Source organism: Sturnira hondurensis, unplaced genomic scaffold, assembly GCF_014824575.4.
Source record: "Sturnira hondurensis isolate 20B ecotype Veracruz unplaced genomic scaffold, ASM1482457v3 Scaffold0001911, whole genome shotgun sequence".
In the NCBI taxonomy this organism is placed as follows: Eukaryota; Metazoa; Chordata; class Mammalia; order Chiroptera; family Phyllostomidae; genus Sturnira; species Sturnira hondurensis.
In genome coordinates this window covers 138,950-209,946 of record NW_028074542.1, presented here as the reverse complement: position 1 = coordinate 209,946, position 70,997 = coordinate 138,950, and the positions used below count along the sequence as shown (strand labels likewise).

At 51.9% G+C, this 70,997-nt stretch overlaps 1 protein-coding gene across 3 annotated transcripts; it reads right to left on the bottom strand.

The window, feature by feature from the left end:
- Window positions 1-38,232: 38,232 nt before the first annotated feature.
- On the bottom strand, window positions 38,233-69,687 carry AKAP1 (A-kinase anchoring protein 1). 3 transcript variants are annotated; one of them, XM_037037463.1, is made up of 11 exons: window positions 69,550-69,687; window positions 51,045-52,659; window positions 47,978-48,111; window positions 46,251-46,377; window positions 45,920-46,047; window positions 43,787-43,964; window positions 42,192-42,342; window positions 41,682-41,749; window positions 40,162-40,235; window positions 39,861-39,923; window positions 38,233-39,338 (listed from the first exon to the last, which is right to left on the bottom strand). In XM_037037463.1, exons 2-11 carry the CDS (start codon window positions 52,633-52,635, stop codon window positions 39,264-39,266), a joined length of 2,589 nt encoding a protein of 862 aa, XP_036893358.1. In that variant the 5' UTR covers window positions 52,636-52,659; window positions 69,550-69,687; the 3' UTR covers window positions 38,233-39,263. The 3 variants fall into 3 exon arrangements, with proteins under 3 accessions (XP_036893358.1, XP_036893367.1, XP_036893372.1); XM_037037472.1 differs by lacking the exon at window positions 69,550-69,687 and adding an exon at window positions 68,195-68,394; XM_037037477.1 differs by lacking the exon at window positions 69,550-69,687 and adding an exon at window positions 63,438-63,653.
- Window positions 69,688-70,997: the final 1,310 nt, after the last annotated feature.

Below are 70,997 nucleotides of genomic sequence, written 5' to 3'. Positions count from 1 at the left end.
TCCTCAAGTGGGGAGGGCTGGGGAGGCCAGGGAGCAGGACAGACAGAGCAAGGCTTCTACAGGGATGACATCTACTAGAGTTTCACTCCCCCGTGTCCAACAAAGCCAATGGGCCTTGAGGTCAGATTCAAGTGCAGGTTGTCCCTAAATGATTCCCACCCCACCTATTTTTTTAAAAATCATATTCTTGCTATAAAAATAACATACTGATGACTTTAAAGAAATGTTTCAATCAGCTATAATCCTCCCCATGTCTGTGCACAATAATTACACTTTTTTGGTAATCCTTTCTAGTCTTTGTCCACATTATATAATTTTGCATAATTATGATGCTCATGTATATGTAATTTTGTAAACATCCTACTTCTCATAAACGGTGTTGTTTCCACATAGTCTGCACAACAACCCACTTTTATGGTTGGGTATCACGCAGGGTCATTCTTAATGAACAACAACAGTACCCTAAGTTAACAGTTCACCATTTTGCCGCACATTTCTGTATTTTTTTAATCTCTTTTATTTCTGTAAGAGGCTGTCTCATTTACAAAATGATTTTTTATCAGCCTCGCAACTTATGTAATAGGGGTAGGTGTTATTATCCCCACTTTACATACGGGGAAACTGAGGTCCGGAGGGACAAATGCCTCGCCCAAGGTCATACCAATAGCAAGGATGGGGCTGCGAGGGGACCTTCCTCTGAGTCTTTTCTCTCCAAGTCTAGCACTCCTTCCGCCCTGACATGGGGCACGGCTTGGGTCCCTCTCTCATCGGGCCAGGGCTGTTGGCAAGAAGGCATCATTACCAACTTATTTCAGAGGTGAGGTGTGCAGAGCGCAGACGAGGAAGGTGACATACCTGAGGTCACATAGCAGAGCTGGAAGCCAACCCCAGCGGGCTGGCTGTAAAGCTAGTCCTCTTTCCAATAATCCACACAGTAGTGCCTGCCCTCGGCTACTGTGGATCATGTTGCCATGAGCCCTAGTGTGCAGAGATCGGTTCGAGTTTCTGTTTTCACTTCTTTTGGGAATCTGTGCAAAATTGTGTACGTTTTAAAAAACAAATCAGAGCTCTACTTACACTCCCTGTTTCCAGCTTTTCAGGGGGGCAGGGACAGCTAAGTGAGCACTACGTAAGAGTGGGTCGGGGGGAGTGGGAGAAAATATTTGCAAGTTGTATATCTGATAAGGGTTTGTATCCTGAGTATATAAAGAACTCTCACAACTCAATAATAAAAAGACAGTGCAATTTTTAAAATGGGCAAAGGATCTGAATAGAAATTTCTCCAAGGAAAATATACAAATGGCCAATAAGCACGTGAAGGTGCTCTACATCATCAGTTACCAGGGAAAGGAAAAACAAAACCACAAGGAGACACCCACTAGGATGGCTGGAATCACAGTCACACAACTGTGCTCACCATTCCCTTGTTTTATTAAAATTCTCTTATCAGATATGTGTAATCATAAATAATATAGTGTTCAGGCTTTTGCCTAGTTTTTTAACTTTTTGCAAACAGAATTCTATTGGGTGAATTTATCAACCACAGCTTGCTTGTTTTGTTCAATAATGCCATATTTTGCCATGTATAAGGCACACTCACATTTTTGGCCCCAACTTTCAGGGGAAAAAATCTTTCATTTTAAAATTTTAATTCAAGACTTCCGCCAAGATGGAGGCATAGGTGGAAACACTGTGCCTTCTCCCACAACCAAGTTTGAATAAAACAAAGGTTTGGAGAACAAAGACACAGCCAAAGAACAGAAAATTGAATTATATGGAAATCCGACAACAACCAACCATTCAACCGGGAGGGTAAGAGGGGCAGAGCCAGCAGCGGAGCAGGGTCGGGCAGGAAAGATCCCCAGACCTAGGCACACAGGCAGCCCAGACCCAGTCAGGGTGCGGGGCAGACTGACCTCGGTCGCACATTCGCGCACAGTGAGACGGACCATGCAGGCCCCAGAGGGCGAACCCAGTGGTGGAGGGCTGACGGCGGTGGCACATTCGCGTGCAGTGGGACAAAACGCGCAGGCCCCAGTGATGGTGGCAGCTGTGGCACCTGTGGCGGCAGTGGCGAGAGGCGGCACTGCCATTGCTCCTCTCTGACCCTGCCCCCACATACAGCATCACAACCCAGCAACTTAGTTGCCCTGCCCTGGTGAACACCTAGGGCTCCGATCCTGCTACGTAACTGGCATGAACAGTTCAAAAGATGGCTCAAGAAGAACTCAAAGCCCCAGAGCCCATAACTCTAAGCGACCAAGAGATTGCCAGGCTCTCAGATGCACAGTTCAAGACACTGTTTATCAGGATGCTCACAGAACTGGTGGATTATAGTCACAAATTAGAGGAACATATGAAAGCTAAACTAATTGAAATGAAGGGAGATGCACAGGAAACCAATAGTGATGGAAAGGAAACTGGGACTCAAATCAATGGAATGGACCAGAAGGAAGAACAAAACATCCCACCAGAAAGGAATGAAGAAATGAGAATTCAAAAAAATGAGGAGAGGCTTAGGAACCTCCAGGACATCTTTAAACGTTCCAACATCCGGATTATAGGGGTACCAGAAGGGGGAAAGAAACAGCCACGAGTGGAAAACTTATTTGAACAAATAATAAAGGAGAACTTCCCCAGTCTGGCAAAGGAAATAGACTTCCAGGAAATCCAGGAAGCTCAGAGAGTGCCAAAGAAGTTGGACCCAAGAAGGAACACACCAAGGCACATCATAATTACATTAGCCAAGACCAAAATGAAGGAGAGAATCCTAGAAGCAGCAAGGGATAAGGGGACAGTCACCTACAAAGGAGTACCCATCAGACTGTCAGCGGATTTCTCAAAAGAGACCTTACAGGCAAGAAGGGGCTGGAAAGAAGTATTCCAAGTCATGAAATCCAAAGACCTACAGCCAAGATTGCTTTATCCAGCAAAACTTTCATTTAGAATGGAAGGACAGATAAAGTGCTTCTCAGATAAGGTCAAGTTCAAGGAGTTCATCATCACCAAGCCCTTATTATATGAAATGCTAAAGGGACTTATATAAGAAAAAGAAGATGAAAAATATGAACAGTGAAAGGGCAGCAAACTCACAGTTATTAACAACCACACCTAAAACAAAAGCAAACCAAGAGGACAGCTAGATCAGGAGTGGAACCATAGAAATGAGGAACGCATGGAGGGTTAGCAACAGGGGAGTGGGAGGAGGAGAAGGGGGGAGAAGGTACAGAAAATAGCATAGACAGTAGGTAGAAAATAGATAGGGGGGAGGGCGAGAATAGTGGGGGAAATACAGAATCTAAAGAAGTTGAGACACATGGTTATAAACTAAGGGGGGGAGAATGGTGGGGGAGGGAGTGTGCGGGTGGAGGGGAATGAAGGGGGGAATAGAACAACTGTAATGGTATAATCAATAAAATATATATTAAAAAATAAATAAAACTTTAATTCAATTATTTATTTATTTAAATTAGAAACAAAAATGATGATCCTGTTCCAGGGTATGATTTTGCATATAGATGTTGTTATTCCTTTGTAGAGTTACACTTATAATGCATAGGCAGAAATAAAAGAATAAGAACATTTATATAGATGCGGAAGTAGTGCTACCCATGTATAATGCATATCCTTATTTTTCCCTTAAAAATGTGGTCAGAAAAGTGTGTACTATGCACTGCAAAATGTGGTAGGTTTTTTAGAAACGGGCGTGTTAATGCCTGTTGGGTTCATTCTTTCATTTTCAGTGTGGCATAGTATTCCAAAGCATGAACACATCACAATTTTCTTTAAAAAGATTTTATTTACTTATTTTTAGAGAAAGGGAAAGGGAGGGAGAAAAAGAAAAAAACATCGATGTGAGAAACATCAATCAGTTGTTCTTGTACGTGCCCCGACTGGGAACCAAACCTGCAACCCAGGCATGTGCCCCAACCAGGAATCAAACCAGTGGGATGATGCCCAACCCACTGAGCCACACTGCGCAGGACATATCACAGCTTATTATTTTTTGTTTTTTGAAAGTCCGGCTGTACCAAGTGTTGTTGATGATGGAGAGAAACTGAAACCCTCACACACTACCGGTGGGAATGTGAAATGGTCTGGCTGGTTCGGGGAACTGTTGGCATTTCCTCAAGACAACTAAACACAGAGCTACCCTATGACCCAGCAATGCCTCTGTGAGGTACACAGCCCAAAGAACCGAAGCGAGTGTTCCATCCCAAACGTGTACAGGAGCGTTCACAGCAGCATTATTTGCACTAGTGAAAAGGTGGAAACAATCCAGCTGTCCATCGACGGAAGAAAGGATGCACAGAGTGTGGTCTGCCCACTTGACGGAGTATTAGTCAACCATAAACCCGGGAAGGAGGCATCGCAGCCTTATTCATAATAAATGTCCAGTTTTGGAAACAACCACGATGTCCTTCAGCAAGTGAACGGGTAAATAAACTATGGTACTTCCACACAATGGAGTATTATCCAACCACAACGAGGAAGGAACTCTCAGGCCATGAGAAGACGTGTTCCTAAATGAAGGAAGCTAACCTGAGAAGGCTCTACCCTGTATGATTCCGCCTACGTGACATTCTGGAAAAGGCAAAAGCATGGAGACAGTACGAAGATCAGTGGTTGCCTGGGGCTGAGGGTGGGGGAGGGATGAATCGGTGGAGCACAGAGGGTTTAGGGCCGTGAAGCTAGTCACATGGCTCTAGAAAGGTAGATGGACATGGTTACACATTTGTCAAAATCCATAGAGTGTCAACACCGGCCGCGAACCCCCAGGTAAACCATGGACTTCGGGTGAGAACGACGTCCGAGTGTAGGTCCATCTGTTGTAACAAATGCACCCTCTGGGGCTGGCCATTTATAGTGGGGAGGGTTGTGAGTGCAAGGCGTGTGGGCCAGGAGGTATCCAGAAACTCTCTGTACTTTCTGCTCAGTCTTGCCGTGAACCTAAAATTACTCTTGATAATAAAAATTAAAAAAAGGAATGAAGTATTGACACATGACAACATGGATAAACCTTGAAACCATTATGCTAACTGAAAGAAGTCCATCATTTAGAGAAAGAAGAAAGGGAGAGAAACATCGATGTGAGAGAGAAACATCAATCAGTTACTGTCGTATAAATGATTGCATTCATATAAAATGTCCAGACTAGAAAAATTCATGCAGACAGGGAGTAGATCAGTGGTTATTTAGGGCTGGGAGATACAGAGTAGGTGTGGGGTGCGGGGAGTAATAGCTAAAGGGTGGGTTTTTTTTTGAGGTCATGAAAATGTTCCAAAATTGACCGCAGTGATAGCTGCACATATCTGTGAAGGTATTAAAATCATACCCTCTATATGGGTGCACTGTATGGTGTGTAAATTATATCTTGGTAAACTGTTGTTGTTGTTGTTCTCTTTTTAAAAAGCATATAAGATTANTCTCAGGTTAGCTTCCTTCATTTAGGAACACGTCTTCTCATGGCCTGAGAGTTCCTTCCTCGTTGTGGTTGGATAATATTCCATTGTGTGGAAGTACCATAGTTTATTTACCCGTTCACTTGCTGAAGGACATCGTGGTTGTTTCCAAGACTGGTGTATAAATTATATCTTGGTAAACTGTTGTTGTTGTTGTTCTCTTTTTAAAAAGCATATAAGATTACCGCCTTCCAGAAGTCCCTGCTAATCCTATCCATCTGTGGNAGGGATGAATCGGTGGAGCACAGAGGGTTTAGGGCCGTGAAGCTAGTCACATGGCTCTAGAAAGGTAGATGGACATGGTTACACATTTGTCAAAATCCATAGAGTGTCAACACCGGCCGCGAACCCCCAGGTAAACCATGGACTTCGGGTGAGAACGACGTCCGAGTGTAGGTCCATCTGTTGTAACAAATGCACCCTCTGGGGCTGGCCATTTATAGTGGGGAGGGTTGTGAGTGCAAGGCGTGTGGGCCAGGAGGTATCCAGAAACTCTCTGTACTTTCTGCTCAGTCTTGCCGTGAACCTAAAATTACTCTTGATAATAAAAATTAAAAAAAGGAATGAAGTATTGACACATGACAACATGGATAAACCTTGAAACCATTATGCTAATTGAAAGAAGTCCATCATTTAGAGAAAGAAGAAAGGGAGAGAAACATCGATGTGAGAGAGAAACATCAATCAGTTACTGTCGTATAAAATGATTGCATTCATATAAAATGTCCAGACTAGAAAAATTCATGCAGACAGGGAGTAGATCAGTGGTTATTTAGGGCTGGGAGATACAGAGTAGGTGTGGGGTGCGGGGAGTAATAGCTAAAGGGTGGGTTTTTTTTTGAGGTCATGAAAATGTTCCAAAATTGACCGCAGTGATAGCTGCACATATCTGTGAAGGTATTAAAATCATACCCTCTATATGGGTGCACTGTATGGTGTGTAAATTATATCTTGGTAAACTGTTGTTGTTGTTGTTCTCTTTTTAAAAAGCATATAAGATTACCGCCTTCCAGAAGTCCCTGCTAATCCTATCCATCTGTGGCTGAGTTTGCAGCCCCCCCACCCTGGCCCCCAGACTAAGACTTCCCTTGAAGGAAAACTTTGGACTCTCTGTGTGTCTTGAGCGATGAGGGGTGGGGACGGGTAACTGCCAGCAGGTGTCAGCAGCTTCAACACAGCTCAGTTCATCTGCCCAACACCTTGGGTGGGCACCCCGACGAGCCACACCTCCACCACTCTGGCTGACCCATTGCCACGGAATCAGCCAAACAGGCCAGGACGAGAGAAAGGCGGGCTGCTGTAATGAGGGGTGTGATTTGCGAGACTTCAGTCTCCTTTTCCAGTTAGAGCAGGCAGCCCACCTTGCTTCCCTCCTTCAGCTTGAGGCGATTGCAGACCAGGGCAGATTCCTGAGGCCTTTGGGGCCTATTATTCCACCTGTAGATGTAAAGGTCTGTAACGTAAAAAAAAAAAGTTATAAAAGTTCAAGGCTGGAAAAAACATTGGAAGTCACCCAAATAGCAGCTTCCAGACGTTTAAGATTTCACAGCCCATATCATTCCCAACCATCTGGGCAGCCCGACAGGGTTGATGACTTTCACTTTTGCTAGATGATGACGATTTTTGAAACAACGTTGTTTGACTTAAAAAGGAAAGAACAACTGAAAAGACTGAAACAACAAAGAGAAGCCGTTTGAATGGAATACGTTTAGCTTCATAAACAATTCACTACCTTTCTCCTCTCCCCTCCCACCCCAGAACCAAAAACTTGTCCAATATGAGTGGGAACTTCATCCTGGAACAGGGATAGCTTTGTGGCCCAGGCTCAGGGCACCACTCTCCACCCCCGACACCCACCCTGCCACTCACCACTTGAATCCTCTTGAAACTGTCTCTGGAAGTCAGCCTCTCCAGGGACAGCATGCTAGTGCCCGATGGACCTGAGTTTGAATCCTGCCTCTGTGACTTACTGGCTCTGCATACATGTCTGCATGTTTCTTATCTTCCCTGAACCTGGATTCCCTTATCTTTAAAACAGTCCTTATCTCACAGACTTTTTTGTGTGTGTGAAAATGATCATAAAATAAAAGGAAAAAATATGAATGCTCTTGACACACAGTAGGCCCTACATTGTTATTGCCATGCCCTCTGGGGGTGAAAAATACTCTCCAAGATAATGAATTCCATCCTCCTAGCACTTCAGCTGACAAAAACTTCTTCCTTAGGTCTGGCTAAATCTTCTGCCCCTTGACTCCCCCCACTGATCTCATAGATGTACTTTATTTATTTTTTAATATAGTCTATGGAGTATGCCATTAAAGTTGTCCCATTTCCCCCCTGCACTCCCCTCCACCCTGCACGCCCTCTCCCACCCACATCCCCCCCCACTTTTCATAGATGTACTCTAGAGTCACATGGAAAAAACCGAATTCTTCTGTCATGTAGTAGGTCTTAGTTTCTTTTCAATCTTCTCTTCTCCAGATAAGTATCCTGTCTCCGTCAATCATGTCTCAAAGAAGTTCTCACTATCTTGCTTATCCTGGCCAGCGAGGGCCAGAATAATGCCATGGAACACGCCTCTCCAAAGACTCAAAGGCAAAAGCAAAAAGCTTATTGACATGCTACTCTAAGCTGGATCAGACAAAGTTTGCTCCAGGCCTTGGGGCCGCTCCAGGTCCACTTCCCATATCCCTCCTCTTCCTTGGACTCCCTGAGACTGGTCCTTTTAACGACAAAAGGCAGAAGTGCAAGGGGTTATTCTCACTTGTGCAAGCATATTTCTAACCTTCGTGGCTTTCACAGACCCCTGGCCAAAGTAAGTCACAAGGTCAAGCCCAGAGTCAAGAGGCAATATTCTGTGTAAATATAGAATACAGAAAAGTGAGGAATTGAGACCAATAATCCAATACATCCACTGTTCACTTTCCCTTTGTCTTATTTCCACTGGCCTTGACCTATTTCCATTGGACACACTCTTCTAAGGTCTCACTGGGACTGGAGGAGCAGGAGAATGGGGAGGAGAAACAAGACCTCGCACGACCTAGCCCCTACCTACCTCTCTGTCCTCATCTCCTACCACTGGCCTCCTTGCTCTCCACAGAGGAGCCACACTGGGTTTCTTTCATTTTCTTGAAGATGCTGATCTCTTTGCCACCTTAGGTCCTTTGCACGTGCTGCTCCTTATTCTCGGCATGCAAAACTCTTCCCCCAGCTGCCTGCCTTGCTCTGAGATGGGTTTCTTCTTACATTGAAACCTGTTTATTTAATCTTGGTTTCCTCCTAGAGTCTGCTAGCTTCCAAGCTCCATGAAGTCCAAACCATATCTGGCTGGCTCACTGTTGTGTCCCCACTGGCCGGCACAGGGCCCAACGCAGTAGATGCTTAGTACATATTCATGGAGTGACAGAATGTAGGATTCAATACAAAGGCATAAATGAATGAATAGATTCCATCAGGTCTCATTCTCTTCCTCTCTGTTCAGCCACAGAAGGTGAAGGAGGAAAGGAAGCATAAAGCTCCTCTCCTCACAAAGCCACTGGCCCCCCTTCCTCAGACAAGAGGACAGGTAACAGCTGGTAGTGATGACAATAGCTCAGATTGGAGAGGTTCCTCATCTTCTCTTAGGTCCATGGCCTTGGCCACCACCACTTGACTATGTTTTGATGGGGATTTGCTTCCATGACTCATGTTGCTTAGATTCCTACTCAGAGGAATTCACACTTTCTGAACACATGCTCGCTGTGCAGGTAGCTGGCCAGATATGCACCAGCTGGCTCAGAGTCAAAAGCATGCCACCAATAACTCACCGGGGGATAATCGACAAGGGTCAGTGTAGGGGAACTGCAGATAAATGGAGGTCCGTGACATGCACCACTGCTTGAGAGGCGGAGATGTTTGGTTTCCGATGGCAGGTCTGTTCTACCTGCTGCAAGTGCCCGGTCTAGTCCCCCTTCAAAATCCTCCTCTGCTCCACACAGCCTTTCAATCAGACTTTGCCCTTCATCACCCCTACAAACCACTGAACCAAGGAGAAGCCTTGGTCTTTTCTGTCTGTGGCCTTTTGAAAGCATCCGCACCTGTCTGATGAAGGCATCTATCGCCTAGAGAAACGAGTACAACAGGAGTCAGAAAGCCAAGTTTCTGAGCCCCATCTCTCTACCCTTCACCAGCTGGATGATACAAGCAGGTGACTTAAATTACTCTCTGAACCTCAGTTTCCCCACCTGACAAATGGGTGTGGCCAACACAGACTTGCTGATCAGGGATGAGGATTGGTGGAGATACATAACATCCAGGCACGTTCTAAACTGTGAAAGACAATTCCAATGTCAGTGGTATTACTTAACATCTTCAGTCAAGTAGGGCTGTGTTGTGGAGCACAAAGGGTTAAAGATTCAGGAGCCCCAAACTCCTTCTACAACAGAAGAGAAAAATAACGCCCACTCTGGATGAACTTGAAGGACAGCTTTCTCTGGATGGGGGTTTGCGATTGGCTCTCCAACTGGGAGAAAATGATTGCCAGCTTCATCAATATTACTGCCGGCAAAGTCCACATGTGACTCAAGCAGGTAATTGAGGTCCCAGAGTTAGTTCTTATCTAGTCACTAAGATGAACAGGAATAGCATCTGGGAATTAACTCCGTAGCTTTCTAATGCACAATGAATGTGCTGAGGATGCAACATTAACGTTTTAGACCTGAACATTTGGAAGGTAAAGATCTCTTGTCTGCTTTGGTTAGCCCAAATGTTAAAAAGGTCAAGGTCATAGAATCCCTGTGTGGTTGTCCGCTCTGCTTTGACTGGAGGAGATTCAACTACCCGAACCCGTACACAACCCCTTCCAAGAGGTCTGTGTAGGTCAAAAGTCCACTGGGAGAAAGAGCAGTGATGACGGGCGACAACCCACCGTAGATACCATGGAAACGACAACAGCTAACCAGCACCACATCCACACACAACTGAAACACACCACAGGGCCATTTGGCTGTTGATAGGGTTGCGGCATTTACAGCATTGAGTCAATGCACATTTACTGAGTCTGTATCAGGTGCCCAGTACAATATTACCAGAAAACGGGGGGAAAACCTACACGTACCTTGATAGATAGAAATAATTTGAAAAAATATCCAACACCCTTTTATAATAAAAACACTCAACAAACTAAGAGTAGAAGGAAATCTTCTTCTACCTTTATAACAGCATCAATGGAAAACTCTCTGCTAACATCACACTTAACGGTGAAAGACTAAGTGCTTTCCCCTTAAGATTAGGAGTGGACAAGGAGGTAACTCTTGCCACCTCTACTCAACATTGTACTAAAAGTTCTAATTGGGGCAATTAAGCAAGGGGGTGGGGTGGGGAGGAAAGGAATCCAGAATGAAAAGAAAGAAGTAAAACTATCTCTGTGTACAGATGGCATGGTCATACAAATAAAAGACACCAAAAAATTCACATACACCAAAACAATGTAAAAGAGCTAATAAAAGGGCTATGGGATCAATAGACAAAAATCAGTTATGTTTCTATACATTAGCAATAACCATTTCAAAAAGGAAATTAAGAAAACAATTCCATTCACAACAGCATTAAAAAGAACGAAATATTGGGAATACATTTAACCAAAGAAGGGCAAGACTTGTATGCGGAAAACTGCAAAATGTTGTTGAAAGAAATTAAAGAAAATTAAATAAATGGAAAAACATCTTGGGTTCACGAATTGGCAGACTTAACATAGTGAAGATGGCAATACTTTCCAAATTGATCTACAGCTTCAATGCAAACTCTGTCAAACTCCCACTGCTTTCTTTGCAGGAATGAACAAGCTTATCCTATAATTCATATGGAATGCAAGAGACTCAGATAGCCTAAACGACAGGAAAAAAAGAATAGAGTTGGAGGTCTCACGGTTCTCGAGTTCAAATTTATTACAAAGCTACAACAATTCACAGTGTGGTACTGTTGTAAGATACATATATAGATCAATGAAATAGAATAAACAATCCAGGAATGACCCTGGCTGGTGTGGTTCAGTGGACTGAGTGCCGGCCTGCACACCAAAGGGTCACTGGTTCGATTCCCAGTCAGGGCATATGCCTGGATCAATACAATCTTTATGGTCATATGTAAATGGATTCATTCCTGGATTCTTTTTCTTTCTTTCTTTTTTAAGATTTTAGTTACTTGTTTTTAGAGAGAGGGGAAGGGACACAAAGAGGGAGGGAAACATCAATGTGTGGTTGCCTATCGCGCGCCCCCTACTGGGGACCTGGCTTGCAACCCAGGCATGTGCCCTGATCGAGAATCAAATCAGCGACCCTTTGATTCTCAGGCTAGCAGTCAACCCACTGAGCCACAGCAGCCAGGACATGACCAATTAATTTTTGACAAGGGTGCCTAGACCATTGGATGGTAAAAGAAGGAGGGGTGTTTTCAATATGTGTTGCTGGAACAATTGGGTCTGCATATGCAGAAGAATGAAGTTGGCCTCCCATGTCATGTCATAAACAAAATTGAACTCAAAGTGAATCAAAGACCTAAATGTAAAATCTAACACTCTTGAACTCTTAAAAGAAAACCTAGGTGTAAATCTTAGTGAGATTGGATTAGACAATATCTTTACCCAATTTGGTGTTAAATATAACACCAAAAGCACAAGCAATAAAAGAAAACCTAAATTAAACTTCATCAGGATTTAAAAACTTTGTATAACAAAGGGCACTATCCAGAAAGTGAGACGACAACCACAGAATAGGAGAAGATACTGTAAATCATATATCTGATAAAAGTCTAGTATCCAGAATATATAAGTCACCCTCGCAACTCAACAACAAAAAGATAAATAACCCAATTTAATGATAAACAAAACTTGAATAGACATTTCTCCAAAAAAAAAATACACAAATGGCCAACCAGCACATTAAAAGATGCTCGACATCATCAGTCATTAGGGAAATGAAAATCAAAACTACAATGAGATACCACTTCATACCCACGAGGACGGATATAATCAAGAAAACAAATAATAAAGTGTTGATGAGGGTGTGGAGAAATTGGAACTCTCATAATTTGCTAATCGGAATGTGAAATGGTTCAGCCACCGTGGAAAATAGTCTGGCAGTGCCTCAAAAAAGTTAAACATCGAATTACCATATGTCCCAGCAATTCCGCCCTCTGGTATCGACCCAAAAGAATTGAAAACAAATGGTCAAGCAAAAATGTGTACGCAAATGTTCACAGCAACACTATTTACAGTAGCCAAAAGGTAGAAACAACCCATATGTCCATTGACTGATGAATGGGTAATCAAAATGTGACATACCTATACGGTGGAATATTATTCCACTGTAAAAAGCAATGAAGTTCTGATATATACTGCATATATACGGATGAAACTTGAAATCTGCTAAGTGGAAGAAGCCAGACAGAAAAGGCTACCTATTCTGGGATTCCATTCATATGAAGTGTCCGGGATGGGCAAAGCCATGGAGACAGAAAGCAGATTGGTGTTTGCCAGGGACTAGGAAAGGGGAAGTGGGAGGTGACTAGTTAATGAGTGGGGATTTCTTTGGAGAATGATGATTTTTTTTTCTGGAATTAGATAGTGGCGATGGCTACATCACATGGATACTAAAAATCACTGAATTCTACACTCCAAAATGGTTTGAATAGTGAATTTTATGATATGTGAATTTTTATCCCAATTTCTTCTCTTTTTAATTGAAAAGAGTCCATGGCACATCATGATGTCGGCCGGCGGAATCAGCTTTGCCAACAATAAAAGAAATTAAACCTCCTCGAACACCCCGAGGGCCTGTCGTGCACCCTGCCATGACTTTGATCTCACAGGGCTCTCTTCCCAAGACTGTGTGCTTCACAAGGGCAGGGACAGCAGAGTCTAGACCCCAAAGTCTATTCCAATGCCAAGAAACACTAACAACTACGGGGCTTCAAAACTGAGAAAAGCCCCAGAGATAGCCGATGAACAACTGACCCAGGGAGGAAACTGGACCATCTTTATTCCTGTTCACATCTACTGGTCCCCCTTAGAGAAGAATGCAGACAGAGAAGAAGGAGGAGGAGGAGGAGAACAAGAAGAAGAGGAACTCCTCCGAAACACATGGTCGCGCAGAAAAGCAATCGGAATTGCTTCTTCCTCCTCCCTTCCTCCAAACTAAGGCATCAAGGCTGAGAAAAAGAACTCCTCCCTAGTCAGGTGCCATGAATGCCAAGGTTACCGAAGGGAAATCACGTTGATTATTGAAATGCGAAGACCCATCCCCTGAAAGCATCGGGAGCTGGTAAAAGCAGAATCAGCCATTTCTGTGGAGGAATCGGGCAGCTTTTCAGAGAGTACGATGCCAGAGCTTGGAATGTTCATTTCAGAGCAAGTATGAAAAAAAATAACTAAAAGCCAAAATTCTACTTCATCACCTGATATTGTCACCCTTTTCTTCTCCAGGCTTGGCTGAGCTGCTTCCAGATTCTCAGACACTGAACCCACCTCCACCCCCCCCACCCCACCCGTACCATGCCAAAGTGGACTAGAGTTTCGGCTGTAACAAAATCTCCTAGTTTCTTGCTCAGCCCGTGAGCTAACTTTCAGGTTCTTTACCTGCTTCAGGCTCACAGCCTTTTGCAGTTCTCCAACCAGACTGGTCCCTGGGTCTTTGCCGAAGCTGTTCCTTCTTCCAGTATCAGCGTTCCCAGAAGCTGACCCCCATTCCTGGATGACTCAGCTGAGAATTCCTCTCCACAGGGAAGTCCTGTCGGATCTCTGGCTGAACGAGACCACCCCTCGTCTATGCTCACAGCCTTCTGTGGCCAAGGTCACAAGCCACCCATTTCCTGCCTTTTCCCTCACCAGGTGTCTTGCAGGGGAAATAGCTCGGAGTTCACCACCTTTATTTAAATCAGTAAGCAAGCAAACCCTGGACCATGTTTCCTCCTCTGCAAAATCCTGGGGTTGGACGAGGTTGCTGATGTGGTCGGCAGACAGCCCACATCACATGATTTATTGTATTTAAGCAAAAAAAAAATTTAAATTGGAAACATTTATACTAAAATCTGGATTTCTGTCTTCTGAAAACTCAAGACAATTTGGCAGCCTTGGGTCCACAGCTGTGGAGGGGCCACTGAGCCTCTCTCTACAGGCGGGGCCGGTGCTGGGCCCTCTTCCGCAGGCAGCAGACTTGAGCCCCTGGTCTGGACACCTTCTCGGACTCCCAGTCAGAGGCCGTGCCAACCCATAAGTCCAACTGCTTCTCCTACTGCTCCATCCAGTTAACGTCATCCTCATTTTTGTTTTGTTTTCATTTCGATGAGACCCGGGGACTTTTTTTTTAAAACGTTCTTTGTATTTTAAGGCAGTAACCACAAGCCTACCCGGTTATTTCTGAAACAATTAATCACCAGATACAATTTAATCATCCTCGGAAATGATTTACGCCAACCCTATAAAAAGCACTATCCCGTTTAGGTTATACAGAGCACCCACCCTCCTTCTCAGCACTGAACTGGAAACAGCAAAGTCCACTTTTAAAAGCACGTTTCAGAAGTAATCCAACTGAATACAGGCTTCTTAAAAGCACATCAAATGCTCAAGCAAATCCTACCTATACATAACCATTTAAGCAATTTCGAATACATTTCTGTTGCGCAATCACGCAAGGACTTTGGTCATAAAACATGCTGCTGCAAACGTAAGTGAAATCACCACAGATTACTATTTGTAAGAAAAATGCCCAGTATAAAGTAGAGCCGTCATCAACTTCTCAATGGATTTCCATCTGGTCATTTCCCACCAGCTGGTTGACACCAATCAGTCAGCACTTGGGTCCTTGGAAAAGCACCCAGCCCCAAAGAGGAAACTCAATTAGGATCTTAGCTGGGCCTCAGCAGATTGGTTTGTAACGCTGGAGATTTTGAACTTGAAAGCAGAAGCCATTGTGTTTCTGTGTATCAGTGAAAAGGGACGGCTATTTTCCTCTAGAAACTTGCTATTTTGCCTCTCTTCCCTACTGACAGAGTTTAGAACGGTGGTTCTCATCCTTGGCTGCATATGAGAAACACCCAGAGAGCTTGGTTTTGTTTTTTTAATGCCGAAGTCCGGACGCCATTGTAGACCAACTCGGTCAGACTTTCAGAGGACAGCCAGCTGCCATCAGCGTTTCGAAGTGCCCCAGAGATTCCAGTGCTCAGCGAGGGGTTGAGAAACTCGGTGTTGAGAGGCAATGCTTCCCAAAGTGTGGTCCCTGGATCAACAGCATCAGCATCACCTGGGGACTTAGACACGCAGATTCTCAGCCCCACCCCAGACCTACTAAACCACAGATTCTGGGGGTAGGGCCAGTAATCTCCATTTTAACAAGCATTCCAGGTGATTCCAATAGGTGTTACGGTTTGAGAACCACTTTAAAGCTCTGTGACCCGAGGCAAGTGTTTTCCTAGTTGAGGCTCAGTTTCCCCACCTGTAAAATGGGTATAACGAGTAATTAAAGGCAACAACACACTGGGTACCTTTAATATATTATCTAACACAAAAGCGGCACTCGAGGGAAGGTTGACTACTGTTATCTAGGAGTACAGACAGAAAGTCAACCCCGATTTGCCTCCCTATCACGGTACGCCCCCACATCCTGGACCAAGTCTATCCATCCTGCCCCTTAATATTCCTTCCCCTCTTCTCTCTTCCTCCCACCACTGCCTTGGAATCCAAGTTCTCAGCGATCCCACCGGAGTACAGTGTGGATTCTGCACACAGGCTGCGGGAAGGAATAAGACGGCAAAGGAAGAGAGACAACAGGGCGCTGGGCAGGGGGAGAGGCGGCTCCCTAGGACCTGAGCCCACAGGATCACTGGATTCAGAGCCCCTTCTGAGGAAGGAAGTGAGTCATTGCTGTCAACTCCGCCGATATTTTTTCTCCCAGGACTTCATGCTGGATGACAAGGTTGGCCCTGCAGTTCTGAGACATGCCTTGAGACTGCAGAGCTACTGTCCCTGAGGCAGAGTGAGCCCCGGAGGTTGCAGTGTTATTTGTTGGAGCTGAAAGGACCCTTGCGACCTAATGAAGGTGGCTCATGACCTGTCCTCGGGGCTGCTGCCCAGGGAATGACCAGGGGCCTCAGCCCTGTAACAAGGCTCCTTCTGTTTATCCATGAAGCCGTGTTTTCGGGTGCATCCTCACGTCTTCTCCTGGAAGGCAACAATCACCTCTCAAGAGAAGCCGCCCCTCCTTGTCCTGCTTGGGTGACTGTTCCCAAATTGTCTCCCCAGGCAACAGTCACATGACTGGAATAAAAAAGAAAAGGAAAGGGGGTTGGGATCCAGAGGCTTGGTGACACAGCGAATGTGGCTTTTTTGTCCCCACACTTGTCCCAGCTCCAGTGGCTCACCAGGCACACTCCTGTCCTCGGGCCTCAGCACTGACCAATGCACAATAAATATACTTGTTTGGGTAAGAAGCCTGTTCAGTTGCAAAGCACGACCTTGGGACTCAGACAGCTCTGAGTCCAAGTGCTAAATCCACGCTTTCCAGGCTGTGGCCTTGGGCAGGTTCTGTAACCTTTCAGAGCCTCAGTTTCCTCGTTTGTAAAGTGGGCATAAGCAGGACCGGCTACTGAATTTGCAGGGCCCAGTATAAAACAGAAATACGAGTAGCCGGCTGGTGTGGCTCAGTGGATTGAGCACCTACCTGCGAACCAAAGGGTCACCAGTGTGATTCCCAGTCAGGGCACATGCCTGGGTTGAGGGCCAGGTCCCCAGTGGGGAGTTCATGAGAGGCAACCACACATTGATGTTTCTCTCCTTCTTTCTCCCTCCCTTCTCCTCTGTCTAAAAATAAATAAATAAAATCTTTACAACAGAAATATGAGACTCCCTGTCAAAAATTCACTGAAAGGTGGCATTGACTGTGTGCAGGACTCCTCCTGAGCACAGGTCCTATGTAACTAGGCAGGTGTATGCCCATGAGTGATGCTGGGCCTGGGTATACTAACAAATAGAACCTATTTCACTGGGCTGTTAGAAAGACCAAATAGGATAAGGTATGTGGAAGTACCTTAGGTAGTTCCTGGTACATAGTAGATACTTTTTTAAAAAGCCCACAAATTTTCCTCCTTACATCTTACCTTCTTCACCCACCTGTTACTCCTCAGAAGAACCTTTCTTGGCAGCCGTGGCTGCCCTGCTCCCCCTGAGGCTGGCCCTGCTGGGAACTAAGAGCAAAGCCCGCCCTCACCCACTGCTTGGCCTGGCCCCCGCCATGGCTGCTGGCTGCTACCTCTGCTGTTCCTGGGAAGTGGGGCTGAGGGTCCCCTGCCAAGGACCCTTTGCTACCTGGGTAGTTCAAGGGGAAGTTCTGGGAGGAGCAGGCTGGGCAGAAGGAGTGAATGGAGTCCCAGCTGCGACTGCGCAGCTGGCACTGAAGCTGTTCCCCCAGATGAATGAGACCGTGGCGGGAGGGTCCCGCTGGGCTCGAGAGGGGCCGTCCCCCTCCCACAGAGTAAGTGGACCCCGTGCAAAGCCCAGGGCTTGCTCCTCCCACCTCTCCAAGGAGACAAACAGAAAGGACAAGTATTTTTGGATCACTTTCTATTGCTTTACTGTGTTGGCTCACCTCGCTGACTCTGAAATCAACAGACCTGGCAGAAGGAACTGGCCCTCTGGGAGCGGTGAGGTGAAAAGGGGCGGGGTGGGCAGCAGGGAGAAAACCGGAAACCGCCTGTTGGGCATCAGCCTGAATCCTGCTGGCTGCAGACGCCTCCTACCCAGCCTGGCCCAACCAAAGAGCCTATCGTCCACTTTAGGTCACTGCCGAGCAGGACAAGACGCTGAGCTTCTTGCACTCTGCACATGAAAATGCCAGATGGGCGTGCGGGGTTGGTGAGCGCCCAGCGGTGGGGGCGGGGGGGGGGAGTGGGAGGGGCATGGGGTGAAAGTGGGGCTCCACAGCTCCTGCTTTAAGCAAGTTCTAACTACAACACCCTATAGATGTACACGTAAGAAAAATGAGGGTGACATTTTCCAATGGCCTCACCCTGTGTCTCCTTTCAGGTCTTTTTTTTTTTTAAGTCAGTTATCCCGGTGACTAGTGTAAGTCAATTTATGAAAACGCTCACTTGTGCTCCATCTTTCCGAAAGAACGACGCCTGTCAGAGGAAGCGGTGTTAACACACGTGCGTCTGTGTATGTGTGCCCACGCGCATGTGTAAAATTTACGATAATGGAGGCTTGTCGAGACAGCACGTGGCCTCCCCACCATGCCGGGCAGCCCGCTGCAAGCCCTGTGGTGGAATGTACTGGCCGTGGGACCCTGCACGTGTTACTTGTCTCTCTGCTCTGCCTTTTCTCTTTCATACATGGAGGTACTGCGAAGATGAGCGATAATGAATATTAGCAAGGTGCCTGACACAGGGGTACAGTTAATAGCAAATTTGCAAGGTTGTGGAAATTTGTAAGGTCCCCGGCATATGAGCGCTGCCCCCAAACACGTCCACTAAAGGACTTAAGAATTTTGAGTTAGGTATCCCGCAGTGAGAAATGGTTAACAGAGGACCGATTCTTTTCCCTCCTTTCTCCCATCTCTCTCTTTCTTGGTGTAGTTGCCCCTCTCTTTACCTCTGGGACAGAATGGTCAAATTGTGTCACTTGGGAGGCTAGAGGGTGACAAGGAAAGGCTGAGGCATGGCGGGCAGTGTGAAGGTTAATTTTGTGGGACAGCTTGACTGGGCTAAGGGACGCCCAGAGAAGCAGGGAAACGTCATTTCGGGTGTGTCCACGAAGGTGTTTCTAGACGACATTAGCATTTGAATCGGTAGGCTGAGTAAAGATCTCCCTCCCCAAATGCCGGTGGGCATGACCCAGGCCACTGGCTAGGGAGAGTGAGCACGCTCTCTGCCTCCAAGGGGGCGTCCTCCTGCTCCCGCCCGAGGACATCAGAGCTCCAGGTTCCCAGACCTGCGCCCCCAAGACTGAATCACACCGCCAACCTTCCTGGTCCCCGGCTCGCAGACAGCAGACCCTACCTCCCATGTGCCAGTTCCTGTAACAAATGCCCTCCTCCATGTATCTCTCTAGGTCCTGTTGCCTCCGTTTCTCTGGGGAACCCTGACTGACACAGGCAGTTCCTGAGACAGAGCCGTGCCTCTGCGGAGTGTTCTTCTCAGCTAGGGATGCAGTGGGGCCCCTGAGGGGGCGGGGGGCTTCTCCCAGGCCTCAAGGGCACCCTGTTTGAACTTGGCCATCTCTCCAGAATAAGGCCTTCACAGAGTGATGCTGGAAGGATGACCACAGGTGACGTTTGCCTCCGTTGCTAACACGGGACTCCTGTCCCCCTGTGCCACTGAGAGTGGTGACCAGTACCACTGCAGACAGCTGTTGGCCAGCATGTTCTGGAGCTGGACACACCCGGCCCCATCCAAGGGAAACGGGGCAATGTGGTCACCAAAAGCACGTACAAGAACCTCGTCGCAGTCGCTGGGGCTGCTCTCACAGAAAAGCCATGGACTAAAGGGCTTGTAACTGACAGAAATTTGTTTCTCACAATTCTGGAGGCTGGGAAGTCTAAGATCAAGGTGCAGACTGGGGCCTGGTGAGACCTGCTTCCTGTTTCATAGACAGCTGTCTTCTTGCTGTGGCCGTATGTGGTGGTGGGGACAGGGGGTTCCTCTGGGGTCTCTTTTATAAGGGCACTAATTTCACTAATGAGGAATCCACCTCATCATTCCCCAAGGCCCCACCTCCAAACACCATCACACTGGGGATTAGGTTTCAACACAGAATTTGGAGGGGTGGGGGCAGACGCAAACATTCAGTCAATAGCAAATAGTCCTAACAGTTTATTCCTAATAGCTCCAAACTGAAAATAACCCAGATGCCCACCAGCAAGAGAATGGGTAAATAAATTGTGAGCATCCACATAACGGAATGCTGCATCACAATAAAAATACACCAGTGCTGCAGGCAAAGACAGCGATGAGTTCAGACATCATGTCCGATGAAAGAAGCCAGACACAAGAGAATACACACTGCACCGTTCCCTTTACATGAAATTCACAAACAGGAAAACCAGCCAATGGTGGCTGAAGTCATATGGTGGTTACCTCCTGGTGGGTATTGACTTCCAGGGTAAGTGAGAGAACTTTCCAGGTGCTGTCCAAAATCCGATCTGGGTGGTGGTTCCAGAGGTGTGTACATGTGTGAAAACCACCAGTTGTATAAGTAGGATTAGTGCACTTCATGTAGATTTGACTCTACGTGTATTATATCTCAATAAAAATGAAACACGAATGATAATGCTTGACCAGATTCTACCGTCTGTGTGAGCTCCACGTGAGTACATCCGGGAACTGTCTTGGGAAAAGCACACGTACGGCATTATTTTTGTGCTAAGGGCCTTCATTTTCAACATGTACACATTTGAAAGGCACCACAGCTGACACTTCTTTATGCTTTACTAAAGCAACGCTTAAAGAAAGGGCCAGGGTCTGCCGGAATCTCTGGGAGGCCCTGTCACGGACGCAGCCACGGGCCGAGCGAGGCTGAGCAGGGCGCTCGGACTCCCAGCGTGCGGCCTGCAGATGGGTGGAGTCTGCCCGGGCGGGCGCAGGGGGTGGCCTCAGGGTGCCAGCTCAGGCCCTGGGCCCTGTCTGCCTCCTGCCTGGAAGGAAGCTGCAGCTGCCCAAGGCCTTCCAGAGCCCAAGGACGCTGCTTCTTTTCACAGCTTCCAGGGCGTCCATCCCAAGGCACACTGCCCCCGGCCGAGGGGGGTTTGCAACTGTGAAGACACAGCCTGAGAAGAGAGGCCCAGGGATCTGGAAGACACCAGGAAAACGCCCTAAGCGGGAAGGCAGGGCCGACTTGCTGGGTGTGTATCCTGTGTGGTCACACTCCGAAGGGCCCACAGTCAGCGAATACTCTGCTGTCATCATCTTGAAATTCTTATCTTATTTCATTTTTTATTTTTGGAGAGCAGGGAAGGGAGTGATAGAGGGAGAGAAGCCTTGATGTGGGAGAGAAGCATCTATTGGTTGCCTCTCACACATGTCCCCGAGTGGGGAACAAACCCAGGCACGTTCCCTGACCGGGAATTGAACCGGTGGCCCTTCGTTCAGCGCGATGATGCCCAACCCACTGAGTCATACCAGTCAGGGCTCGACATGCTTGGTAACTGTTGAACGGGTGGCCCCACATTTTCATTTTTCTCCACAAACTTGATGGTTGGTCCTGGGAGTAGCAGAGTCTGGTGTTAACAGCCCCGTGTGGGAGTCAGGGCTCTAGTCCCAGGCCGGCGCCTTGCTGGCTGGACCCCTGGGGCAGGCTGGTTGTCTGTCCACAGTACCTCAGCTCCCTGTCTCTGCCAGGGACTGGCACTGCCCCTGCGAAGGTGTTAGGAGGATTCAATCAGTCTTCGGCACTGGGCCTGGCACATTACAAGTGCTGGATAAACTTTGTGATGAGCGCTAAGACGCCTGAAGGAGGATTCATAAGGCAGCAGTTTTGCCTAGCCCTGCCTCAGCAATGCCCATCCCAAAGGCAGGAGCCAGAGAAAGAAGCTTCAGGGCCAACTCTTCCCAAATAGCAAATGTCCTCTCTTCAGCACTGGGTCTAACACCAGCTGCATCATTACACCCCAGGAGACGTGAATCCTCATCAAGTCATGACAGCCTGGTTCTGGCCCACAGAGGGAACAAGAAACAGCCTGCGGTCCCAAAAGTGCCCACAGCATGAGGACCATTGCATCCAGTCCGTCACTGATTCGGGGGTTCACTGATGCATGGCCAACAGGTGGTCATCTTGGGTCCTATATGTCGCTTTTGTAAATAGACTTTTGCTTTAAAAAAAAAATCGGCTGACTTGGAAAAGCTGAAAGAAAGCTGCAAGAATACTTTTTCTCTATCTCCCTTCCCACGAAATCGACAGGCCTGAGAATTCCAAGGACCTGGGCTGTTCACACACCCATTAACTTCTTGCGTCCTGAGTTTCTCCCCATATGTGGGGAGTCCACAGCAGAGACGAGCACTGTGGATGCCGCAGGCAGGCTCCACGGGGTGTCACCGCTTTCTGGTCTCGTGTGGCCTGGGGCCAGCCACTTGGCCTTTCTGTGCTTCCTCATCCGCAAGTGGGGAAAATAACGGTTCCTACCTCCCTCGGTTCTCATGAGGATGAAGCAAGATGATATGTGTGAAGTATGTAGAATGGTGCCTAGTGCACCCTAGTGCTCAGTACGTGTCAGCTGTGGGTCCTGAGCCCAGAGCACCCGGGCACACACATCACAGGGGGGGGTCACCGTAGTAGCTGTGACACAAGTCACCTTTGGTCTTGTGACTGCAGGTCCCTTCTGAGGAAGCCTCCGGAGGGTAGGAGATGCCCCACGGCCAACAGTGATCGCTCAAGGTCGAGGGCTAACCTCAACCTACCTGAGATCTTTTCAACCTCCTGAGGGCAGCAACCACAGAGCTCAGAGTCATGTTTGTGCTGGAGCGGAAGAGCCAAACACCAAGGTCTGAGAGTCCGCATTCCTCACTTATACACGAGGAGCCGAGGCTCAGAGGCCGCCAATGACCCGCCAAGGTCACAGAAAAATAGGGGCTGGGCGGGGAAGACAGCTCAGGGCTCGTGCTTGTCCACAGTCCCGCCCTGCTCACTCCCTCCTCCAGCTCACTCGGCCCTCCCCACCACAGCATCTCCCCAGTGAGCTTTCTATCAGGTTATGGGCTTGTCTAATTCTCGGCCACATCCTGCTGAAGACCCATTTTTCTTCCTGAATCAGGCCGCCGTTAGGTCCTGAAAGCCCCATAAGTCTTCTATGGATGAGCAGATCCCTTAATCTATTATTCCACAGTCCTATTTATATATATTTATCCATATGGCTATATAAATAGGGCTCTGAGACATATACGTGGCAGGTTATTGCTGTAGCCTAGCTGTTCTCCCCAAGAGGAAAACAAAAATGATGTACGGCCGAGGCTCTTCGCCATGCAGGAAGCTCCCGCCTGATTTATGAAGGGTGAGGTTGCAGCCACATGCTCTGAACGCAGAGGATCTATCGCGAAGCTGCCTACGAGCAGGATCCCCTCGGCCCCAGACACCGCAAGGCCGTAGAGACGCGGCCGGAGCTCAAGGGGTCCCGGAGCGCTTGGTCAGAGGCACCTGCCCCGTCCCATGCTGTGAAGTGGGATCCCTTTGGTCGCAAGTTTAAGCAAAAGACGGGAGTTTGTTATGAGGAGGCTGGGTGTCTCCAGGAACATGCAGAGAGGAAAGCGGCTGGACCACCAGCATCTCTCGTTCTCCCTCCCCCTCCCCCACACCTCTCCCCATCCCCCATGTCTCTGTCTCCACACGCCCCCCCCTCCCCCACACACACCCCTCGGCTTCTCCGTGTCTTGGCTCTATTTCTCGCTCTCCCTCCAGAGTGACGTTCTCCGTGTGGAAGGAAACATGGCAGCCGACAGCTCCCAGGTTTTCCTCTCACGGCTTCCACGGACTGACGTGGTCCCACGTACAAAAAGCCCTGGCATGGGAGTCATGTCCCCTGCTCGGTCCAGGGTCACGAGCAAGGGTCACGAGGGCCAGAACAGCTGCTGCAGGCCTCTGGGGAAGGGACTGGGTGCAGGAACCCGCTCCGTGCGTCTGTTCCAGTCACGGTGCGGACCCCGACCAGGCACCTACCTCCCCGGGCTCCTTCCGTGTAAAACTGGACGAACGGTGCAGTTTTACACGGAACGAACGGTGCGCTCCATAAAGGCAGAGATTTGCGACTGCTTCGTTCCCAGATGCATCCCCGGGGCCTCGGCCATGCCATACAACATGGCTATGTTCAATAAATATCTACTGAATAAATAAATGAGTGACATCCCCTGTACGATTGCTGGCAGGATTAATTGTGATAATAATAAGAGCTAACATTTCGAGATCACCTAGGTACCTGGAACTGTTGTAAGCATAGGAGTTAGTACATAAAGCGCATTTAGGACGCTGCCTGATGTATACGCCTAGAACCCAGGGGCCCAGAAGTTCAACGGGCCCGGGGTCACACAGTAAATGGCAAGGCCGGGAGGCAAATCCAGGGCTTCCTGAGACCACTGCGCTACCTTCAAGGGACTGGACTGACGTTCCCTGGTCCAGCAGTTTCCAACCGTGGGTGGAGAGAGTGGACCCACGTGAATAAACCCAGGGCATGGAGCGTGCGGCCAGACGCGTGTGTAAGTCATTGGAAATGCTTTATAGACTGAAAACATACGCTGGTCCCCCATACATGCACGGCCACTTTGCAACGTATTCCATGTCACCGCATTTAATGCAATAGAAACTCACTGTAACCACTTACTGAACTCAGAGCAGCCTACACTCACGGTATTTTCTCAATTATCCAATACTGCAAAAACATGTTTCTAGGGGGGAGCTTGGGAAGTTTAATTTTGAGTCAAATCACTCTGATTAGGAGCCTGAGCTGGGTCTGCTTCCTCATGTCACAGATGAAAAAGGGGAGCCAGGTTGGGGGTGGGGGAGTGGCTGACCCAAGGCCACATACCAGAGAGATGGGGGACACCACCGGCTTCCATCCTGACCATCCCAAGTACTGGTGAAGCGTTCAGAGCCCTGGTAACGCCCACCGCCCGCACGGGGCTAGGTCCCGTCAGGGCTAGGTCCCGTCAGGGCTTGCCGAAGGGAGCCAGATGCCCTCGGCTCTCAGCATGGCCGTCTCACAGCTGTCCCAGGGGCACTGCGATGCGCTTGTCCAACACGAGGAGCCAGGCGTTCATTCGCTCACCCATTCTTTTGACAAATATTTAAGCACCTGCCATGGGCCAGGCACCCGAGGAGCTGAGAGCACGGATGAACAAAGCAGACAGATTACGGCCCCCGTGGAGCTTCAATTCTGGCCGGGAGACAAGGATGTGCAAGGGAGAGAAGTAAACTATATGGTGCATTAGGTGGTGATGTGTAAAACAACGAAGTGAGAAAGGAGAAAATGAGAGGGTGGGGGTGTGAGACGTCAGATAAGGGAGAAGATATCTGGGGGAAGGGTATTCCAGGCAGAGGGAACAGCAAGTGCAAAGGGCCCATGGTGGGCGCTCCTGTGAGCTCCAGGAGCAGCAAGGGGGCCAGTGTGGCAGTGGGGGACTGACCAGGTAGGAGGCTGAGTGGAAGGAGCACGAGGGGCCGATCATAAGAAATCCCAGAACCTCTGCGAAATAACAGCTGGAGACTCTGGGTCAGTGGTAGGGGCTGCACACTCGAGGTGGGTGCTTTCAGGGGAACATGAGTGGGTGTGCACCCCTGGCGGGGCCCCAATACTGCCCCGACAGAGCAGGGCTGGCCTGGACAGTGCTTGCTGGCCTCCGGGGCCTCTCCTGACCCAGCTCCCTGAGGAGCCACAGACACAAGGGAGGCATGTTGGCCTGCCTGGCATGTCCAGGCTGCCCGTGCACAGGGGGCGCTGAGGACAGAGCGAGGCAGGAGCCTGGGCAGGTCCGCCTGAGCTGGCGCAGGTGCCCGACTCACTGATCCGCAAAGAGATGAACCCTGCGGCCCTCGGGGCCCTTGAGAAAGAGGAGAAACCTGGGAGGAAAGAAGCACTTCTTGCCCTTCATAGCACAGGGGGCTTGGAGATGGTTTCATTCGAATGGGGAACCCACATGTCTAGGGCAGGTGGCTGCATGAACAGAGCGTAGTCCATCCATCCGATGCAACTCCAAGATGAAAAGGAAGCGACTACTGACACAGGCAACGTGCCCCCACATGTCGCTGCGTGAAAGGAGCCGGACAGAAAGCACGTACTGTGTGATCCCATTGCTACGGTCCCAGAAAACAAACGTTTCCTCCATCTCAGGGCCCTCATTGAACAAGACGAATCTCCAGGGACGGAAAGCAGACCCTCGCTTGCCTGGGGAGGGTAGCGAGGAGGGGGAGGGGCAGGACGTGTCACAAAGGGGTCGACTAAACTTTGGGGGGCCATGAGCATGTTCCTGACCCTGACCACGGTCCTGAGTTCACAGGTGCGTTATACGTCAAAACGTGTCCAGTATGGCCATTATGCCTCAGTAAAGTCCAGAATGTAAATAAACACTCCACACAAAGGATAGAATGAGAAAAAAAAAAGATGGGACTTCATTTAGTTTTCTATTTTTGTTTTTTGTGCTTTTTAATCCTCACCTGAGGATATGACTGACTACTGATTTGAGAGAGAGAAACATCGATCAGTTGCCCCCAGCAGGGACCAAACCCTCAACCCTGTGGTGTGTGGGATGCTGCTGCAGCCCACGGAGCGACTTGGCCAGGGCGCGACTTTATTTTGTATCCCAGGATTTTATTGGTACTGTATTTTATGAACACAGTATATAGAGCTATGTATTTAAAATACAGTTACTCTATATTCTATGTATATTATCATCACCTACATGATTAGACACGACGATATAATGGTATACATGTTTTTATATTTTTGTATCTTCTCTAATACAATTTTATATTGTTATAAATAGACCACACATACCATGCATGTTTGTCGTATATAGTTCTGTGTTTATCTACTTTTTACACTGTAAGTGCACCTGTGTGTGTGCACACATGTGTGCGTTTACCCAGACGTCAGCTGGGGGCTCTTGGCTCCCCGTCGTGGGGTGGCCCTGATTCGAGACCCCGTTCCACAGACCCCTCTAAATCCCCAACAGTCCGAGGGTCCGGATTTCCAGCCTCCGGCTAACCCTGCTGTCCGCTCTGCCTCCTGGACGTGGCTTCACCTGCACCCTGGCCGCATCAGTTCACAAGTGAAACGCACGCCTCTCCCCTCCCCACCCCTCCAGCAACCTCATACACGAGGCTGACGCCTAAAACCCAAATCTTCCGTGAACACTGGGGAGCCAGAGCAGCACCCCACAGCAAACAGCTGAGTTACTCCTGGGGCTGCCCACCTGCCTGCCCCTCCTCGGCTCCTCCCTGGCTCCTCCCCTTCCCACCCTCTCCTCTCAGTCCCCTCCCTGTGGGACCACCTACCCTGCCCCAGATTCTTCTCTTCAGGGGAGGGCGATCTGCCTGCCCAGCCCCTCCTCTCAGACTCTCAACATGCTCTGCAGAACAAAAGGCTGGCAGAGACAGGGGTGAGGGTGGGGGCCGGGGCAGGGAGGCGGGCAGAGTGTGGGGGGGGGGGCTGCCAGCTCTCTTCTCCTGCCTCCTGCATGTGCACTCGGGTTTGTGACTCCACGGCACACGTACCCGTGTGCACACGCACACGTACTTACACCGTAAAGGACTGAACCAGAATGCCAACCCAAATGCAGCACCCGGGAACTGGCCAGCCCCCCTCCTCTCTCCCCTCGCCCACGTGGGCAGGGCTCTCCGAACCCCTGCCTCTCCCCCTCACTCTCTGAAGTGTCTTTCCTTCCTGCTCTAAACTGTTGCTCTGTGTCCCTGCTCTCTCCCTCTGGGGGCTGCATTTCCTGAGTAACTAGCAAGCCAGACAGTTGAAAGGCTGAATAAACAGTCGGTAGAAATTAACTTGAACGTTCAGAGAGAAGAACAAAGACTGGGGACGTGAGCAGGGGAGGGAATGGGATTGCCAGAGAGGAGCCGCCCGGCGCCAGGCTGCAGGAGACAAGAAGCAGGGATGTTGACGGTGGCGGAGAGGGGCAGGTGCGATGCTTGAGAAGTAGAAGGGCGAGAATGCTAATGGAAGGAAGATGCTGAGGGAGAGGGGAATTGGGACCGGGGGAAGACAGGTGGGTGAGGCGTCCTGAAGGCAGCCAGCTGAGGTCATGTCTGGATGGGCGGGGGGGAGGTCCCAGCTCAGGAGGGGAGGGCCTCGGGGAGCAGGAGCCTGGGCAGCAGGGGTTCGGGTGAAGGGGGCACCCTGGAGCCTCCGTGGTGGTTCCATGGGGTGAGTGGAAGGAGACCAGCAGTTTGGTCTTCAATGTGGAGTCAATGATGGGGCCCCTGGATGCAAAAGAAGGAGGGGGTGCCCCCTGGAAGAGTCCACAGAAGCAGAGAGAGAGGGACGTTTGGGAGACTTCCTCAGAGAGACAGGCAGTGCATCTCGTCCTCATACCTACGCTGTGTAGCAGCTGAAAGGGCGTAAGTAAACAGAACACTGACCAAGTCCATGCGTCCTGGGTGCCAGGAACTTCACCTTCGGTGCCCACAATTTGTGGCACTATTGCTACTGACCCGGTTTACAGATGAGCGGACCGAGGCTCCGAGATAGCACAGCTCCTGGGTGCTGCGCCAAGCCAGGGGTGTCCCACCCGTGTCCGGCCTTTGCGAGTGGGGAACTTCCAGTCCTAGTGGCAGACACTTGCGGTCAGGTACGTCCTGTTCCAAGGTCTAAAACCAGGCCAGATATGGCCTTTTCTCCCTGTGACCTCACATCTGCCCTGCCAGACCCTGCCTGGGTCCACCAGAGACTGACACAGGGTGTCTACCCTGAGTCCCGGACTCCTCCGGCCATGGTGGGTGGGGGGGGGGGACCTGTCCTTGGCTCTGCACGCACGTTCTCATGAAACCTCCTCCAACTCTCCCAGAACGCAGCTCTATCTGGCTTAAGGGGCATATACGTAAGGAATGCGTAAGAGGCCAGAACACCTACGACGAGAAACTAGTCACGGAATGACCTTTTGGGCGTTTCCTCCGCTCTGAACTGAGTCCCCACTGCCCAGATATTTTTGAGGGCCTACGGTGCTTCCTTAATGCTAGAGTCACAGAAATAAAAGACTTATGCCCCTTTCCCAAAGGGCTCACAACACTGGGAGGTGATGTCACAGCAAGAGGACATGAGGTGTGCTCTTGGGACAGGTGGGCTGCCACCGCACAGCTGGGAGGCTGGAGGAGTGGGTTCAGAAATACCTCCCGGAGGAGGGGACCTAGCCCTGTGAGAGGGAGAAGGGAGAACTGGCCGTGCAGACAGCCCTCGGGGAGGCACAGAGGTTAGAGACCTGAGCCTGGTCTGCAGTTTGGTCAGAGTGGCAGGGAAGGTGGAGGCTGGGGGTGAGCTGGAGGCTCTGGAGGCCCTGGGGGCTCTGGAGCCCTTCAGGATGGCACCAGGGGTCTCCCCTGAGGGCAGTGAGAAGGGCTGCTGCCTGCATCCAACCTGGAAATGACATAAAAGAAACCCCAGGAGGGTTTCCTTCCCTGAAAGAATGTAAGAGCCTGCCCAGGACCTTGGGCCAATCTCCTCAGGCCATTCTTTGGTGATCAGACCACGGGACACCACCGCCTTCTGTAGGGAGACTGGGCCAGGCCACTTTCGGAAGCCCCAGGAAACCCCAGGAGGGAGGTGCAGCGGTCCTGATGCTAGGTCACTCTGAGTTCCCTGTGCTCTCGGGTGGGTGGACGTGCCATACATATTCATGGCTGGAAAAACAAGGTGAGGTCCCGCCATGCTCCTGGAAGAAACCGTTGAAGGCACCTGACTTTTGTCCTCCTGCCTTTAAATGCTAAGTCGAAGCCAAGAAGGACTACACCTCCTAAAACCCAAGCTTCTTTAATTTGTTTAACAAAAGACATGTCCATGCTCTGTGGCCTCTTAATTTCTGTAGATGTTAAAGTGCAGAGAATTAAGGAATCAATGGGCAATTAAGGAGGCACCGGCAGGTTCTGGCCAAGAGCGTATTATTTATTTATTCAGCCAGCCATGCTCATTTTTAAAGCGTTAACTTTCCATTTTGTTTCTGACATCAAAAATAAATCAAACTAAACTGTACACGTCATAGCACAAAAAATTATTTGCATGATGCATTGCCCCTCTGAAGGCTCAGTAGGCACCTGCAAAAGGAATTTTTGTCAGGAAAACAAATTTTAAAGATGCGAGTTCATTTTGGCACTGGCCTCCCCTTAGCATACACAGGATTCGAAAGATAGAAATAAGGTTTTAATTCACTGGTGGCTTTTCCACCTCGTCTCAAGCTTCTTTTTGATTTCTGAGCATCCATTTTCCTGGACTGTGCAGAGAAGGTTGCCTGGAAGGTCAGTGGGCCCACGGTAGCTGCTTATTTCTGTGCACTCTGAAATTTCACCAAAGCAGTGCTGTGTTAATGGACTAAAATCTTGCAGTCTTGAAATTGGGCTACCTTGGGCCCACCATCCAGCCAACGGGCCTTGCAGAGCTCAGCCAGGCTCTGGTCCCTGCTCCTGGTCTGGGGCCATTCCCCTTAAAGCAGGGGGGTCCCCAGTGACCCCCTTTCCATGCAGTCCAGCGGACACCATTTGGCATCCCTTACCTAAAAGGAAAAAATACAGCCCTGGCCAGTGTGGCTCAGTTGGTTGGAACATCATCCCGGCAAAGCTAAACCTGGCTGGTTTGGTTCCGGGTCAGGGCACAGGCCTGGATTGCAAGGCTGGTCCCCAGTCCCAGCACATTCAAGAGGCAGCTGACTGATGTTTCTCTCTCACATCGATGTTTCGCTCTCTTTCTTTCTCCCTCCCTTCCCCTCTCTCTAAAACGAAATGAAATCTTTAGATAAATAAATAAATAATAAAAAACCGAAAAGTACGAAATCAATACCCAGTCTCTTGTCCCTCAACTGCTCCCAGATGTGTAACTGGCCCAGGATTTGAGCGAGCTCTGCCCAGACGGGGGCAGTTTGGAACGGCTCCTTCGCTCTCCCACCCCGACTCCTGCCCCTCCCTGTCCCCTCACCACCCCCTTCAGCAAGGCGTCCATCCCACACGTCCTACACACACTTCCCCAAGCTTCTCCAAGGCAGATCCTGGGCCAGTGATTCCCAGGGTTCAGTGTGTATCAGTACCACCTGGTGGCGTGTAAAAACAGTTTCTGATTCAGTGTGTTTGGGGTACAACCCGAGACCTTGCATTTCTGGTAAGTTCTGAGAATGAGACCTAAGGCAACCCCTGTAAGCCGGGAAATACTTCCAGGAAGTTGTGCTGTGGCGCCATCTAGTGGTATAAGGACTTCATGGCTTGTGTGGAGTGCGTTTGCTTTTCATCTGAAATTTTTTTAGGTAAGCTTTTTATTGAAATTAAATGATCTTTTTACTTTTGAACAACCACAGGAGAGGACCGAGACTGGAGGACAGGTCTTTTGTCGCCAGAAGTCTACACAATACAAACGGACGGTGTTGTTGGTCCTCCAGGCACTTCTCGCGGAGGCACGACCACCCTCACACACAGGCAGACTGCGGGGCAGCCACGCCTGTTCACGCAGCGGTTGAACACCCGTTTAACCCCGAACTTGGTCCCGAACACTCCTGGCAGCTGAGGCAAGGCGGGAAATGAGAGTTCCATCAGCCTATCTGTTTCTGTGGAAAATCAAATCCCCCCAAGTTGCCAACGCAGTGAATCTCAAATTTCAGAAGGCACAAGTTTAGCTGGGGGCTATTGGGAAATGCAGGCTCCCCAGTCCCATCCTTAGGGTTTAGGGGCGGGCTTATCCCTGTGCATTTTTTAAAATTGTATTTTATTGTTATTACAGTTATCCCAATTTTCCCCCTTTGTCCCCCTCTGCCCAGTACCCACCTTCCCTCTAGCAATAAATAGCCCCCCTTAGTTCACGTCCATGGGTGGTGCATAAAACGTTCTTTGGCGTCTCTATTTCCTGCACTATTCTTAACTGCCCCCTGTCTGTTTTGCACCTACCATTTATGCTTCTCACTCCCTTTCCCCCCATTCTCCCCCCACCCCTCCCAGCTGATAGCCCTCCAGGTGATCTCCATCGCATTTTTGACAAGCACTACAGGTAAACTCTGAAGCAAACAGCCTGAGCCCCTGAATTTTGGCAACACCGATGCATTCCCCTAGCCCAGCGCTGTCCCACAGAAGCAACACCAGCCGCATGAGTGATCTTCCTTTAAGAGAAGTAGGTGTGAATGCACTTCACTTAACCCGCTGCTCCGACCAGCTCCCACCACACCATGCAGCGCAGCTCACCAGGAGGGGGCGCAGTCCATTGAAACCGGGTGAGGATGGGCAGGTCCTAGGATCCCCATTTCGGCCTCAATTATTTGCTGAGCTCTTCCCACCAGGCCTACATGCTTTACGTGTTTTATGCCAGTTCAGCTTCATGCCAACCGTGTTATGCTCTCAGGACAGAGAGGATGCTGTGAACCGACCACGACCCCATCCACATGGCCTGGAGGGCACAGCAGGAAGGAATGGGGCAAGATTCTGAGCCGGGCTTCTGCAGGAGGAGAGGGCTTCAGCAGGGGAGACAGTGGCTCCAGGCTAGCACCCCGTCAACAGAGACAACAGGAACAAGAACAGCACTGAAGCAGATTCGGGGTGACAGGAGGAGCTACCCTGGAGCTACACATCTGGTTGGAGGGGCCCACTGGTGGCAAGCGGCACAGACATCGCTTAGGGACTGAAACGGAAGGCGACTAGGGAGCCTGGGCAGTGGGGGGGCGAGAGTCAGAGCCGTCTCTGCGCCCGGATTCTCCTTCCCAGCTGCACATCCGAGTCACCTGGTGAGGCTTTTAACATCTCAATATGCAAATAACTACTGGAGCCGAACACACTCCTACCCCGTGGCCCAGCAGTCCCAGGTGCAGGCCCAAGAGAAGTGAAACAAAAAACAAATCCATCAAACACACGAGAGTGAATCCCAGCAGCTTTATTCATCATGGCACCAACAACAAACCTAAATGAACATTAGGGAGTGGGTAAATAAGCTGCAGTGTGTTCATACAGCAGGACACACAAACCCAGACACCGTGGTGACTGCAAGCAGCATGCATGCTTAGTGGGCGACTCTATCCCTGTGACGTTCCCTTGCAGAACAAATGGATCTTAGGTGATCAGAGAGCAGTGGTTACCTGGGGAGTGGGTGTCGGGGCAGGAGAGGAGTCCTGGGTCCAGGGAACCTTCCTCTGCCTCCACCTGCTAATGGTCCCCCAGGCCCGTGTGCGTAAAAACACCTCCCGTCCCACACTCGAGATTCGTGCACAAGGGTAACACTTTTAAAAAATACAGCCCAACCTGGGTTCTCAAATGTCTCCCATCGCCAACAATTCGGTTCTCGACCAAGTCGTTCACGGAAGAACATGTCTCGGGTGTGGAACTTTGGTTCTCCTCCTGACAACCCCTTCAGGCGTCTGAAAGTTGTACAATCAGGCACACATCTCTCAGGCGGCAAAGGAGAGTCACTTTTAGAACAGATCACTTTTCCCACAGCCTTCTGGAAGAAATTAAGTTCGAGAGTGGAGGTCCCACTGATCTCGATGCCAGGGCTGCAGCCGGAACCAATGAAACCTGCGTGTCTGAATGCATCCCTGGAACTGGTAGTTTCAGAAGCAATTCCAACATGCAGCCAGGGTGGGTCGCTCCTGCCCTGCACACACATACCTGGGTGTCCAATTAAAATTAGGATGCGGGTTCAGTAGGGTGGGGTTGGAGAGAGAAAGGTCAGCGGAGGCAGGAGAGCTCCAGCCTCTGGCCAAACCAGGGGCCGGGGAAACCCACCCCAGCTCTGGAAGGAGGCATCAGCCCTCTGGTGTCTTCCGAGGCTTCTCAAATGCCGTGTGTCCCCATGAGATGCTGATGGGGCCTATTTCTAGTGACAGACAGCAAAGACCTCTTCTAGATAATTTGCAAAATTTGTAAAAATACAAAAGAAGTCAGCCTCACTAAAGAAATCTTCCTGGAAGGCCCTATTTGCATAACAGATTGGTCTGAAGTCAGATCTGGCAAGAGTCAGCATTCATCTCAGTAACACGGGTGTTTCACACGTGCGGGGTATGGGAGCAGAAAGGGCAGGGAACCTGTCCCACGCCCCATAGCCAGAACTCTGAGTCCTCTGAGGATGACGAGTCTGGGACCCAGCACCACACTGTCAAGCAGGCCAGGCCAGCGCAGGCCAGGCCTCGGTGACTAGGCTTGCTTCTCCCTGTGCCACACGCCACTGGTGGGCTGCATCTCTGCTCCAGAGCTTTCTGCTGGGACCCAGGGGCATGAGCCAGGCTCCTCTGGGAAGCGGCTGATCCTGGGCCACATGGAGGGTGAGCGAGCCGGTCAAGGTTATTGTCACTGTTAAAAGACCCCTGAGGTAGAGGTGGATGAGAAGTCTGGAACTCTGAATTGTATTCTAGATATTCCAACAACACCTGGGAGACAGAGGATGTGTGCGTGCCCTTGTAGGGAAAAGGGCAGAAATCTGACATTCTGCTGAGTTCCTTAAGGTTTAGGGAGGAAGGATGCCTTAAATACGTGATTTTGAGAGAAATATAAATCCCAGTTATCAGTGGATAACTAATAGCCATCGATAACAAATAAGATGTTCAAAGCTAAATTTACTAGAGGGGATAATTTTTTTTTAGCAATTCTTTTAAAGATTTTATTTATTTATTTACCTTTAGAGGGGAAGGAGAGAGGGAGAGAAACATCAATATATGGTTGCCTTTTGTGCGTCCCCTGCTGGTAGTTAGCCTGCAAGGAACCGGCATGCAACCCAGCCATGTGCCCTGATTGGGAATCGAACCGCGATCGTCTGGTTCGCAGGCCCGCGCTCAATCCACTGAGCTACGCCAGCCAGGGCTTAGAGGGGATAATTTTAATCAAGCAAATAATGAGGAAAACAAAAAAATTAGAAAACAAAAGGAAAGTGAACTAAATGGCAAATAATATTGTAATAGTGATCATAATTGACAAGTTGAATTCACCTATTGACTTCATAGATTTCACTCAAAAAATAATTTTATTTTATTTTTTTAAAGAGTGTTTTTTAAATATTTTATTTATTTATCTTTTTAGAGGGGAAGGGAAGGAGAGAGGAAAGAAACATCAATGTATGGTTGCTTCTCGTGCATCCCCTGCAGGGAACTGGCCCCTGCTGGAAACTGGCCTGCAACCCAGGCATGTGCCCTGACTGGGAATCGAACCGCGATCATCTGGTTTGCAGGCCCGCGCTCAATCCACTGAGCTACACCAGCCAGGGCCTCAAAAAATAATTTTAGCAATGTGTTTCTAAGCCACTCACCTAGAGTGGCAGAGAAAAAGGATATAAAATTCAAAACAAAAAGTGCCAAACAGGATACCAAAACTATTTTAACGCTGATGAAGAAATACCTTCCATGAGCTTTTTCAAGCTAGGCAACATACCTGAAATTTATGACAGCAGTTCAGAGAAACCAGAAACCATGACGATAGCAGAATCGTTTAACGTGGTTTTCTTAGAAATAAACAAACACAGGCCAAAAAAAAGAGGGTGGAGGGAGAGGGCCCCAAACAATAAATTTGAATAATTTACAAGCCCAATTTCCCAGATTACATAGAACTTTACACCAGACCGACAGCACGCATTATTTCTAGGTGTCAAAACATTTGCCACGATCACCTCCCCCGAACCAGTCTGAAATGCGTCTGGAAAACCTTCGAGGAACCTAGCATCCCCCCAGCAAGGTGAGGAAGGACACGGGGAAGGCGGCCCGTCTTCGTGTGGTGGCGATCGGAGGAACAGCTGGATCCTGCACTGTCTTGTGGGGTTGCCCCAGCCACCTGTGGCTGCTGAGCTCCGGAGTTGTGCTTAGTCTGGACAGACAGACAGACAGACAGGCTGGAGACAGAAAATAGACACCCCGATCTCAAAGACTGAGTGGAACAGCTTGTTAATACCTTCAGTGGCCATTATGCTCAGAAGTGAGATAGTGGATTAAACTATTACTAGTTTTGGCCGATTCTTCTTCCTTTACAGTGGCTTCTAGAGCAATTGAAACTACCGTGGCGGCTCACAGACTTCCACCGGAAGGCCCGGTGCCGGTCTAGAGACAGACCCAGACTCCGTTTTCCTGCCCGCATCCTTTCAGACATTTTCCAGCAGAAACCATGCTGGTTCAAAACGTTCAGCCTTCTGGCCTACATGCCACAAGTGTCTCCTGATTTTGTTTCCATTGCTTACATTTTAACTTTTCATATAAGCAAAAGGAGTGATTGCCCGTGTCGTTTTTTCCCTCTAAGTTCCCATCATTCCTAGGGCCGAGCGCTGGGCTGGGTGGTGTTCGCCTGGGGAGGTGGAACAAGGCGCACTCAATCCCTTGCTGCTTTGGGGGAGACACGGTTAAGAGACCCCACCATGGTCAAAGCCTGGCTTTGAGTCTTGGCTCTGCTGCTTCCAAAACCCACATCCTAACGTCAGCACCTTTCCCCCCCAGGGCCAGTCCCTGCACCCACTGGGTTGTCGTGGGGACCAAGCACTTCCTGTGAAACACCATCACTCCCCAACTCTGGCTGCTGACGGCTTTATCCTATGTCCATGATGGTAAGATGCACCTCTAAGCAGCATAACGGAGGCTGTCCAGGCTCAGCAGAACCCCAGAACCCGCCTCTATGTGGACAACTTGCTAGAATCAGCCGCCCCTTCCATTCCTAGTGGGCCCCAAGGACCTGCAGTGAGAACAGGCTGGAAACTCAGGCCACCTCCATCCAGCACCCCAGCAGATGACCAGATCTCTCTCTTGCACTGGCTTTCCCCATGAGTTTTCAGACTCACACTTCCGCAGTTTTCCAGGAGGCCCACAATTAATTCAAAGAGGTGTAAAACGTACTTGCTGGAACAGTGGAGCTGGACCCCTATCAATTTGCTCCTCTGTATATGCAACAAAATCACTTGGCAAAATGGTCAAAATCAACTTTTCTAGAACCCTAGAAATGAAAGGCCCACGCCATCTGAGATGTGCTATTCAGAGTGCACACCTTCTCCAACCTGCAGCATGTTTAATGGCCATCCCTGAAGGCTCAGCTGAGGGAACCTGAGACACACAAGCAGCCCACCACCTCCTTTCCCCCACTGTGCCCCCCAGCTCTCCATCTGGGGGGCTTTGTCCAAGGATGCCAACCCTCGCTGGTCTGTCTGGACAATCCTGGCTTTGGTCTCGGCTTGTCCTCTCCCCATTCTCCTCCCTGCACCAAAATTGTGGAGTTCCCTCCATCAGGACCCCTCAGTGCCCCCCCGAAGATAGTCCAAGTCTGCACACCAGGCTTTGCAAGCTCTCCCCAAACGAGCTCGAAGGCTCCCGTACACGTCTTCTGCTCCGGTGATGAAAGGTGCACAGGAAAGGCTGAGATCCGGCTGCAGCACAACTTGGCCAAAGTCACATCCAGTTACTGGGGGGACTTGGGCTACCAGCAGCAATGCCTGCGGGAGAGCTCGAGTGGGCAATTCCGTGCAAACAGGGCACGGGCCCGCCTTTCCACCCTCGGCCTCCCGAGGTGGGCACCGTTCATCATCCATGCCTGCAGACGCAGGAAGCTGAGACTCTGGACCACTGGCTGGCTGCAGCTCTGTGGGAGGGCTCCTCCTGTGAAGGGCCCTAGGGCTGTCTCAGCTCCCTAGAGCCCCCCTGAAGCCGGGACTAAAGGGCCTGAGCCTGCCTGTGAGAGGAGGGCCTGGCAAGTCCAGACTTACTATCTGCGCTCACCGTGTTGTGTGCAGTTTGTATCATTCTTACCAAAGCACTTCATAGGTCTATTAAGAATGCACAGCCACAGAATTCTGGAAACCAGAGCTTCACACGCAAGCCTGGCTATTTGAGACCTTCACGGAGGAAGCCGAGGACGCTCGCTGCCACCTTATGGGGCCTGGAAAGGAAAGGCCCAGATGGAAATCTCTGGCTCCCCCATCTTCCAAGAGCCGTGGGCCTCCAGCCCCACACATTCACCACCGCCTCTTAGCTGCCCAACCCTTCTCACCACAGAGCAGACACACTCCGAGCTACTGGGTATACACCTCAAGGTGTACGTACACAGGCTTAAGTGGCTTATTTTAAACCGCACAGCGCTGGGGCCGGTCTAAAAAGAATGAAACACACCACTGCAAGGTAATCGATGAGTTGCTTTTTTTTTTTAACAAATTTGTACAGAAAAAAAAAAACGAATCACAATCTCTGGTAATTCGATGAATGATTTTTTTAAATCCCAATCACACTTGTAGAGAAAGAAAAAAAAAATCCCCCGATCACAATCTCCGGTAATTCAATGAATTGCTTTTTTTCTAAAACAAACTTGCACAGAAAGAAAAGAAAATCCCGGACCACAGCCTCTGTGCTGCGGTCACCCTGGGCGGCACGCAGGACGCCTCGGAGCCCCAGCAGGCGCAGCTCACGGCGGGCGGCCGCAGCTTCTGCTCATGGACGGCACGGCGTGTGGAAGAGTCGTGAGTTCCCTTTGTTCTCCAGTGTATCTTGTATAAAATATTACATTTTTTAAACACATATTTACAGAGTTTGCACAAATAGAAAATGGTTACAAATTACAACAAGGCTTGGCCAGATAACAAACAGTTTGCTTCTCCCACGGACCAGGGCCAGAGAGAGGTATGATTGCTTTGTATTTACATATGCATTAAAAAGTCTGCCTTTTTCATGACCTAGGTCAAGTTTATAAAAACCGGTTAAACATCATAAATCCATTTATGCAAGCTGTACAAGTAATTAATGTCAATTCATCAGTTCATGTCTTGCTTCCTGAAGAAAGATTCTGAAGCAAAAGAAACCCTCTCAAACTAGCAACACACCCCTCGGCCTGTCTGCTGCAGCTGGTTGGGTTTGGGGGGGAAGGAAATGGGAAGGAAGACGAGAGGAATGGAGGCGGCGACAGGACAACTTGGTCAGCACAGTTTTTCTTCTTCGGCAGCTTAGAACCAGGGTGAGTGGACTGGCTCGGCCAACACCACCCTACGCCTTTAAAACCACCCACAGCTCCTTCCTCGCTTCAGAGACCCAATGCCCTCTCGGCATGCCTATAATATGAAGGAAAAAAGGACTTTCTGAGGAAGACAACGTTTGTTATTCTCATGTAAAGTCTCTGCCTTGTGCCAAACCCGACGTCCACAGTGCGACAGAGTCCGGTGGCCGTGGGGACAGGGGTCAGAGGCTTGTGTAGTAGCTGTCTACCCACTGAGCAAGTCCTCGCTCCACCAGCGACCGGTTTATCAACACCACCTGGAAAAGAAAGTTCCCTTGAGTGCTCTGCCCACGGCACCCAGGGGCCACTCAGGTGGCTGGTGTGGCACCACCCTTTTACAGCGCCAGGCGGCAGCAGGCACAACAGAAATGGGGGGGGGGTGCGGGACTCGTGCTCTGGGTCAACAGAGGCGTGCACGTCTTGTTCTGCCAGCAGGAGGACAGGCTCTCCAGTGCACGGAAGAAACCTCAGCTTCGACACTATGATGGAGGAGGGGAAGACTCGACAGACAGCAGGCCCGTGACTTTGTGGCCCAGGTGATTCTTCGCTGTGGGAACTCACCTGTGCACTGTGAAAGTGTTTAGCTGCATCCCTGCCCTCTGCCCATGCCCAGCTGTGTCAACCACAAAGGTCTCTAGGCATTGCTCAGTGTCCCCTGGGGACTCTGGTCTAGAGTTACATCCTCTGATTATCTCAAGAGGAAACAATGCCGGTCCAGCTCCACATTGATCGTTACTGCTGGCCAGTGACTCAGAAGGAAAAAGGAGGCCAGGACTTACTTCATCTCCAACCACACTCCACAGCTGAATCAGAGGAATGCCAGTCGGACTGTAATTTGTCACCTGAAAACAAACAAACAAAAACACCAGCATGTTTGAAAGCAGCCCCACGCACCTCCCCGTGAAGACCGCTGTTAGCCCAGGGCAGGAGCTTCGGGAAGGCAGGCACTTGAAGGTCAGCCCCCAACAAGCCCCGATGCTTGAAAGTGAGGCCGGGGGGGGGGGGGCACTGCAGAAGCCGGAGGAGGCTCTTCAGACAGCCTGTCCGGCCGGCCCCGCCTCCCTCCCACCAGCCGCACACCTGAGCCAGCAGCGCCGTGTTTCCGGTCATCTCGCTCATAGCTGCATCGGCTTCAGGTGAGAAGTGGTCACCGTCTTCAGGAGGAGAAGGAAAAGCAGCATTTAAACTCTCACTGAGGCAAGGTACTCCTGCCACACACACGGCTTCCAGGTGTGTTCTGAGCAGAAGGCCTCAGAGGCGGCCGTGGGGCCTGAGAACTTCATCCGGGAGAGCCCCTCCTGTCTGGGACAGAGCCCAGGCCTCTCTCTACACTCAGAGTCCTTGCTAAGTGCCACCCACAAGGGGACAGCGGACCAGAGACAGAAACTCTGCCTTCAGTGGAAATACCACCACCACCACCACCTACTTGGGGACTGACTGGGCTGAGCACCTTGGATGCATTCTTCCACTGAATCAGTATCACCCTGTGGGAGGGTGGGTGTTATCCCCTCTTTATAGGTGAGAACACGGAAGACAAAGGTTGGCAGCTGAAGGTCAGCCAGCTCCTGGAGCGGCGCAGGTGGAGTGCAAACCCGGGCAGCGGGCACACGACCCAGTAGGGGCAGTCGCTACAGGAGAGCGGCAGGGCACCGAGACAGACTCACTCCTCGCCCGAGCATGAAAGTCACACACAAGAACACACCCAAGGCAAGAGATGGTGAGGATGTGAGAGGCAGGTGCACGAAGGTCTGGGGACATCTTATGGAGGAGGGAGGGTGTCAGCTGGGCCTGGACAGACTGCTGGGGTGGACAGAAATGGAGAAGAAGGTTGGGGAAGAGCAATAAAGGAAAACAAAATGAAGACCCTGCCCTGCATTCCAGCCGACAAGACTGCAGCCAGGTGGTGGCGCTTCAAAGCCCTTCATTGCTTTAGGTGAGAACTAGATCAGACGGGCAAGTCTGGGGAGGGAAGTGCACGGATTCGACCCGCTGGTAGCTGTAAATACACACTCCTGTTCGCAAGAAGCCGCCACTCGACGAGCATCCACATGCCTGTTCCCAGGCTCATGGACTCCCCTTGGCCACCCTGAAAACCAGGTGCTACCCCATTTCCCAGAGGGAAAAAACCCCAAGGCTAAGTAACTTCCCCAGAATCACACAGCCAGTCCCTTCCTTCAGGCAATGTGATCCGTCTAAGACACCAAGGTGGACAGGTGAGGTGGTCCCCATGGTGCCCTAGAGGCCGAGGCCCAGCTGGGCAGTGCCAGTGGCCTCCATGCCTGGACCTCAGGGACTAGGACTCTGGACCTCGACTGTGTTGTGGGAGGCGCCAGTGGCAGCAGCCCCTCTGAGCGGGAGACCTGGGCAGTCTAGAGCGGGGGGCCTGGAAGGGGGCGGGGACCAGCAGCACCAGTCTCACCTGAGACCTCGGAGATACGTGTCTCCAGGCCTCAGCCCAAAGCTGTCCACCAATCAGAAACCGACACTGGCACCAGTGATGTTAGCATCAGCCCTCCGGGTGAAAACGAGGCTCTCAAGAGAAAAGAGCTCCCTCAAAAAACGCCCGCAACCCTCCCCAGCCAGAAGCCCCCACCTGTTACCTGACAGAGGCATCACGCTGTCCAGAAGGACTTCTGCTCCCTGGAACGGCAGGGTCACAAAGTCAGACCTAAAAAAACAAGAAAGGAACACACTGAACTGGACCTGAAAGCCGACTCCATTCCGGAATGACATTTACCTTGTTGGTGCCGGGACCCCAGCAGCTTCGGAAGAAGCAGGGTGGAGACGGGCAGCAGGCCTCAGCTCCCCACACACCCGAATGCAGGCCGCCAGCGCTGCTGCAAGCCTGACCCCAGAGGGTCTTCTTGCTGTGGGATACTCGGGGGATTCTTCCGTTAGGCAGGCGAGTTTGGCTGAGGCGAGCCATGGGGTTGAGTTTGGCTGAGTTTGGCTGAGTTTGGCTGAGGCGAGTTTGGCTGAGGCGAGCCATGGGGTCTGCTTCCATCAGACCCAGCGCGAGGGGGCAGGGAGCACTGACCCTGAGCCGGGCGGGGCAGAGCTGAGCCCACCGGTCGCCGAAGAAGCAGGCCGTGTGCGCATGCGCGACTCACCGGATCTGCCGGAGCTCCTCAACCCTCACTCTCTTATATCCACCGTAGTCCACGTAGCGAATCTCGACTTCGTTGCTCTCCTCATAGGACGCCACCACTTGGGCTCGCCACCAGGCACCATCCACGCCGGGGGCCGCACAGATGACCGTTACTGTGGGGCAGGAAGAGAGCCTGTGGATGGGCCTGGCCCAGGGCAGGGCACAAAGGGCTGTCCAGTCAAATGGCCCACCTCCCCACACTGCTGCTCGGAGGCCTACACCTCCAAGCTGCAGGGGACCTGAACAGCAAGGGGTCCCCAAAGCCTCCCCAGAGCCTGAGACTGGCCAACAGACCTGCACACGGAACACTCAGCCTAGCACATGTGCCGTCCAAAGGCTATCTGGACCAAAACACATTCACCTAGACCCACTGGCTCTGAAACACTGAAGCCTGAGATGGACACAGACGAACCAGAATAAAAAGTAAAATACAAACCGCAGGGAATGGAGACCTCTATTCTCAAGGGAAAGTCCCAGAAAGACTCAAAAATTTCCAAGTGAGGCAGATCTCAGGGGCCTGGTGTGCAGGGTCTACTCCGGGCCATGACAGCTCCGAGGGAGGGCTGATCAGAAGGGACTCACAGGCCTGAACCCTCTCCCCTTTGCGTCAGGTAGGCGCTGAGGGCAGGGATACCCTGGACAGCCAGCAAGGGTCATTGGCATCACCACACCCACCCTGGGGCAGCAGGCGTGGGGCAGACTGGATCAAAGGGAAGGTCATCCAGTGGCCCCTGCGGCAGCTGCCCAGGTCAGCTTGGGTGAGGGCCTGTGACATAGCTGACCACATGGTGTCCTGGTCCTTAAAGGCAGCCCCTGGCACGGTCACCTCTTGGCTTCTAGGTCAGTCTTTACTGTGGGGCTGAGTCAAAATGACAGAATCTGATAAAAACTATAATTTTTATTCCTCCAAAAGAAAAACCATACAAAATGCTACAGATAACCCAAAGGTTTCCTAGCGCTGAAAGCCCCTCAGGCGGCTACAGGTTTGGAGTCACTGGTGGGGGTAGGTGGAGAGATGTTCTCACATTGGGCTCCTGCTAACAGGCTTAGACACCGGCGCCAGAGAAGGAGCTCTCCAGCGTCCAGCTGGGGTCGGGTATCAGCTCCTGCTCAGGCATCCCGTGGGCAAGTCACATGACCTCAGAGGCTGTTTCCTCATCTGTCCGATGGAGATGACCCAAACCCACTGCAGGGGTCTGATGTCCATATGGAGCTACCAGGGAACCTGATCTGCAACACACACTGTATCCAACCCGAACTCCTGGAGCCAATCCCGTTCAATAGGGAAGTGGCCCAGTGGGAATCTGAATCCATGTGTCAGAACTCCACTCCGACCCCGTGGCTCTGTCAGCTGGTGGGAAGAGCTTGGGCAAACCAGGCCACTCAGCCCAGAGTAACTCCATGCCAACAGAGAGAACTCGGGATGTGGACCCCACAAAGGATCCCAGATCAGCCTCCTCCTGGTCAAGACCAGGGGCTGAACAGGCCACCCCCAAAACCTCTTCCCTGGCCTGGCCAATGCCTGGGGCTCCTGCTGGCCTCCGGGACAGCACTTACTTTCCACTGGCGTAGGCAAGGTGGGGATTCCAGGCTGCGAGTAGCAGAGGTACATCTGGTGGTCCAGGCTGCGCAGCGCGTGGAAGGTGGGGTGTGTGTGCTGCTGCACGAACAGGTGCCCCGCATTGACCTGGTTGACCACGATCACCTCCACAGTGATGCCGTCTGGGAGCATGAGCTGTGGGGGCGGGGGGCAGGAGGCACTGCAGCAATCCTTCTCAGGGTTCAGCTAAGACTTGACCGAGGCTGCAGGCCAGGTCTCTTAACTGGGACCCCTCTGAAAAGAGCAGGGCAACCCAAAGCACAGGTGCCCAGACGGCAGGGGTCCGAGCAAAACCACTGCAGCATGGCACGTGTTTGGACACCTCACGGCCCCCGCTGTCCTGAGATACTGTCACTCACGACTAGAGGTGGCCTCAGGCAGGGCTGGGCAGGGAGGTTCCCAGAGCGTCTCTGCCCCCTGCCCCTTGCGTCTGTAAGACCCAGGGAAGGCAGACAGGAACCAGGCAGCCACAGAGACAAGGTGCCAAGGCGGGCAGGCCCTCAGCTCCTCTGGGCCCACAGCTGCCCCCAGGAGCTCACGGTTCCACAGCATCTCTCTACCTTTCTGCCAACAAGGGTCCACTGTCAGAGTCTGCCACAGTGTGGGTCACAGTTCCTCTTCCCTAGGCTCCGCTGACATCCTCCCAACTCATCCCTATGCTGGGATTTGGAATGCAGGTTTGCTCAGGGCTCAGGCCCCATGTTAGAGGCCCTAGAAGAGGTCAAGACTCTCCTCTAGAAGAGTTGTCCTTAGATACCAGCTTCCCCAATGCTAAGTAAGCTACAGAAAACACCTGGGTGCCCTGGACACAGCACAGCATCCTGTCCACCTTCCAGCCAGGTGGCTCAAGAAGCTCTCGCTGCCAGTCCTGGCCTCCACCCCTGCCCAGGGCTGCCAGCTGAAAGGCACCTGGGACCTCCTCTCCAGTCCCACAGAGCCACACAGAACAAGGGAAGGAAGCCACACCAACCACTCAATTATTTAAAACTAGAGTGGGCGCACAGCCAAGCCTCCTGGGGAAAACACTGGTTCAGAAATGAAGCACGGAGTGAGGTCCAGCCCACTCCCAAAGACCCACGGGAAAGGAAAGGGGCACCCCCCGCCGAGGCACAAGGGTCTCCAGAGGAGGCAAGATACAGGACCCAAGAGCCCACTGCCCTGAACGAAAGCCAGGCCGGCGAATCTCTCCAGGCAGCACATCCAGCCTGCGTGTGACACGCAGCACAGCCACGTGCGGCACACGGCGCGTCCTTCGGGAGACTGCGTCTATGACGGTGGTGCACCACACGGCCCAGGCACAGGAGGCTGCACCACCTGGGTTTACGTGAGCACACTCTGTCCACGCCACAACAGAACTGCCTGACGACACCCTTCTCAGATGTACCCCTGTTGTTAAGTGGTGCGTGACTGCAGCCTCAGTGAGGTGAGGTCCAAATAGGGCAGGAGAGCCACTACAGGACACGGTGATGGGCCCCAGAGACTCTGCAATCAACCTCCCAGGACACATGGGTCGCCGATATGTCAGCCCCACCTCTTGCCAAACTTCCAGGCCAACCTTCAAAGAGCCACATGGCTTCCTGGACCTGCTGGGGGTTACTGCTTCTCCTTCATACTGTAGGTACCCCTGGAAAGTGGGGTGGAGAAGACAATCCTTCACCAAGGCCGCCACTAGACCTGCCTCACCTGGGGTAAGGAATGACCCACTACAAGCCCATCCCAGCCCACAGCAGTGGGCCCCACTGAGACCCAGCTGCAAGGAGCCCCTCCCCGGTCTGGACCCTCCCAGGCTGCAATCAGACTGCAATCCTTTCTCGGAAAACGCCTCAAACATAAAGAGTCCCAGGTGGCGGGGACAGGGGACGGTGGTCCTTCCAATCAGGGACCAAGAGGCCTTGGCCTCTTACCAGCACGCCAGCCTCTGACCCTTCCCCAAGGACAGTGTCTAGGAGCAGAATTGGCCGGTGGAGGCCAAAGGCCGGAGAGGGCACAGGCATCAGTGAGCTCTTGGCCCACAGTCTTGGAGTTTCTTGTCTGGGGCAATTTGGGGGGAAAGGGGCACAGGAATTCCGGGCCCCCAGGAGCATGCTCACCCAAGAAGTCATTGGAAGAGAAGGCAGTGCCAGTGAAGGCAGTGGGGGAGCATAGATGTTGGTGAGGTTCAGTTCCTTGAACTTCTTCCCAATCAAGTTCAGCGCCTTATCTACGTGATGCTGAGAGCCTACACGAGGGAGGAGGGAGGGAGAAAGGAGTCACAGTGGGTAAGACAGTGAGTAAAACCCAGCGGAACCCAGCCCATTCAACAGGACTTCTAGAGTTCAAGAGCATCTTCAAGGTGCTAAATTTTGCCTTAGGAAGAAAGGCATCTAAGGGGGCTTGGAAGCCACTGACCTTGCTAAACCCAAGGCGGCAGCAGCCACTGACCTTCTATGTGGCAGATCTGGATGTTCTGGGTGTAAGGCAGGGTCGAGATGTAGATCTTGGCACCAGATGTTTGCTTCAGAAAACTCACGTATCGCCCCTGCTTGCCAATTAGCCGACCGACTAAGTGCTGAGAAAGAGAGTTGGTTAACAGGAAGGCAATTCCACGCACTCCCAAAGCCCTACCTTTGTCTTATACAAGGTCAGACTCAAACGTATGATTAACTGGTAGTACATCAGTGCCCCTTCCCCTGACGTTATTCTATGCACTTGCATTTGCTCACAGCACCTATGAAATGGAAATCTTTTTAGCCCCGCTTTGCAGATGAGGAAAACCAGCCCAGAAAGGCTAAGTAACTCGCCCAACGTCACCACAAAGCAGCTGCGTTACCCAGTCTGGCTCCAAGACGAAGCGGTTCCCGTTTCATCCCTCACAGTGTGGCCCAAATCCAGGAAGCTGCACAGGTGGCCTTTCCCCTCCCAAATCCAGCCCACGGGATGTTTCACCAGCACAAAGGGTTGATTTCCGACACTTCTGCCTCCTCAGGTCTACTCAGGACCAGGGACACGGAGGCCCAATTTGATAACAGAGGTTGAAGAGCAAGCCTTTGGGCTCCTGCGGCCGAATGACAGCAGGCTGGGGCCTGTGGAGCCTGAAGCTCGCAGCAGTGCCCAGCACACCAGAGTTCAAGGCAGACAAAAGCAGCCAGACTTAGCCATGATGTAAAAGACACTCTGAATCAATCCCAAATGACCCACCCCCAAGGGGCTACTAGACACTGGGTCCCTCGGTGCCCAGAGCTGCCCAGGTGTGCCCTCTGCAGTCGCTGAAGGAGAAGAGGGCAGGGTGGCCATCGGGTCCCTGAGAGAGGAAACCACCAACAGAGCCAGCACCCCGACAGAGCGGCCGCCTGACCCAGAGCTCCAACCGAGCAAAGACTCCGCACTGCAGGGAGCTAAACGCCCGGGGAGGACGCAGCCAGCCAATTATTTCTGAGCCCCAGAGAGAAACGTCAAGACCAAGGTAATAAGTTGTAAGTCAGAGCAGCGAGAAGCTAGAAACCACTTAAGGACCCTGGAACTGGGGACTGGTGAGGTAAATTGACATTCACACAATGAATAAAGCAGTTAAAATTACGTTTTCAAAGAATCGCACAGGAAAATTAAATTGCTAAATATTTAAAAGCATTAATTAAAGCAACAATCTGTTTTGTTTAAAAACCACAGGGTACGAGAAGGAAATAAAGTCTTCCCAGTCACTCTCCAGGGTAGGATTAGCGCTGACTTTTATATTCTTCATACATTTCTGTGCTTCTTGAATTTTCTAAAATGTGGATTTATGCTGTGCTCGGTGATAGAACACTTGACATTGGAGAGCTTGAGCAGAGCCCAGCACAGCAAAGGGACCCCTGGCTGGCCCGTGCCCTCAGACCTCAGACTGGTTCTGCCAGCATCTCTGAACAGATCTGCATGTGGGGACACACAAGAAAAGCCCAGCAGAGGTGAGCAGGACTGGGAGTTTGAAGAGGACAGGAACAGGACGCTCCCGAAGGCAGCTGGAGAAACTCCATCTTGCAGGAGGCTCTCTGAAGCTTGGCACTGTGGAGGGTTCCCTTCCCCTTCAGCCTCTAATCACCCAGCAAGCTTCTCCTGGCTGACTGCCCCGCTGGACCCCAGCCCTTAAACCCAATGACCCTGGCTCCGGGGAACTTCGAGTTTGCATCCCGTACCTTTGGCACTTCAATCTCCCAGATGATGAGGTCCACCTTCTTAGGATTGGAGCCTGCCTGGGCGTTCTGGAAACCGTCTGTCTTCCTGAGGCCACAGCAGCCATCCACTGAATCCATGCTGTTCCCATCCGAACCTGCAGGGGAGAAGCAGTGTGCACAGATACCCAAAAGCCAGCTTGGTGCAATTAACAATGCACAACTCCCAAACTCACGTTCCAAGGAGGCCCGCCCCCACCTGCACCCCCACCTCAAGCTTGGCAGGTGACTGTCTACTCAAAGTCTAGAAGGCATAGAACAACCCCAAAGAAAGGAGGGCTGGGGATGTAGATGCACCTAATTTTAGCTTGTCCAATTTGCTTAATTGGCAGCCATGCCCAGCCACGCCCAGCCACAGCTGCTGGAGCAGACAAGTGGTACACTGGGAAGACAGTGGCCCCGGAAGGGGGAGTCCATGGGCGGGGGAGAGGGCGGGCCAACGGGTCCACGTGGTCCCAGGAGCCAAGTATTGGGTACAGGCTCCCAAAAGAGACCAACTAGTCGTAACCAGTCCATACCCTTCTGACAATGCCAGCCCCTCAGACCAAGAGTCCTTGGGTCCCAAGGTCCCCTGCCTGAGCTCACAGTCAGTGGCCTTTGGACAAGCAGGGCTAGGAGGAGTCTTCCCTCGCAGGTCTGTCTAAGGACCCAGTCTCGCTCCTCATCAGGGCCCTGCCAGAAGTGGAAGTGGGAAGGAGGCCCTCCTCTCCCTCGGCTCAGCCCCAACCTGGGCAACTCTGAGTGCTCTTCTGGGCTCACAGGGGGTCTTTCACCACCGGTCCAAAGGCTGGGCTAAAGCTCACTCCTGAGAGGACGGAGCGGGCAGCAGGAGCCTGGCGCTGACTTGGGCTGCTCCCTCTTGATCAAGAGTGTGCCAAGGGCACCGTCACAGAAAAACAGGGGACAGGCTGGCTCCAGAGAAGTGGCTGGTTTAAATGTGGACAACTCAGTTGCTGGAATACAACACTCCAGAGATCCCCCAATCAGGTTAACTTGCATGTATGGTCTCACCAAACCCAGGGCATTCTCCTGAGCCAAGCAACCCATGCACTGTCTGGGTGCAGAGGGCTAAGGCTTAAGAGATTCCCTCCCAGCTAAGTCACCTTCACAGTGACCTCACTCCTCAACACCAGGGGCCCCAGTCTCTTCCCGACAGAGCAAGACTGGATGGGACTTTCCACCCCGAGGACACCCAGAGGTGGCTGAGCCTGTTCCAGGACCCCAGCAGGCTGTACTCAAAGGCCAGTGTCCAGCTTCCTCAGCTGGGCAACCGCTGGCCCCCTCTAAGCTTCAACTTCTCACGCACAAGGCAGGGCTACCAGGAGAATACGGGCCGGGCATAGCCTGGTGCTCGGCACAGTGAGTGCTTGACTGGTGATGGGCACTACCAAGCTTCTCTCTGCCATCCCCACACATCCGCGCCCAGCACCTTGCGGTCACGGCCTCTGCTTCTGCAAGGCCTCAGTTCAGAAGCCTCTGACACATCTGAGAAGCTTCTATCAATCTAGAGTCGGCATGGCAAGGCTGGGGGCTTGTTAATTAACCTGTGGGGCAAGAGGCAAAGGGAAACCCCTTTATTCTTAACAGATTCTTCCCTCATTTTAAGATGCCTTTTTAAAAGCCCCACGTTAAGCCATGGCTGGTGTGGCTCAGTTGGTTGGAGTGTCATCCCAAGCACGAAAGGGTCGCGGGTTCGATTCCCAGTCAGGGCACGTGCCTGGGTTGCGGGTTTGGTTCCCAGTCAGGGCATGTGCAAGAGGCAAATGATGGATGTTTCTCTCTCACATGGATATTTTTCTCCTGTCTCTTTCTCCCATCCCTTTCTCTCTGAAATCAATAAGCATGTCCTCGTGGGTGAGGATAAATGAATAAATAAGCCCCACATTTGAACATCCCTAAAGTTTGAGTGCATCTTACAGTCTCTGGCCTTCTACACACCCGATCAGCAGCATTTTCTTTTTCTTTTTGAGGTGCATAAAAAAACAATAGTGTCACAATCAATAGCTCCTTAGAGATGACAACATGTGACATGTGGTACAGGTCAGGAGCTGCTGGAAGTGCTGAATTCCCAACCCTCCTGGAGCTGAAATGACAGGGAAAGGTTCTGGGACAGGCCAGTCCGAGACCCACGCAGGGAATTCAGGGTCTCTTCGCAGGCGGCCAGTGAAAATGCCGCCCAGCAGCTGCAGAGGAGCGCGGGGGGCTGCTGACCTGGGAGCTGGGGGCTGACCTGTCTACGCTGGGGCCAGCCCTTGGAAAACCCAGTGGGCACTTCGTTCCCAAAGTGCCCCTCTTTCCTGGGGGCAGATCTGCAGCTGCGCAGACAGAAAGAAAACGGCTGTCTGAGGCGCTCCGCGGAGGAACGGGTAACAGCAACACACGGGGGAGCGCAAGCCTCCCACGCGTGCGCAACGTGGGGCCGTTCTCTGGGCACTTACCAGGACAGAGCTTCTGGAGAAGGAAAGCAGGTGAAGACATGGGAACAAGCACATGAGTAAAAGGAAATACACCATTAAACAAGCTCACACCACTCTTGGTTCTTGGGGGAATTAAAGCTAAGGAGGCCTCTCTCCATTGGGGAAAAAACTAACAGGCTAGTTTAAAAGAGGCAAACCCAACTTTGATCTGGTTCCTACAGATGGGCGGGGGGGGGGGTGGTCATCAGCTGCGGAAGGAAGTTCCAGCTCCCATGGCTTTGGGGTTCCGGGCAAGCTAAGTTTTCATTTACCCACCAGCTCTGCCCTGCGCCCTGACCCCGCTGGCCGGCTGGGACCGCGGGAAGAGCACTGTCACTGCAGAAGCAGCAGAGGGGGAGGCAGGGCAGCAGCCTTTCCTGCTGCGTAAAGGAGGACCCCACCCCGGCCCCGAGTGCCTTCTCCCCAGGGCCATGCTTCTCTGTGGGGGCTGCAGACTGGCCATGTGGGCCATGCCCTGCCTCGTGCCTGCACACCTCAGCTGCTCCCTGGGGAGCAGAACCGACTCGGGGTGGAAGGCAGCACACCAGAGGAACAGGCTTAGAGGACCCTCCTACCTCCCGAATGATCTGCTTCCGCATCCACGGTCCATCCATCCTCAGTCCCCAAGTCTGACAACTCCCCCTTCAGCACCCCATTGCTGAAGGGCACAGTACTTTGTGGCAGCGGCGAGGTGGTGGCCTTGTCCCTGGGGCTTGAGTTGGTGGTCTCTGTACATGAGTCTTCGAGCCCTGAAGTGCTAACGGAATCTGCGCACTGCTCAGAGGAGGCCACTGAAGGGATGCCCTGGCTGTTGTCAGACATGCAGGTGACACAGCCGGCATCTTCCGCCACGACACTCGTGTTGTCCAGCGACTCTCCAAGGGGGGTGGCTGGTGGTGGGCAGGGGACCAGGGCGACGTGGTGCACAGAGTTCTTTGGCTTTATGTCCTTGGTAGGGCTGGACAGAGAGCTGCTCAGGCAGCTCACATAGGTCTTTGGTGGTGGCAGGTCCTCTGCTGACAGGCCTGGTGAGGGGAGGGCAGCATCTGATGGGGCCAAGGCTGCCTCCGCTGCAGCCTCCTCTCCGGAGGCTGGACTGGGCTCCGAGACATCTTGCCTACGGGCAGTTTTCTGGCAGACTGGGGCACAGCTCTCCTGCTGCCCTTGGAGCTGACCGGCTGAGGCCTGATCCGCGCAATCTTCAGTCTCGCCCGTGGTGGTGGCCAGCACTTGTTCAGTGGCCTCCAAGATCACTTTGGAGATAATCTGGAAGGCAGCTTGCTCAATCGTATCATTTTTATCCAAGGTTTCCTCTTTGCTCAGTTCTCCTTCACAGGCTCGGCCACCTCTGACCTGGGGTGCTGGTGTTTTGACATCCTTGGCCCTCTCCCCATGAGCCAATTCAGTGAGGCCACTCAGCAGCTTCCCTGCTGCGTCCCCATCTGCCTGAGGCAGACTGCTCTTCCCCTCCTCTCCTCTTCCTCCCAGTGGGGCCAGGCTGGGTGCCTTGCTGCTGTGTGGTGCAGGGCCATGCTCCGAGGACAACACGCCTTCTTCCAGCACACCTTCGCCCAACACTGCATCGCCAAGGCCTTCAGCCCCCATCTCCCTCACCTTCTCCCCAGGGCCATGCTTCTCCGTGGGGGCTGCGGACTGCCCTTGCAGGCCATGCCCTGCCTTATGCCTGCACACCTCAGCTGCTCTGCGGGGGAACAGAACAGACTCCGGGGTTGGCAGGGAGCTCTCCAGAGGAACGGACCTGGCTTCGTCACCAGGAAGGGCTAGTTCCACCCTTGCACTGTCATCCTTGCACGTTCCTGGTTGAAATCTCGTGTCCGTGGTGTTAGAAAGGCTGCCCAAAGACTCTGATCTGCAGCAGGCTGGATGTGACCGTAGCTCTGCAGAAGGCTTGCTCGTGGTGGCCAGCTCCTCTTCTGATGGCTGTGTGACGCTGGGGGGCATGGACTCCACTGCAGGACAGGGATCTTCCACAGAGACCAGTTGCTTGATGGCAGGGTCGGCCCTCAGCTCCACAACACCGGCCCCCACTGGTTTGTCATGGCTGCTGACATGCTCTTTTTTACGAGAGAAAAACCACCACCAGCCGAGGAGCGCGAGCATTCCAGGCAATGCCAAGGGGAAAAGTGAACGGAATTGGATGGCCATCCTGGAGGCTGGAAGTAGTTACACCTGGGAGCAGGGGGGAGAGAGAGACAGATGCTATGAGTGCTGGCAGGAGGCTCCGGACTCGACTCCAACGGACAGCGTAGCAGAGCCGTCTGCGCTCCCTCCCCCTGCCGCTGATGGGAGCACCGCCCCTCACACCCAGGACTGGGCTGGGCAAGCCGCCGAAGGGGGGTGGGCAGGAAGAGGCACCCCCTTCTGCTCCCTCACCCACACACACTCCCTTGAAACAAGCTGAGACTTCTCTTGCACAAATCCCTTCCTTCATCACTTCCTGATGCCAAATTCTCCCTATGTTGCCCCCAAGGAGCTAGTTATGTTCAGTGTTTTAGTTCTCTCGACTCCCAGAAATCTTTTCTATTCAGGTAGCGTGGGAACACTCTTAAACACCCATGGAATCCACATGTGCCTGTGACCCTCACATGCCCCACAAAACCACGAGTCAATGGAGCATCAGTTGCACAGCAGGAGACAGCCAGAGCAGGGGCTGAGTAAGAGTCCAAAAGGGACAGGGAGATGCTCCAGGGCGAGGGACGAGCAAAACACACACCATGGCCTGGAAATGCTCGGAGGGTCAAGTCCTGGGGCTGCACCAGAGTCCCCGCTTCATCCTGTGGACCACAGAGAACCAGCGCAGGTCCACAAGGCATCCACACTGAACTGCGTTTGCAGCTAATTCTGGGCACAGGAGAGACAGTATATGAAGCAAAAGGAACCTGGAGACCTGGGTCAGTTAGGGTCAGGAAAGGGGAAATGATAAAGGCCTAGGAGAAGGCAGTAGAAATGTAATGGAGACAGAAATTCAATTTTTTTCATCTGTAAGATTCACATATAGGATGATGGTATAAGGATTAGTTGAGTTATGTAGTAAGCACTTTGCAGATCAGGACGTGAAGGATGTGACTTATTCTAGAATGCTTGTATTCTGTGTCTCCCGTGCCGGCAAACTTTATTCCATAGGCAGAAACTGTAAGTCTTAAAACCCCAAATCCTCCACTGACATGGTGAATTATACCTTAATTTGGGTTTGTGCCTCCCTGTAAATAGACCAGCTCTTCCTGGTTTTGTCTACTTATCTGAGTGTTCTCTAGCAAAAGCAGAGCGGACGACTCTTCGAGTGCGTCTGACAAGCGGCCCAGGCTGGGAAGACACCGCTCCGGGACTCTGCTGCCAAAGCCCAGTCCATGGACCAGAAGCGCCGAGCCTACAACCGGGGCACCTGCGGGCAACACAGCCGCTCGGCCCCACTCCAGACCTGCTGCGTCCTCACAAGACTCCCAGAGGAGGCACACGCACGCCTGTGAAGGCGCTAGGAAAAGTGACCCTGCAGGGGATGGGCTGGGGCGGAGGTCATCTCCAGAAGGTCCCTCATCTTTAAAGGGAAACCTTCCTGCTATTATCCGATCGTGAGGCCGTGGACGGGAAAGTCCGGGGCAGCGCTGAGCAGCACCCAGGGCTCAGGGGACGCCCAGCCCCGCCGTGGTGCCGCCTCACAGCCTCAGATTCAAACGGGGAACCTCGCCGGACCCTTCTCTCCCGCCACCTGGTCTGCCACATTACCACCATCTTCAAGGTGTAAAGAACTCAAAGTCAAGGTCAGCCCTGACCAGTGGGACCCAGTTGGTTCCCGCAAGCGAAAGGTCACTGGTTTGACCCCCAGTGCGGGTGGCAGGTTCAGTCCCTGGGTGGGGCGCATACGAGAGGCAACCCATTGGTGCTTCTCTCTCCACTTCTTACTTCCTCCCTACCCGCCTCTCTAAAAGTAAATACATAAAACTCCAAAAAATAAAAAAGCACTCAGAGTTAGACAGCCAAGGGAATGGAACTCAAGTTTTACTCCACATTAAAAGTGGGGTCTGCTAATTAATGGGTCTGCGGGGGTGGAGCACTGTAGGAGCCTAGGAAAGGGGAAGTTCCTACTGCTCTTAAAACTTGCAGACCATAGCCTATGACCCTAACATCCCATACCTGGAATCTCTTCTTCAAAGGCAAGGAGGGAGGGAGGGAGGGAGGGAGGGAGGGAGGGAGGGAGGGAGGGAGAGAGAGGGAGGAAGAAACTCCGCGTAGGCAGAAGTCTATATAAGAATGCTCACTGGGATGGCATTTGAAACAAAGTTCAGAGGCATCACTGCTGCACAGGCCGTAGGGTCCATGGACACACTGGTGCTACAGATGCAGGCTGCCCGCACGTTGCCCACGTGGGCAACTGCTGTGACGCAGACAGCAAAAGCTGCAGGACTCCACGTGCAGGTCCTGCCTGCGTCCACATGGTCCCACGGTCAAACTGGGATCTGATCGACAATGGACAGTCATCCTCCTTCCTTCTGGGAAGGGAGACCTTCTCACAGTCTCCCTCTCAGTGGTTCTCCAACTTGGCTGTGCACTGTGCACCACCTGGGATGCTCTGAAAAGCCTGCGGCACCCAGACCAGTGAAACCCGAGTCTCTGAGGGTGACAGCAGGTACCAGGTCTGTTAGCTGAGGTGACGCCAGGGTGCAGTCAGGTTGGAGAGTCGCTGCTCTGTAACTACATGCATGCCCCCCGCCCCCCGCAAAAGGGGTAGATGATGGGACATTTGCTTTGTGCTCAATGTCTTCAACATGAAAGTAAATAAAATGTGAGAAGGAAGGGTACTGCCAGGATAAGACAGTATACAGGAGACACAGCCTTTTGTCAGGAAATTAAGTCCGACCCACCAGGCCACATGCAACAGGAAGGAGGGCTGCTGCCTGAACCCAGGTTTCCTTCTTGCCTGTAAACTTAGACTCTGATTCCTTATTGACTAGACAGTCCTATTTCAGCAGGGAGCACAGTTGTGATTCCCACAATATTCCAGCAATTCTCTGACGTCAGGAAAAAGATTAAATGGAATGGGGTACAGAAAGAGAAAAAGAATCTTATGTCTTAACAAACCGTAGGGGGCAGTCTCCCATTTTACACACGGAGAGCCCAAGGCCACAAACAGAAACCGGGGTGGGTGGGTGGGTGTGTGTGTGTGTGTGTGTGTGTGTGGGTGTGTGTGTGTAAGGGGGGAACTGCTCTCCGAGACACAAACTGCCTCTCTCAAAACACTGGGAACTGCCCCCTCCGCTCTGGACCTAAACGTTGATCTGAGGGGCCAGCAGACACTTGGAAACACTAGAGGCAGCAGACACTGGCCCTAAGGCAGAGGCCCAGCACTCACACGTTCGGGTCTGGCTCCGGGCCTGCACCCAGGAGATCCACACCTCACTCCAGACCCTGGCCCGCCACGTCACCGGCCTCCGCCCACTTCATCTGCTCCACTCCCAATCCTAGCTCACATGCAACACGGAACAGCTGTCCGGGGCCACCACACGTGCTCCCGGCACGCTGCTATGCAGCTCTCAGGGGCACCACTTCCACTCACCCACTCAGCCCTCCCAGTCCCGCCTGTCCCCAGAGGCTGAGGCTCTGAGCCCCCAAACCCACCCCCGAGCCCCTGCAACAGGCTGCCATAGCTGCTCTGCTAATGACGGCTTCAGAAGCTTTCTGCCCACTTCCTAGCCAGACGCCCCTGTGGTCACGCCAGGAGGGCCTCCCAGAAGGCATTTAATACTGCTACCCTGACGCCATGTCACCCAGCCCACAGAATGCTGACTAGGTCCCACCTGGGTCCCCAGTGCCTACAGCTCATACGCTGGACTAGAGCTGGGGGACCCCATGCTGAGGAACCAGAGCCAGTGGCCACTGTCCCTCTAGGCAAAGCCCTCCTCTCCACACTGTCTCTAGGGGCAGAACCTGCCCTGGGCAGAAACTGAAGGGCTCCAGGCCCTTGAAATAAGAGGTAAGAGGCCCAAAGACTGGAGGGGCTGGAATGGTTTATTTTTCCTTGTCACCAGGGGCTTGTGATTAGCTATGAACCAACTCTCCACCGAAAACAGAGCTCAGAGCCCCTGGAATCAGCGGCCACCCACCCACAGCTGATGTGAGAGCCAGGCTGGCTTTCACTGAGGGCACCCCACAGGCAGCTCCGGGCGATGGGAGCCCCACTCCCCACCAGTCAAGAGAAGTCCCTCGCTTCCTTCGCCCTCCCCAGAGGATCTCACCTCCGTGAAACAGACTTTCTGTGGACAGGTGAGGAGCCATTTCCCCTGCGTCACAGGGACAGCGGCCTGGACTAATGGTGTGGAACGTTCCCCCTCTCCCTGCATTCTCAGGGCCGCCGCACAAGGCTCTCTACTACCTTCCTTCCCTAAACAGACTCTTGACTTGCTCTCTCTGCCTTGTTACTTTTTTTTCTCTTTAACCTGAACCTCTCAAAATGTAAGTGGCATTTAACCGTGTGGATCTAAAAGCCTTCTCACTCACACGCTAACTGAAGGCGGCCTCCCCACCCCACCCGAGGCCCAGGCCACACAGGCAGGCCCGCCTCCCGTCAGGGAAAAGGATGCAGAGCCCTGGCTCTCAGTTGGTGGGGAGGAGACTTGGCCGTTCTGAATCTGCTGGAATGAAATAGCTGCCTGCTTATTTTTAGCAGGTCCATTTACCCAGAAATAGATGCACGCTGGCTGCCCGCCCAGTGGTCACACAGAGCTGAGGGCAGGCACCCGTCTCAGTCCCACAAGACCGTGGTGCCCACCTGCTCACTCCAGGTTCTCAGAGGAAAGGGTCCCTTCTCTCTCCCAGAGGAAGCTGCGGCTTCTCAGAACAGCGTACCTCTGGAGAAGTAATTGCTTCACTCCCAACCCCAATGGCCGGCCTGGTCACTGCAATCTAGGGCCTCCTGCTAAACAACAAAACAAACCTCTGGGAAATGAGACAAAGAGTGTCAGTCCCAGTGACTCAGCCTCTTTGGCTGCAGTTATTGTGGAAAAAGAGCTGGGTGTAATTCACTGATGGGAAAATCCATCATAAAAACACGGACGTAGGTGCCAAGAGCCTCACACGTCCAGCCTGGGCTTGGGCCTGGTCTGTGAAGCCACACCCACTCTGTGTTCTGGACGTTTCTACAGGGTGGCAAAAGTAGGTTCACAGTTGTTCTTATGGAAAACAATAGAGTAAAAAAATAAACAACGACACAAGGACAAACTTTCGCGCACTCACAACAGTAAGCCTGCTCTCGCCCCCCACAGGGGGTTGAAATGTGAACATCTCTCCCACTAGTCCAAGACTGTGTGCTCACCAACGGAAGGAGGCTCCAGACCTTCCATCTCTAGAGGGCCCAGCACACCAAGTTCTTGCTGATGGGGGTGCTTTACCCACTGACAGGAGTCTTCTGAAAACAGGAACCACAGCCTGAAGCCCAGCACTTGCTGCCACTGAATTCAGAGAATACAGACAGACCAGGCCAAGTGGGCCAGGCCAAGGCCCATGCCCTCTTCTCCTCTGCCCACCCCAACCCCCAGGCCCCTCACTCTGAACCCCCGAGTTTGCTGGAGAAAGGCAACAAGAGTGCCTCTTTGGTTGGTACGGATGCACTCGTTGGGTTGAGGATACGCACATACATTCCAATGTGTTTAAGGTTCAGCGAGAAAAAGCTTCTGCCCAGCGGGAGCTCACAGTCCCGAAGAGCCAGCGTGTGTCTCACTTTCTCACACACACACCAGCACTGGGCAAAGCCCGATTTCAGAAAGAGGCAAAGAAACCCCCAGGAAGGCTGTCTCAAAACAGCCAGAACTTCCATGGGTCGCAGTAGTGGGTTAAAGACAGAAGCTAAGGTTCCAAACCCAGTGTACCTTTGGGGTGGGGGTGGGGGTGGGGGGCGGGCAGGCAGGCTGGCCCAGGATCGAGAGAACAAGTCCTGCGAGCAGGGCTGAGAGCTGGCCGGAGCCAGACAAATGGAGTCTGACCTTTACAGCCGGGCAATGGGAAGCTGTGACATGACCAAATCAGAGCAGGTCACAAGAGGCAAAGACCTGGCTGATGCCCAAGTGGTGAATAAATTCCAATATTGGAAGCCACTTAGCCACAGAGGCTACTGAGCACTGGAAATGTGGCCAGTGTGATGACTGAGGGACTGGGTTTTAAATTATATTTCATGTTAATTTAATTTAAATAGCCACATACATACAGCTGGTGGCTACCTAGTGGGCAGCATGTTCTGGAGGGTGTTCCAAGAAGATGTGAAGGACACTGGACAAATGCCGAGATGGCCGGTGCCCACCTCGCTGGGCAGGGGATGATGGCGGGCCAGGCCACTCACCCTCAGCAGCATGGCCGGGGCCCAGGACTCAGAGTGCAGGAGCCATGCCTCGGGTGTGCTGTTTCAGCCCAGGCCTGGTGTTCACAGGGTTGTTACCTCCACCCTTAGGGTGCCTGACTCAGCTGTGATTCATGCTGGCACCCCAAAGATTCCAAATTAGCTCACAGTGGGACTGTGAGGTCCTGCTGCCCAGGGCTGTCCCCCACACCCTCCATTGTGATGGCCCCACAGAGCAGCCAGGTCCGCCAAACCCCGCTTTTGGACCGCAGAACCCTTCACGGCCTGCTCTCCTGGAGAACGCAGGCTTCGCCCAGCGATGTCGGGGTGGGCGTGCCTGCTCAATAAAGCCTTCTCCAGCCAAGATGGAAACCCTGGGCCCACCACCACGAGCTCCAGGTGAGTAGAGTCAGAAGGGAAGAATGCCCTCTCTGGACACAGTCCCAAATTAAAAGCTCTTCTTCCTCCAGTTCAATTAGAAATTAAACTCTCAGTTTGGAAAAGCTGGTAAAGCAGGAAACCACACAAGTGTGAACGACCCAGCCTCTTCCTTCTCCGTTGACCACTCTCCATAGGCCCAGCCTCATCAGGCTTAAAGCGCTAAAGGAAAAAAGTCGGCCCCTCCCACAAAGGTCTCCCATTGCTTCACTTGGGGGTGGGCATGTGGTCTAAAGTGTTTAATGGCCATGGCGATAAAGCGGGGCCAGCACAGTGTTCCTGGGAACACACGGTCCCTGCCCATGAGCACAGGACACTCCATAAGCCTGCCCGAAAGGGATGGAGTTGAGATCAGACAAGCTTACTTAAAAGATAATGAAGACAAAACGTGCCTTCAAAAGGCATCAGAAGACGGTGTGAGGCAAAGAAGCTCTAGAGCTCCGGACAAAGCACAGAGGCAGACCCTGATTCTCCAGATGGCAAACTGTGCATTATAACGCACTCGGAAATCACATAAAGGCATAAAGTCATTTCTATTCATTAAGTACATATAACCACAGGGTAAAAGCACAGTAGGAAAAAGAAAGGAATGACACATCGCATTACCCTCGAGGCACTTCGAAGTCCTTTTGGGGCAAAAAACACAAATGACTTCTCTGGTGGGCCTATTACTGCCCCCCTCTGCCCCCAAGTAACCAACAAGTTTGGTCCAAGAGTCAAGGGTGCTGGGTAGGCTGGGGGCCAAACAGGAGCCAGTCTCCCCAGATCAGAAGGTTGTAAGGTCCTGGGGTGGGAGAGGAGAGGACAGCGGCCCCAGCGCCAGCACTGCAGGAGCCTGGGGAGGCAGGGCTGCCCCATTCAGTGTGCAGACTTTCATTCAGTACCCGTTTCACCACCGCCTGGTGCCCAAATCCAGACCCCTCCTCACTGCAGCTACTCCATAAAGCCAAGCCAGATCTGTGGCGAAAGGGTCTGGGGCCCTAGTTGTCTTTGCCAACTTTCCACCAACTCTCCCGCCTCTGGCCGCGCTCCGACCCACACCTTCAAAGGAGCTGGTCCTTGTGTGTGAATCAGCCTGCTCCTTATTGGCTGCCCACCCGCGCACACTTTCTCAGCAAGCTACTAGAAGAATGGCCCCAGAAAAATAAGGCAGTCAATCCAGAAAGGAAGGGGCACCAACACAGGAAGCCACACAAGAGAAGGGGAGAAGGAATTCCCAGGATGAAGGGGAAGCAGGGTCAGGGGTCGGCGCATCCCAGGAGCCACAGGGAACTGCTTGGTAGGAGGTTTAAACACAATGAGGGGCTGGACAGCAGTAGCTGAGGCCCAGGGGAGAGTCTGAGAACTGATCGATGGAGACACAGAAAACGAAACTGAACAAAGTTACTTAGGAGAGCAGGAGGGAGAGGCAGAGGAGCGAGGAAATAAGGAAGCAGTAGCTGTATCACAACAACGCGCACTCCCCTCTACAGCGAGGGTGAGGGAGAAAGGTACAGAAATGAGCCAGGAGTAGAAAAGCAAATGAGATAACATAAAAAAGAAGAAAAGATGGAAGGAAAGACAGACAGACGGATGGACGGATGGACGGACGGACGGACAGACTTGGAGATTCAGAGGTGAGGAGGACAACCAGAGGAATGAAAGCAGCTGCTCCAGAAGAGAACAGGGCAGGTAGGAGGGCGAACGGCTGTTCTGCCACACCTCGTGCACAGTCAAAATCAAAACTTCCTACAGGCAGCGCTTTCACAGAAAGTTAACGTATTCTGAAGGGTCACATGCCGATGGACGCTCGATTACCATACAGCTCTATGTTTAACCATCAAAATAAATATGTATGTCATCTCTGTACAAATTTATCATGCTTTGTTTTCCCATAACAATTGATGCTCATTTTGCTTCTGAGACCGCTGTCCCCACCCCCCAACAGCCCTGCTGACAACAATCCTCACAAAGAGAACATGCTTACTGATAGGACTTTCGGAGCTGGGGCACCTGGCTCCTGCCCCCCTGAGGTCCACCCCATGGGCCTAGACATTTCATAAAGATCTGAATACCCCACTGTGAGCCAGGTTCTGCTGGATGTGCACAGGAAGAAGTGCACAGGACCCCTGTGTCCTCCTGGGACCGAGGGGTAGGTAGCGAGTGACATTTCAGATCTCAAGATACTACAAAGACGCAGGGACCAAATGTAATAAACCCGCAGCCTGTCAACCGCTTCAGAGAACTGAGCCCCAGGCTTCCCTTAGACCTGAGGAACTAACTGTACTCCGGGGCATCCAGACCGGCCCTGCCTGGGGGCGCTGAGAAACAGCCACTTGGTCCTCTTCCGTGTCCTGCGGTTTAGATGAGGGGCCCAGGTAGAGAAAGGCTGGATAAGGAGTGTGTGGGAGAGGGGGCGCCTGAGACAGAATGGTCTGAGAGCACCTCTCCCAAGAGGCAGCGGTAGAGCTGGAACAGTGAGGGGCAGTCGTGCCAAGGTCTGAGAGGACAGGGAAAGGAGAGGGGGAGAAAGTTCCAGGCAAGGAGAACACGCGCCAAAGTCCTAAGGCAGAAACAAGCCTGGCTGACTTAAGAGGCAGCAAGAAGGGGAGCTGATGAGGTCAGAGGGCTGCCGCCAGAGAGACCGCTCCCCAGCTTCCCTGGGCAGATGCACTGTGGAAGGTCAAGAACCCAGAGGAGTAGTTCCATCACACTTCCTCCAGAGAGGGAGGGCGACTTCCCCAGTGGCCACGGGGCTATACTTTCTAAAGTAATCATCAGAGGCTGATTCCAGAATCTGTTCCAGAAACACGGTGCCTCCGTAGCTGGTAGCATGGTGGGTACGTAATGCATGGGTAAACAGGCTCACTTTTTATTGATACTGCAAGTTCTTAGCAAATGCTTTCATACAAAGTCCTGGGGTCACACCACTTATTAGCCTCGGTGGGGGGTCAGGTAGGGGATGAGGACAGGGACATGCACACACTCAGCCCCACATAAACCCTTGCCACTTCCTTGAAATACACTTTGCAAAAACAACCTCCCTCTCCAGCCAACATAAACCATAGGCAACAGAGGGCCTTATATGGCTTGAAGCTTTCTTAATCAGAAACAGATAGATGGGCCAGAATTGCCAGCTCCAAGAGAAAAGGAGGAGGGAAGAAAAAAAAAAACCAGGGCAGGACAAGAAAGGATGGGGTGGTGTGGGGCAGAACTTATTTGTCGGACTCCTTTCCCACGTCTCTTGAGCCCCCTTCCCACCAGCTCCCTGTAAGAACTCCTCCTGAGGAGCACAGCTCAGCTGCTTCTCCCGGCGTCATTTTGGATGAAGCCCGAGTGCACCAGTACTCATGCGGGCCAGCGCATCCACAGTTTACAGAGTTTTCAGTGTCCATCTAGTAGCCCGTCCTTAGGTTGGCTGACTTCCCATGGAAATGGGCTTAGGTGATTTCCTGAGAAGTTGGCTGCTGGGGCAACAACGGGCTGCCGTTCCCCAGGACAGCAGCCCTGCGTTCCGGGGCTCACTGGGCTGCTTCGGTCACATGCCTGCCTGGCCTGGGAGGCAGGGTTGGGCTCCGGCCACAGATCCAGAATAGAAAAGGCAGCCCCAGGGACCTCTTAAGCAACTACCTCTCCCTTTCACCAACACCCCGTGATAGTTTCTAGGGTGGCTTTCTTTCCTCTCCTGATTAGAAAGCAGCGGCAGCTTTGGCCTCAGGACCTGCCCTTCACACTGAAGCCACATGCACTTGGCCCTCCTCAAGGATACCACCTGCCAAAAATAGCACGGCCGCACACGCTGGGCCGGGTGGGCCTCACCAAAGTCAAAGGACAAAGCAAGGAGGCTTTTCTCAGCGGAGACGGAGCTCGAGGCCCATCAGAGTGCGGGCCTCCTTCCAAGGCAGTTCAGGACAAGTCCTTCCTGCTCCTTTCTCTTTGGAGAGGCAGGAAGGAGGAGCAAGAAGATTTACAGAAGACCGAGCTGGCCCTCAGATCTGCTGCCCCGGCTTCTCCTCCAACCCCTGGAGAAGGGGGGGGAGTGGCAATGCAGTGTGTGGCCAAGGGCTGGGCTTGAACAAACCCTGCGGCCTTCCCCCGGCGGGGACCAAGCTACTGCCAGGCAACCCTGCAGAGGGCCAGGGGATGGTCTCGTGACCTCCATGTGAGGTCTGACAGGCCATATTATTATTAGCCAGCGAATGAGTACCTTCAAGGTTGCCTTCCCAATGAGGCCACTGAGCTAAACCGAAGTCTTCAGAGCAGTTTTCCAGGGCTTCCGGCACAGCTACGGTCTACAAGGCTTTATTAGTCACAGCCATTATTTGTGAAACTCAAATGTACCGGCTGGTTGCATAATTCTCATGACAAAACAGGGCTTTGGAAAGACAAGAGCCTTAAGGAGTAGGATCCTAAACTCCAGTTTCCTGTCAAATGAAAATGTCCTGTAAAATGGAATACAAATACCTCTATCACAGAGCTGCAATGTGGCTGAAATGACTCAAAACCTAACAGTCTGACTCAGCTTGTGAGATAAATGATGTTTGATCTTTTAAAAACCCAGTTTTGTTTTCCCGCATGAGGCGGGAGCATTGATGGGGAAGTAAGAAACATCTCATAAAGCCTGGAGCTACAGACACAGAACCCTGACACCAGTCCAAAGCCAGCCCAGCCCTGCATCCCAGGGTCAGCCCACCTTCCTCAGGGCCTCAGTTTCCTCACACACAAAGTCAAAACACCTGACCTCACAGGGCTGAGAGAGAATAAAACGAACCGTTTAGAAAGAAACCTCCTAAGATACAAGGTATATAGTAAGTGCTTAATAAGTGTCTTATGCAACAGGGTGTCTGGCTCCAGGGAAGAGATCTCACATTGTATGCCAAAGGTCAGCCTAGCAGGGTTCAAACTAAGCACACCCAAGAGGAGGGGTGTCCGGAAATGAAGCCCGCTTCCCAGAGCTGGCCCCCCCCCAACGCCTCAGGCCTCCCCCCGCAGGGCAACTCTCCAGGCGAGTCCACAGGACAGGCCTCCCGCCCTGAGGTGGAGTGGGGGTGGCATCAACATGACATCTGTCTCCCAGGACCCGTGAACCGTGCCACAGAGGGCCCACAGCGGACCCTGCAGGAGGCATTCAGCTGCAGGAGGGACACCAAGGGTAGTGAGCACAGGCCACGGAGAACCAGCAAGGGCCTTTATGGTAACAAACAGGCTCTAAAACCAGCTTTCCAAGGGCTCAGCATCTGGCTCTGTGCTTCAGGGTCCCATTCCCACACCCTCATTACACTCCTCACACTGGCTTGTGACTGACCACTGCCCTGCAGGCCAGCAGACGGCAGCCTGCTTCTTTACTGTGTCATGGAGAGAGCTGATCAGTTGTCACCAAGGCTGTGGGTTTTTTTAATGTTTCACCTATTTTTATTTTTTAGCCTCACCAGAGGATGTGCCCATTGACATTTAGAGAAAGGGAAGGCGAGAAGGAGAGAAACAGTGATGTGAAAGAGAAACACCAATTGGCCACCTACCATAAATGGCCCATAAACTAGGCATGTGCCGTGACCAGGAATTAAATCTGTGACCCTTGGGTTTATGGGACAACACTCCAACCAACTGAGCCACACTGGCCAGGGCTATCACTAAAGTTCGGTTTGTGGCTATGAAGGACGAAGCCAAAGCGTGATGCTTTAGCTTTTAGAGCTGGGCTAAGAACTAGGTTCCAACAGGACTCTCTGGGATGATGAGAATACTCTAGGCCTGCACCGCTCGGCACTGCAGCCACCGGCCACGTGAGGCCCCTGCATACCTGTAACGTAACTAACATCACCAAAAAACTAAATTTTTAAATTTCATTTTATGCTTAAAGCTTAAATTGAACTAGTCACACATGACTAGTTGCTACCCTATAGGCCGAGGAGCTCTAGACCCTCTCTCCTAAAAATCAATTTAAATGAGAATAGAGAGATTATAAAGTATAAAAATATTTAGCTCAGTAGCACCGTAGAGCTAAGGGAACTTGAGATGCCCATAAAAACGGCCGATGGGATGTTCTTAAGTCTCTGACTTGTACTACCCACTGAACCATGCACCCTGGCCCCAAACCCCTCCTCCCCATACACAACCCTGCAGGCAACTTCACCCTCCCAGGATCCCCCAGGCACTGCAGATGAACAGGGCTCCGGGAACAGACTCTGAATGCCTTTGATGTTGACCAACTTGTTCACTGGGTGAAGACACTGCAGCCCCAGAGCCCCGGAGTGCCAACAGAACTGCCTAGAACCACACCCAGGTTTTGCCCCTGAAGACTATACGGAGCCCTCGCCCCCAACCTAGGGCCCTTGCCAGCTAAGCCCAGCAGTGAAACAAGCCTTATCAGCCCGCAGCACTGGGTACCTTTACTTCCCGAACTCGCCTGGGCCACTGCTTTGTTCCTAAGTGCGTGGGCCTCGGTGAGGCGGGTTAAGGGGAGGCAGCCGGCCAGTATGACCAGATGGGGACAGAATGTTTACTATTGATTGACTATGGCAAACTATCAAACCGGATTGTGGAAACATCCAAATGGCAAGGACCTGGACAGAACAAACTTTTTATTTTTTAAAGATTTTATTTATTTACTTTTCAGGAAGAAAGAGAGGGAGAGAAACCTCAGTGTGACAGAGGTGCATCGGCTGGTTGCCTCTCCCATGTCTCCAACTGGGGGCCTGGACCACATCCAGGGCAAGAGTCCTGACTGGGACTCGAACCTGTGACCTTTTGGTTTGCAGGCCAATGCTCAATCCACTGAGCCACACCAGCCAGGGCCAGATTGTACCTTTTAGTAGGAGGTACTCATTACTAAAAGTCCTCAGAATGCTAAACGATAACACACACTCCTTCACTCCAACAATCTGCTTAGAAAGCAACAGAAAGATTAGGAGAAAAGCCCATGGATTTGACTATGCCTCGGTAGTTCTCACAAAACTCCAGAAGACCAAGTTTAATTCCAAACCACACTTGCCAGTCTCTCTGCCTCTCAATTTGTATTTCTATTCACCATTGAAACAATCCTTGAATGACCTCCCAGCTTCACCCTGATTGTTCTCAGAGGTGTGAGGATTAAAGAATTAGGAAGGCGTTTGCTCACAACTCACCTAACACAGTAACTGTCTAGTGAAAGGCATCCTCTAATTTAGTCCCTACAGCCTCACCAGTTACTTCTCCAGCTTGACTCTGTCACTGATGGTTCCCACCACCCAGTTCTAAAACCAGGGCCAGCAGGTTTGCTCAGTGGAGTGCCACGTACAATGGGTACTTGGTGTTAAGTGCCCGTAAGGGTAAAACTGAGCGAGGCATGGCACCAGAAAGGGATGTGGGAGAAACAGAACTTGCCCTAGGAAGCAAAGATTAGGATTAAATTACATCCCACGTAGACCAGCCACTCAAACAGAATGCTGTGACTTACATGGGACCAGGGCCCGTAGGGTTCAACGCCTCCCCAGAGTGGAGGAATGCCCCTCAACATGGCAAGCTGAAGGCATTAACTTGTACACAAAACTGCTGGCTTCCTCACAACAGGACAACAGACCAAACCGCAGAGAAACCCTCTCATTCTAGACTCGCTGGGAAAATTAGGGAGGAGTGGCCCGGGGAGAACGCGCTGGGAGGCGCCAGCTCACCAGGCACATGGGGCACCCACTCCTCAAAGCCCTGAAAGGAGCACAAGTCATGCTGGCTGCAGGCTACAGCCAGGAGGCTGGCTGGCGGTGCGGGGAAGCCAACTTGTTTTCCTCTTCCCTCCAACCAAGTTTCCAAGCCAGACACAGGGGGAAGGGTACTTTTAACAAAATTCAAATCACTCAAGTGATTCGAGAGAAAATGTCAGTCTCAGAGATTCTTTAGGAGGGAACAAAAATAATGCTTGAGCACCTATCATGCACAATGCCGAGTCTCACAAATATTATCCTAACTTGTCTTTAGGATGAGGACAGGGAGCACTGTAAAGCCCTAACCCACAAGTGACAGCTAGGACGCAGGTCCAAAGCCCACCATTAAGTTGGGTTACCAGGTTTAGCAAAACAAATTGCTTTAAAATACTGATGCTCAGCAACCTTATACTGGAGACACATCTACTTGGCACCTGAGCAGGACACTTACAACAAATACCTTCACTGTCACCCTGCAAGTGGCCACGTGTGAATGTATTTCCTCAATACAGCTGGGAGATGGGATGCAGACAGTCACACACAGGGCTCCATGAAGACACAAATCCATTAGACCTGTCTCACTCCAGGGCTTGGACAGGATCAGTTACCCACAAATTCTAGGCCATCACCTAACAATACTCATGACAATGAAGCCTATTTAATTCAGGTCAGCACTGAAGCTTCGGTGATTTGCATACCTGTAGGATCCTCCTCTGGCCTCTGAGAATATACACAGGAATCACTACCCAGAATCCATAAAGGTAGTTAAGAGGTAAAAGACAGGTTCAACACAAGTCAAAAAGCTCCGAAAAGATAACATCACACGTTTCTAGTGTTCAGAAAGCCTTAAATAAGCAGGTGACCCACTTGAATGCCAAGGGCAGAGGAATCCGATATATGACCATACCATGCGTGCTGCCCTCTCTTCATTTCAAAGATGCTCCGTACCTTTAAGAGCAAAGGGGATGGGTGGGTGGTGCTTACTAAGAGTCCAAGTTTTGCTTTCTAATTTTTTTTTAATGTTGGGAAGGACTTCCCTACAAGTGCACGGTAAGGATACTGTTTGCCAGAATTAATAGCTCATTGTGAAGTGTTCATCAGGAACTGCGACAGTGGGAGGGAGTGGTGGGACGTGGGGAGGGGGGAGCCTAATAGCAAACCAATCGACAGATACGGTTGTACCAGCAGCCCAGATTTCCCCGCAGAAGATAAATTTACACACCAAATAGCATGAACTTCAGTAGGTGAAAGACAGCTAGTTTAATCTAATTGTCCTGCCCATGCACCCTACCTGGCTTGAGAGGCCTCCACTCACACCTGGAACGAAGTGCACCGGGTTTGCGTTAGCGGCGGCGGAGGGGTGGGAAGACGGCGGCCAGCCTGGGCATCGCCGCTGGAAAGGAAGATCGCGAAAGGCCCGGGGCTTACACGCGGCCCGGGTCCATTCTACACCGCCCAACACCAACAACTCCTTTCTTCCTCATGCCTCTCCTGGAAGGGAAATGGGAGGAACCGTACCCAAGGGCAAAAAAGAGTGGAACCGGTGAAAGGCCGCGCCGGGTCGTCCAAGACAACAGCCTTTCCGAGCACACTGAGACCCGAATTCGCGAAACTAGTCTCTCCAGACTGCCAGTAAGAAGGTATCCAGGCGCTGGCGGAGCGCCACACTTGACCTACGCGCCCCGGAGCAAGTCAGCGGGGACATCAAGCAGGACCCGACGGACGCCGCCCCTCTGGACACCCTTTAAGGGATTGCAAATAGTAATTCTCTCGAGAGACACAAGCTTTTAACGTCGCGACCCTAACTCGGTTCTAACGGTCCCTTCACCCAAAACGGACCCAATCACAACCGGTCTCCTAGCTCATGCTCCCGGCTCAGCAAACCGAACCTTTTCCCCGGGTTTGTCACACACAACGCTCAGAAGCTGGGCTACCTGCTGGGGTTTGTCATCGCCTGGCCTAGAAGGGGAAGCAACCTAGGACGAGCCAAAGGGGCCCAGAAGTTGGGTGAGGTTCCTGAGTGACCAATTCAACTCTAACCCCTCGAGAGGGAGAAAGGGGTGCCCCGCGGGCCTTGGAGCACCTCCTCGCCCTTCTGAGCACCTGGCCCTGCCCACAACACACCCCGCCACCGCCTCTCCCGGCTCAGACCGGGTACACACGACCTTTGAAAAGTAAATGCGTGTGGGTTAGGCGACCTTGGGTGGGACGCGCTCAGGTTTGTCTCACGCGGGGGTGTGCGCGCTCTGGAAAAGTTAAGCCGCAAAAGGGTGGCCCGGGAGTCGCGTCCTCGCCCCCCGCCCCCGAGAACAGTGACGCGCGTGGGGGTCACCTCCGGGCTACAGAGCGCCGCCCCAATCACGCACACGCGATCTGTCAGCAGGAGCCGCCTGGCAGACAATCCAGACCGGGAAGATGAGGGGGCGCGCAGGAGACGGAAAGGAAGGAAGGGCCTGCTTGACAGCAGGCGGCGGACCGGAGCCCCTCCGCCCGCACTTGGCGTCCGGAGCCTCTAGCATGCAGGACACATGGAACGCATGTTGCGCTCCGCACCTGCACCCTAGGTTCCCCATCACCCCGACGGCGTCGTACTCAGGCCTCGGCAGGTGGTCCTGGGGCCAGCCGGGTCCAGCGGATCCAACTTACCAGCTCCTCAGCCACTGTCGGGATACAGGGTCCTCACCCGCCGCCGCCCCCCGACCCCCTCCTCGGCCCCAGAGGCCCGGCCCCAAAGCGGTGCGCTCCGGCCGCTGCCCCACGTGCTCGCCCAGGCCGTTGGAACACAGAGACATTAAATACTGAGTACGCGCAGCGACGTGCCCGCGGCGCAACGCAAGGCCCCGCCCCCCCCCCCCGCCCTCCAGCCCTCTCCCTCCCTCTCTCTCCCTCTCTCGCCCCGCTCACCTGCGCGTGCGCGCCGCGGGCCTCTCCAGTTTGAGCCTCTCCCAGCTGCGCCAGAGGGGGCGCGGTCTAGGGCGCTCCCCTAACATCGCGCCGCCGTCCTCTGCAGCCGGGCCTTGCTAGAGCTCTCGCGAGATTGTCTGTAATCTCGGCGGGTGTCGGAATAAGGGTCTGGCTGTAGCATTCTGAATCCCATGGAATTTCGAAGCTCTGTTTCGCATGCTCAGCCCGCAATTACCCTGCTTCGGCTCTGGGCAGTCTAGAGGGGTCAGTTAGATCATTTGCCTGCCTGTGCGCCGAGAACCCCCCGGAAAAGGTGGAGGAACTGGTGAGGGACTGGGCTGCCCTTGTGTCCCCGTAACCATCATTATCTTGTAGTGCATAATCAGGTATTGCTCAGGTGTGTAATGGGAGTACATGGCACCACTCAGATAAAACTTTCTTGCCCATCACTACAACCTCATGATGTCGAAGTGAAACAAACACTTTCCTCTAAATGTGTTTGATTTGGAAAACATTTCCTGCCAAGAGATAATCACCGTGAGTCACTGACTCCTCCAGGAAACTTGAGAATAGATTTCCCCTGGCAAGACAAGGGTTCGACTGGCCAGGCCTGCTCTCAGTCTAAAGACGTAAGGACTTGAATTCAACATCTATTGAGCAAAATATAGAAAAGAGATCATGCTAAGAACTCACTATTACGTGAGGGAAATGCTTTATCTTCACTAATGATTAAATGCAAATTTAAATGACAATGAACTACCATTTACCTATTGAGTTTTAAATATGGTTGTATGTGTGTGTGTGTGTGTATGTATGCACACACACACACACACACACACACATATATATATATCCATATCCCAATTGCAGGGTGTGATTTAGTGCCACGAAGGAAACAAATAGGAAACTGAAGCAGGAAAATAACAAGAGACCTATTTTAGGTCCTGTGGTTTGAAATGGCCTTAGGTGAATTTAAACGGAAACCTACCTGATGAGAAGGAGCTGGCCTTGCAAATTGTAAATAGGAGTAAGGATTGGGGGGGTGTTTCCACCGGAGGCAACAACATGGGCGAAAACAGCAAATAATTTCTGTTAAACTGAGAGATTCAAGTAGAGAGAGTGCTGGGAAAGGTGGTTGGAGAGGCAGAGTGGGGAGGTTTTTTCGGGGGCGGGGTGGCAAGGGAACTGGG

Bases quoted from the DNA above. Each gene is read 5' to 3' on its own strand.
- AKAP1 (XM_037037463.1), bottom strand. From the start codon at position 52,635: ATGGCCATCCAATTCCGTTCACTTTTCCCCTTGGCATTGCCTGGAATG. The intron at 46,378-47,977 runs GTACGGGATGCA...TCTCTTTCTCAG, and splicing joins GGGAGATTGAAGTGCCAAAG to CACTTAGTCGGTCGGCTAAT. The intron at 43,965-45,919 runs GTGAGCATGCTC...CCGCCCCCACAG, and splicing joins CTCTTCCAATGACTTCTTGG to CTCATGCTCCCAGACGGCAT.